Consider the following 71,821-nt stretch of genomic DNA (forward strand, 5'->3'; position numbering starts at 1 on the left):
CTTTTACTTGTCAAAATGGTATCAAAACCCCAGTAGAAAGAACAGACTATTCTTTAAGAAAGTAAACAAAGAAGACAGCTTTGATTTGAAATGAAAACAAACAGCTATGAAAGGATAAGCTTTCATTATTTTGGAGACCTTGGCATTCTTGTGGATATATTCATGAATTAATCATTAAGAAACTTAAACTCAAATAAATCGTGTGTTTTCCAATGCCAATATTCTCTGAAGAGTACCACAAATGGTTATTAAAGCGTAGTTCTTTAAACTCCTTGCATCAGGAACCACTTTCACACACAGCTAACTGAAAGAAACGTGTGACATTGAAGTCCCTGTAATCTTGCAAAACCAAAGAAAATTGTGAGTAGACACTAGCAGTATGTCACCATGTATTAACAGTACTAAAATCTGTTAACAAAACTCCTATATATATAGTAAACAGCAGGAGTTTTGGAATGCCATGCAGCTTTTAAATTATTAGCACTAATTAGCCAAATCAAAAAAAGATCAGGAAACACATTAGAAGTGAAGACAAGTCTACCTGTATTGCTGTGTCAAAATTGCATTTCCAAACAACCAATTAGCAAAGACTACCTTTCAGCCCAATAAGCCATATGTAAAGTGGGATGGCTTCATTACATTGGCTCCCTAATTAAAATGTAAAGGCTGCTGATCATTGTATAATTAAACAACATGTCATGTGGTTTCATCTGGCAATTGCAAGCAGCTAGGCCTAAAATCATTAATGACTAAGACGTCATCTAAATGAGTTCAGATACTCTAGAACTACATTCTGTCAGAACGGAGAGCATCCTATGGTCATTATGGAGATAATATCCTCCAAAGGGATTGTTACGTACAAAATGTTGAAGTTCTTTCTCTCAAAATTACTTCAACTTTTTTATATCCAGTTTTCTTACTAATTAGCCTAAAAGGAAAAGGCTAGCAGGGCTAATTAACTTCCAGCTACTGTAATCTAAATATGAAGCTGCAGAACCAAAGATTTTCCCTGTGGATATTCTTAAAGTTTCATAAGTTAAAGCTCTGCTATTGAGAAATTATTTGTTAAGTAACCTTATGCCTTGATTGAGAATCCCTTATGCGGCTTCTCACTTTACAGAACGCCTGAGGAGCAAAACCATTTGCAGCAATAATTCTCTGCATTGCCTATACCACAGACAGTCCATTCAGCCTTCACTGATGGTGCACAGAAATACTAAGAACCAAACAGTGAATTTGTAGTACTATGAATTTACTAGACAATTTTGGGGGTGGGAATTGTTTTGCAAAATAATAATGCCAGTCACAAGAAGAGCATATATTGTGAAAATACACACATCTCTCCATCTATACTTGCGGAGCTTAGAAGTGTAATGGACAGAAGTAACATTAGGTCAAGTTCCTTTGAAAAGCAAAGTAGACGGGATCTTTTATGAGCAACCAGAAACAGCATCTGTTCCACATCCCAATCAATACTTTATGGTTCATCTTCTGCTCTTCTTGCATCTCCCATGTGTATCCCTCACATACACCTTTACTGCAATAGGGAATTCAGATGCCTTCTTTTGATCACTTTGATGCTAAAACTCGTTCAAGGGCTTTGCCATTTGAAAGTAAATAACACTAGATCTAATTGAACTTGAAAGAAAACAACTTGGCAGAAAGATTAAGAAGTTCTTAGTGTTTGCCAGATTTGCAGATAATAAAGAATTACATAAATTTATGAGAGAAAGAATTTAAAAATATAGCAAAAATATCTGAAAATAGCAAGTGGGTAATGATCTGAAACTAAGGGTGAACATGTGATAAACGCAGTGCACATTTTATTTCTCAGCTCACAATACCTATTTCAAGTTGTCAGCCTCTCACCAAGGCTCAGTGAACTGAAAAAGAATCAGTTCAAGACTTCTGCTTGAATTTCACTTTTGTTTCTTTCTATGTACAATATGTACCTTTTTCATGTTCCAAACCATCACAGAGACTAGTCAAAGAAAACCACCAAGATGAACACTAAAAGCAAGAGAGAGAATTCTGAAAAAAATTATTCTCTCTTCACAAACTTTGTAGTGAAAAAACCACTTTAAGTGTTATTTCCAGCATTTTTACTACTTGCTTTCTCTCTTTAGCAATTCTGTGGACTTACACAGATGTAAAACTGATCCAGCTAATATAATTCAACTTCAACCAGTGTAAAGTATGTGAGAAAGGCAGGAAATTGCCCAAATGCTTCTTACTGACTACCAGGCTTGTACTTCACACAAGCAATTTGACTCAAAAAAAGCAAACAAGAGTTATTTCCATTCTAATTAAATGATGCATTTCCTCTCTGAGGTTTCTTTATTTCTGGCAGTTTAAATTTTGTGTTGGTTCTATGGCATGCTGTTATGGTTGTTTTGATTATTTCTCTTCATTTCCAATTTAATAATTGCAATCAACTTGATGCCAAGAAATCGCCCTCGGTATTTCTTCTGTTCTGAGATAAATTAAGTTTTGCTCTAGATAGATACAGAACTGTCCTCTTTGAGCTTGCTGGAGAATAGTTATCAGCTGTGTGTGATTATTCTGCAGATCTCTGTTAGAAACACAATTCAGAAAATTATTATAGTAGGAAATCCTACTGTTTCCTCATTCAGCCTCTTATAAACGCTAACTTTTGGCCTTCTGTGTCTAACTACTTTACTCCTTATGATGACTGGAGGCCCCTTTACAGTAACTCAGTTAAACAATGCTGCCAACTGAAAAATGGAAAAGGCTTAAATACTCTGCTCTTCACAATGAAGCTTCCATACAGTCAAGTTTGCCTCTTCTGAAAGAGGAAGTTAATGAAAAAAGGTCTTATTGGATTTCTGACTACTGGGAAACAATTACTTTCCCATGGATAAAATATAAAAGGGTGACATATCTTTTTTATTTCCATAAAGGAAAGCACTCTTAGTAAAAGGATATATTCATAGTTGATCCTTTTGATTTAAAGAGAATACATTTACAGTGAGATTGCCTAATTATTAATGTACTTCTACAAAATAGCTAGTGAATGCTCGTAAATTCTCATTTGCATTCATGATCAGGTCTAGACCTTCCATTTTAAAATACAGTAAAAAAAGAATGGCGTTTTCTGACGAGCTGAGTATATGGTTCAAGTAGACTATGCACCTGAGAACTCTAAACAGCAAAGGTTTTTAAAGAGGAGACCACTGCTGACTTGTTTAGTAAAAAAGACAATTGTTGCTGAATAGAATCAACCCCACCATGAGGTTTACAAAGTATTCAGAATGCCAGTTACTCTGTTTCCTCTAAGACAACATTTTATAATTGTATATCCAAATTACTGTTTTACACACGCTATAAATGTGAAATGAGATTCTTATAGCTGTAGTAAGATCTCAATTTTAGAAATACTAAATAAGGTTGATGTCCTCTGTAGAACACAAACACACATCTTTCATGCATCTGTCTTTGCACAAGGAGTAACAAGCAGAAAGTTATCCTTAGCCAAACTATTTCCTCTTGTTCTGACAACGGTGATGACTTTCCCCATTTCTCTGTCCTACCATAAGAATAGAACATAGAGATAGTCCACAAATTTGAGTAATATGACAGACCATCCTTCTTGCCACTCCTGAGTTTCTCTGTTGAGTTTTTTTCCTCTGTTTTCTAATTAAGAATCAATGAAGACAATAGAGTTTCAGAAATTCCTGGAATTCCAACAGACAGTATCAGATGATTACTGTGTATTAGTAGATATTCTTTGTCTAAACACTCTTCTATATCATACAGTTTTTCAGAGAATCCTCAGCAGTAGAGAAGGGGCAGGGCATGTCACACAGCCAATCAAATATTTTATGTCCCCTCTGTACAGTGGGAAAGAACAGAAATCTGCATGCACATGATCTAGGGATAGAAAGTGTGTATCTTTTAAGTCATACAGTTGAATGAAGAAAGTATGAGGTAGGAGTACATACTTCCTCAGTTTGAGGATGAAGAGAGATGTTGGAAAATGTCAAAATCTTTGAAGCAGAAGGGAAGAAGTTCAGTAAAAGCCAGGAGCAGTCAAGGTTCTGAGAGTAGTTTTGAGTAGTTAGTCAATGGACAGTAGTTACAGGAAACAGCAGAGGTGCCTAATAATACCAGTATGTTTACTTATTATCATAGCACTGTCACCATCCCAATATTATGTCCATTACCAACCATAATAATTTTTAGATACATCTGTTAGTTTTGTTACTTAATGATGTTTTGATTCTTTCATGTTGTTGCTGTTGTGAAAGATTCAAATGTTATTACCCATCATAATACAAAGCTGCTCAAAGCAAAGGTTAAAAGGGAAGAAAACAACATTAAAGAAGAGATATCTATTGCAACAAGTACTGGATACTATTTCTGATACATAAATTTTCAAAGGACAGAAACAGAATAGGAATGAAGGAAGGAAGATAAAGGGAGACAGAAGAATGACAGAGTATATGGGGAGGGAGAGAGGGGAACTCTGTAATCCCGTTGGTTTTATGGGTTTATAATTTTTGCATAGCAAAATTAGTAATAAAACATTTACTGACACCACTAGGGAGACAGGACAGAAGAAATCCTGAAATTTACTACATACAATGAATACCCTTTACCCCTGAGAAATATGATTCATCATAGTATTTTCTGACCATTCCTACCAGTGTAATCTCCTGTTATTCTCTTTTGGTATTCAGATGTGCTATTCAGAAGTGTGTTGTATTAACACTGTCAGATGCCTAAACAGAATGATTTCAGATCACTTTGGCAACAGTATTTACTAAAAATGAATTGCACCATTTCAGGGAATCAAATAAAACAGAATTTGCTTCTGTAACATACCTCTTTATGGACAGAAGGTCCCAAAGCACTTTATAGCACAGCATCTTACTGACAGCACAGTGAGTACAGGAAAATGTGGCAGCCAGAATGCTCTCAGCAAAAGCTCAGATATATTCACAGTCAATAGAAATTCTTTTATTGAGAAGACTTGTTGCCAGGGAACCCAAGGTTTATTTCTGTTCTTTTTCACAAGAAAGACCTGAAACAAGTTTTTCTTCAACAAGATAAGAATCCTCATAGATTCTTCACATCAAATGTGTTAACTGGTTTCAGTTAGAAGACACATTATTTCTCACCACCTAATGGAAGGCTGAACAAAATTGTGGTGAAAATAGTACTAAAATATAGGGATTCTGAAGTTTAGTCTAATCTACATTGTGTTGCTGATACCGTTTTGTCTTCTAGAGTCTGAAAAAAAAAAAGACCACATAACCCTGCTGATGTTATTATAGATGATAAAATTCCCAGTGCAGACTTCATTTAATTTACTTCAGTCAGTAAAATGGGAAATTTATGCCTACCAATATATTTATACATTATACATGTGTGTATATAAATACATATGTATATATATGTGTATACATATATATACACACACATACATAGCTAGCATATGTTACATCACAGCTATGATACAGGAAACACTGGAACATAACTTTAGCTTAGAGAAGAGGAGACTGAGGGGTGACCTCGTTAATGTTTATAAATATGTAAAGGGCAAGTGTCATGAGGATGGAGCCAGGCTCTTCTCAGTGACATCCCTTGAGAGGACAAGGGGCAATGGGTGCAAGCTGGAACACAGGAGGTTCCACATAAATATGAGGAAAAACTTCTTTACGGTGAGGGTGACCGAACACTGGAACAGGCTGCCCAGAGAGGTTGTGGAGTCTCCTTCTCTGGAGACATTCAAAACCCGCCTGGACGCGTTCCTGTGTGATATGGTCTAGGCAATCCTGCTCCGGCAGGGGGATTGGACTAGATGATCTTTCGAGGTCCCTTCCAATCCCTAAAATTCTGTGATTCTGTGATAACTGGCAGAACTGAAATAACAGAATTGAGACTGACAGTCACACTGGAATCGTTCATTCAAACTGTTGCAGAGTTCTCAAGGAGACAAGTATAGCCACAAGTTTTTGGAAGGAGGAATGTTTTAGGTATGGTCACATATTTATCTTCCCTGTAAATATCAAGATCCCCAAAATTTTAGCCTTAGAGATGCTTACTTAGCTGCCACTTCCTGTGGAATTAGGATCACATGCTTGTTTTTCCCGGCCCACAGAAGTAATTATATCCAAGACCAGCCTCACCCCTTCTGCTCACATTCCCTCTGTCTTCCACTCCCAGTCCACCCACAGAACACTCAAATTGCTGGGTTTATTTCAGCTGAAGTGGCTCCTCTTTATTGTCTGATCCTGAAACATGTTGCGTTTTTTTTTGTAATGGAAGACATTTTGATTGCCAGCTCCAACCAAGTTTCTTGAATAGAGAGACATTACTTTTGTAGCACAGGATCCTAGAGAATTACCATGGTTTAACATTGTTATCTCTATGTAAAATATCCAGCTCTACCACGTAATGAAATTAACATCACTTAGTGCAATGCATCCACTAAGGGTCACAAACAGTACTCTGGGATCTAGTGGGAGCCTTCTGTTATGCCAGTGCTGTCCAAATCATTATTTGGCTTTTTTGCTAGTACCACATATCTTCACTTCAGTGCTGCATCCAAACTTAATTACTTGGCTTCCCCCAGGGCTGCAAACCACGGCAGCTCCAAAATGAGGGTGGTTTATTTTAAATATATTTTAATTACTGTTTTCTGCATCCATAACAGTAAAGGTGGTTCTATTAATCAAGGGGAATGAATTTTCCTTCACTCAGATCAGTAGTAATTCCATTTTGAACTTTCACAAGGAGAAATATATATTTAAAAAAGAAATATTAATAGATAACTTTTCTTAAAAGTTATGAACTGTTTCTTAAAAATTATGAACTTTCATGGAAACTGGGAATCATAGCTCTGTAAACACAAGTTGTGCCCAGATTTTCAACTATCTCCTTGTTAATAGTAATTATTAATAATTATCTCCTTGTTAATAGTAATATTATTAATTTTGTAATAATATCTTGCATTATTATTACAAAATAACAGCTATTAATTCATTCTCGTCTGCAGAAATTCAAGCTTCTGTGCAGAGGACTACAGTTAAAAGCTGAAAAAGGGCACTGTCCTTATTCTTTCAGGTTTTATTTTCAAACTCATTTTCATATTTATTTAAATTCTTCAGTGAAGACACACCTATGACTTACTTGACTCCAACTGAAGAATTAGAACAATATCCCATACTTTAGCTGAATGAAATCTGTCAAGCTTGAGTTCAAATTCATCCCAACTGTCTCAACAAGTAAAATAATTCCTAAACACCAATTTCAAGGCTTTGCAGCTAAAAACCAAATCAAATGGACCTTCATAATGTTGTGAAGGTACAGAAGAATGAGTACAAGAATCTGTGAAGTCTAGAACCCTTCGAACAGTGCTGTTTGCTATAAAGCATGAAAACACCAGAGAATATTGAGAGTGTGACTCTACTGGCCATTCAAATATGCTGGACTAGAGAAGACCAAAGCAGATTTTGCTGTGCTCAATTCAGTGCTCAATGTAAAGCAAATAGTAGTTTAACTGAATTTTCAAACTTCCTTTTTTTTTTAGGAATGGAAAAATTTTGTTTGAAGGAAGATAATTGTTTAGTTATTTGTGGGGGTTTTTTAAAAAAGTATCTGCATTCATTGCACCTTTTGATACAGCTATGCAGCATTAGCACTATGTTTCTATCCCTATTTGTAATATTATATGCTAGACTTAGGCCTGATCTTGAGGGAATTACAGTTCACATAGTACTGTTGCTCAGAAATTGCTACTCCTAAGTAATACAGTTAAAAAAAAAATTGAAGAGAAAAAAACAATCCAAGGTTAAAAACATCAACCAAAAGGGAAGGAAGGTAAAGGAAGAAACAGTGGAGATGATTATTGAAAAATTAAAAGTACAATCTCCCCAGAGATGGTGAAAGTGGAAAGGACAGCATCCTTTCACTTCTTAAATAACAACATTTTACAATAAAACAATCGTCATGTAGGTATATATCAAGAACAAAGCAGCACTCCACTGGCTAAAAAAGTTACTGGGCAGCTAATGGGTAAGATGTCTAGGAAGTCTAAAACAATTCTGAAAATGATCACAGGCAGAGCTTAACTCACTTGGACTTTTTTAACATACTTTGGTCAACCCTACACTTCATTTTCTCCAACCCTGTATGTCAGCTAACTGAGGGTTTTGAGGTTTGTATATTAACTATCTAAATAGTTTTGTTCAGGATTAACTCGTTTTTCCTTAATCACTTGGGTGATTTTGAATTTTCTTTTTTAAAATAAGGTCTTGGCATTAAAACAAATACATTAAAGCAGTAGTGAAAGAGAGAAAATTCTTCTCAACTATTTAGGTTGTGGTTCTTTTATGGAGCTTTCCAATTATAACTCCATACCTTTTGGTATTCTAGACCTACAGTGCAAAAAAAAAAAAGAATCAGGCCCAAAATATCCTACACTTTCTGACAATCAGTAATATGACACTTAGAACATGATTCCAAGTCCACTGAAATCAATGGCAGTCTTCCTAAAATTCTAACATTTGTCTTGATGCTCTTTAGTTATTCATCCAATACAAACAAATCAAAGAACAAAAGACAAACTTTGCAATTGTTATTTAAGAAGGTGCTGCCTGTACACTTATGCTATTTACAAGCCACCTACCACCACGTTCACCAAACGTTTAATTTGAAGAATCATATATACAGCTCATTCGTTTAGCTTTGAGCAAGCTGACTCTTCCAAAAAGTCTTGCAGAGGTGCATAGAGACTGGCAACTCGTCAGACAACACCGAGACAAGATTAAACTTTGACATGTCAAATATCATTATTAAAAATGTGTACTAAATTCAGTGGCTAATTGGATTACAGGTTTACTGACTACATTTAAACTACAATCTTGACTATGCAGTTACCCTAGATATGAGAAGGTTACCTAAAGTAAATCCACGAACTACAATGCTCCTGTTCTCCTAATAATACGGTTAGAGGTCTCTGCACAGCACTTAGTAATAAAGAACTTTCCCTTACAAAAAATAGCTGCTGAACAATGACATCTGCTGATACTGCAGCCTGTTATACATCTTAGTAGAAACCTCCTGTTCTCTTTCACATTTATATCCCTGTAGTATCCTGCAGAGTAACTTCAGTGCATCTAAGAAAGGGTAAAATCTTTGGGTTAATAATTCATTCTGAATAGTCTACATTTTCATGCAGTGTGTATCCAGGTGATACTATGTTTAATACAAATTCAAATGTCAGCTTTAAAAAAAAAAAAAAAAAAGGGAAGCATTTCTGCCTTTGTTTTAAGTGTGAATCCTGGAATAATTTATTCCTAGTATCACAATAAACTGTCAGCTATATTGACAACTAAAAATGAAGTGTACTGCACTCATTGGAAATTCCCAGAAATATTTTTGTGTTACAAAAAAGAATAGAGAAAAAAAGACAACACATTGAAACCCACAGCCAGACTCCACATGCACAGAAACTTCATTCAGATGCCACTGCATTAGGATCTGTAGAGCCCTTAAGTCATAACAACCTATCAGAAAAAAATCACATGCAGTGATTTCAGCATATCTAAAAATGTTCAACTGTCCTTTTGAAGCAGTAATTCAAGCATTTAAACTCAGAAAAAAAAAATCTTGACAGAAAATACAAGGAAAAAAGCATGTTAGTGGAAGAGAAACTGACTTAATTGGGTAGTTAAGAGTATTTGATAGGATTATAAAAAGGCAAAACTGTCAGAATGCAATTCTTCTCCTGGCCACTGGACAAAGCAGTGCAGGCTTTAGAGGAGAGAATAAACCACCGCAATTAGTACAGTATCTCCCACACAAGATAATTTCAAAACAACCCTTAGCATTTCACTTTTATTTGCACGAGAGGTAGTTTTCACTCACTTTATAGTTTCCCCACTGAATTTCTTCATCATTTAAGTCTTTGCCTATAAAAGGGAACATGTCCCAGTGAAAAGCCACTGATAGCCAGCAGCACCAACACATTTTTCTAGTGCGGACAAGCAAACATTCTAATTGCACCAGAAGAATTTATCCTTGTTTGAATCATTCCACTCCTGCAAAGTATCAGTACCAGAAGCTGCATCAGTTTAGGTACACCAATGACTCACCTGCAGCTGGAGCAAACGTCCACCACAGAAAAGCTCTGGAATGATTAGAGGTAACAGGTCAGCAGCAGCTCCCTGCTGTGAGACTTTTATTCATCTTCAGCTACCAAAGGGCTTCTCTTCTCTACATGAGCCACAACTTTCTTTTTCTCCAAACTTTAACCCATGGTTTTTAAAGGCTAACCATTCTTCTGGCATAAAAAAGCCTGCTACAAGTAAGGAGAAACTCACCAGGAAGGGAAGATAGAATGAACATCCCAATACCTGTTCGGCACTGCCGGCCGAGACTGGTTTTATTTTCAAAAATAAAAAAAAAAACTCACATTACTTGATATAAACCCTGCAAAGCTGTCAGAATTACTATCCACTAAGTGGAAAGAGGACACTTCCACTTAATAAAATGAGGAGTCTCATGGAAGACCCTCATGTCTGCTGCCTCTGACAAGTAAGGAACCTTTTTTTTCCCCTGTAGGTGGCAAACTTATTTCTAAGTATTCTGTGATTACAACTTCTATATCAAAAGGGCACTAAGGAACACATGAGAAAAATGAGGTTGTATATTCACATATGAGGGCTCAGAGCTACATTTCACTTGACCTTAACCTTTAAACAGCTACAAATATTTTGCTTTTAAGCAAAAAATATTTGCTTTTAAGCATTTGCATTTTCTGTCCCTTATTGGAGATGTGTTTGGAAATCCCAATCTGGAAATTGAACAACAGTTCTGATAACATTATCAGAAATCCAGAATTCTGGGGAAAATAGCTGCTGCACAAAAAACAGATCATCTCTTTATTGTATGTTCATGAGTCAAATACACATGCTCATGGCATGCAGAAATATTTTTTATCTTTTCAAATTTTCATGGGTATTCTAACAACTGATCAATATGCAAAGTAACAGTTTATTATCATTAGCTGAAGAATTTTCCTTTGGTTCAAGTGGAAGTTACCATGCCTTGATGCTGAACACTGTGAGGAGGATTACCATTCTTAGGATTTGGTATCTATTGCAAACATTTAATTCAATATGGTTTGTTACAGTATGAATGAATAATAGCTTAGTACAATACATTTTCTTGGTTCACCAACAACTAGTACACCCTTCATGTTTCACACAGCTCTTCTGTTCTCAAATACAGTAGCCCAGTCTATTAAAAAATAAATTAATCTTTTTTAACGTCACATATGTGACATTAAAAAAAACCAAACAAACAAACAAAAAAACTGCTTCCTTTCTTCTTTCCTTTTTCCACAAGTATCACTGGGATAATTCCTTCCTCCTTAACTCTTTTAAACACATTCTACTCAACATAGCTGTAGCTTATGAAACTAGCATAAATGATGGTATCTTCAATTCTTCCTATTACATCTTCATTATCTAAAATAATTCAAACTTAAGGGAAATTACAAAGTATATCTATGCAATGCAGGCTGCAGGAAGATTTTCAAAATTATCCTTCTAAGATTGTAAGGAATCTAATGACTGACAATCCATCATTGTCTATTGTGTGTCATGAGAGACAGCTGGTACTGCTGGATTCATAATAATTCTACCCTAAATCTTTTACCTACAACTAGCCAGCAAGGGCTAAACTAATCCATTAACTGATTTTCTGTTGTGCGCAAGCTCAGCCAAAAGACAGCTTCTAGTAAATGAACTAGTGAAGATTCAAATACCAGCACGTATTACAGACACTGGCAGCCTCTTCAGTTGTTAAACAATTACCCTAAAATTAAGAGCGGGACTGAAACTACTATCAAGCAGCCCTTAGTGTTATGAAGGCCGAATACAGTGATCATGGGCTGTCCTGCCATGCAAATTATGTAATTACCCATATTTTTTCTATATAAGCATTCATGTGATGGGCCTATAAATGGTTTGAGTTCCTACAGTTGCATGACTTAAGTATTTTTCCTCCCCAAACATAAAATCCAGGCTGAAAAATATATTTTAGAGTCTTACCAAACGTTAGTACTCTTCCAAAATTGCATAAGTTTTATTTCTATTCGAGTTTTTCTGCCTTTTAACTTGCACATACTTCATACATACTGACAAATATTTTTGTATGATCATTGCTATGACAAGAACAGGTCCCAATATCAAAATATAATAAGGCCCGAGATGTGGGAGTGAGATTAAAGGTTTTGCTCTTTCTTAGGGTCATGAGTCTCAAGCACTTTACCTGCAAAATCCTACCGTGAAACCAAAATGTACTTTATGAAATCAGCACATACCTCACAGCCCACACCCCAGCCAAACATAATTGATGAATCAGTACTTCCTCACCACGGATAAAAAGATGAAGCGCTCATAGTATACACAATTACAATTGTGTATTCTTTTGAATACTTTTTCTTGCCTGAAGAGCATAGAGAGTAATAAACTTGCTCTAAATTTGTTCTTCAATTACAAACCAAAAAGCAACATAAACATTTAAGGCAAATTAAAAGGCAGTGCTTTAAAATAAAAGTTAAAACTGTTTCACCTACAAGTAAAAAAAAATGAGGCTTTATAAACAGACAGAAATACAGTATAAGTGAAAGGCAATAGCTACAAAACCAATTTATTTACATGCTGCTAGTTGTTTAATCACCTTTAAATTGTCTTTTAAATTTAATTTCAAAATGCTTTCCCGATCAGTTACTTAGCAAGTAAATATTATGAATATGAATACCTTGCTTGCTTTGTTTCCACATGTCATAAAGTTTCCATGTATTTAGACATTCCAGAATTTATATTTCCTGGTTTCAAATCTATGTGAATGAATGAACATTCTATGAATTACAAAAATAGACTAACACATCAAACAAACAAAAAATGTTTGTACTGTTTAAAAGACGTAATCAGAGGGTAAAGAACTAAGCTCAGACAATAAGTAAATTAGATTTATGTTTTGCATGTAAAGATCACTGATATCAAGTGTTCACTTGTCTCAATTTATCTTAAGCAGAAGTGAGGGTAATGGCACTTACAAAAGAGTCTAGGAATGATAAATTACATCTTATTGTATGAAGTCAAAGGTTAAACTTATTATTGCTCACCATAGGCCAACCTTAACCCCAGGATTAATGTCATAAACAAAAAAGACAATTCAGTTTGCACACATAACGCACAGGGATAATTCTCTGAAGAATTACAAAAGTGAAACGATGCCCCCTACTGCTTCCAGAAAATGTTTCTGTATAAATAGGGTCGTCTGGTTCAAAGGGAAATTATCATGTAAAACCAATGAACATGTATTTTCAAACTAACCAGTGCTCATTAGCATGACATATGCCAAGGATAATTTGTTTCTTCTCTGGCTTTTAATTAAAATATATGAAGGGCCTTGCCTTGTAGAGGAAACTCTCAGGAACATAATCAGCTAGAGTGAACATATAATCTAAATTTCTCACAAGTTATGTATTTGGGTAAAGAAAGTATGAAGATTTAATTCATTATTTTGTCTTGATGTATTTCTGAATACAACAAATTTCAAATAATAACTTTTATATAGTAATAATATTTTTCAAATAGTAAAGTTGATAGGATTGATTTTGCTGTCATCTAGCAAGTTCACATAATTCATTAACAGCTAACAGAGACCATACAGTGTCTTAAAGTTGCGGAAGACCACAGTTCAATTCCCAGCTCAGTTGTTTAGTTCTGGTATCACAGCTAATGTAATGAATTTCTTGATGTGCAGGTAAGGCAATGGGGTTATTGTTTGAAACACTTTTCAGGGAAAGAGGGAGCTCATATACTGAAGAGCCATTATCAAAGTCTTTTATTTGTTCTGCTTTTAAGCCACAATAGACCCAATGATATCCATACTGTTAACTCCTGATTTCCACCAGTGTAAGTGAAAAAAAAAACCCAAATTCTTAAAGGTTTTTGGACAGATTGAACTTCTCTATTTCAAATTAAACTAGTTACACAAATATATATTGGGTACATTGTTGCCTTTGATGATCTGATCTTCAGCACTCTCGAGACCATTGTTAAAAATATCAAATCTTAAAATTGCTATTAACTATCTTTGTTCAAGGCTTGCAGAGTGAAATGGCTACAGTTCACAAGTGTTTATGGCACAAAAATAATATTAAATCAGTAAGCAAAGTTAATGAGCTGACATGAATACGCATACTTTTTTTTTTTTTAACAAAGTCCTGCTTTACCACAAATCCTGCCATGTGCTCTGATGTTATTTAGACAATACTACTATGACCTTGCATTGGTCATTTTCAACTCAAAGCACAACAAAACACTGACACAAGAGGACTAGATTTTATCCGATTCATAGGCAGACATTCCTGCAGTAGAATGTGAGAAACCAAAAACTTTCATTTATTGTCAGAGCATAAGAAATTGAAACTGCAGCACCTCTATTTTGGAAAACATTTGGATAGAACTACTTCTGCTCATTTATGGGAACTTTAAAACCCAACAGAAATAGGGAAAAAAAAAAAAATTCGTTATGGTTTACCCTTTAAACATGAATCAGACCCAAGACTGACTCAGTGATGAGGTTTAGCAAAATATAAATTCTATTCAAACTCGAAAGATTGTATCTCATTAACATATACTCTTGAAGAAACATGATATATATTTTCTAAATAAGCTCAGAAATCAGATTTTGTCCCAGCTTTTTTTTTTTTTTCCTGTTGACAATTTCTGGCAAAAAGTTTGTCTTTTATAATGCTAGCTGAATAACACTGAGTAACTATCCTCTTCCAGTCCTCACCTAACATAAGTCACTATGGGTTAACTGGACTTAGAAGTATATACAGGTTTAAATAAATATAAAATATTTTAAGTCACGGGAGATTATTTTAAACTGCTCAGGAGTAAACATTGACCAGGAAGGGAATTCCAATAATTACATTTTATTTCCATGGCAAAATTGCCTTTAACAGTGCTCAAATACAGCTCAAATGCAATTGAAGTTAGTCCTGACTTATGTATTTCTACATGTATGATAAAAGTGTGTTGTTTTAGGATTTAATAGTCTGGAGATGACTGGAGACTGACAGGACATCAGTATGATAAAGTGGATAACATGACTGACAGAAGTTTCAAAAATTTTATCTGTCATATAAAGCAAATTACCTCAAAGTTATTTTTTCTAGATTTTGATGCAGAAGTCTTTATCAGAAAACAAACCTCAGAGCTGATTTCTATTACTTCTAACGGAATAAGTTGAAATGGAATCGTATCTTCCTGAAAATGTTTTACTATTTTTCTACCACTGTGAAAGCAAGCACATAAAAGGAGGCATCCCATTTCTCTAAATATGCTTTCTAAATGTTAAAGGGTTAAAGCAATTTCCAGAGGTCTCTGTCTAGAAAAAGCCTTCCACTGATATTTAATTGAACTGCCTTTGCTCTGAGGCATGCAGTAAAATACACTGGAATCAAATGTAAATGCACCATTGTCCTTTATGTAAAGAAAGACAGCTTAATTTGCTTTTTTCACCACTATTACACAAGCCTACCATGCCCAGTTGGTGTAAGTAAATCCTAATTGAAATCAGTGGCAATATTTTGATTTACAACAGCTGGTGATTATCCCATTGATTTTAGCACGATTATATTAGACCCTATTCTCACAGAAAGTCTGTGAGCCTGATTTTTGACTGCAGTGTTTTCATATAGATCTCTCAAGAGAGAATCAGTTACAGTGTAAATATATCAGAAACATTTGCACACACTTCAACCAAGTAGAAGTCATTGTATGGAGTGAAATATACTGAAAGCCTGGCCCAGCCTACTGTCCACACATAAAAGTTTAAAAACCACATATATTCAGAAGGAATAAAATACTGTCCTTTAATTAGAAAAAAATATTGTTCCATATGAGAAAATGTAAGCCAAATATTACTTTTTTTTTTAGATGTTAAAATAAAATTAAAATTTAGGACCAGATTCTGGAAAACCTTACTAAAGTAAAGCAGCACCCATGCAAACGTCCAGCCAGTAGGAATAACTTGAAGACTATATTGCATAGCTAGATAGGTACTTTTTACACCTGTAATGTTAACATATGATCTAATAGTCTTCTATGACAACTCATTCAATTATTTTTCCTCTCATTTGTTGTTACTACTTGGCTTTTAGTATTCAGTTTAACCAGGACTATTACAATTTTATCTGCTCTGTACATCTGATTGTCCATATCGATTACATATGTCCCCAAAAACCACTACCCCATTTCACTGCTCTTCACTCAGAAAACATTTAGTCAGTCTAGCAGTCTCATTGAGTCAAAGGGACCATAAAGATTTATAACGTTAATTTCTATTGGTCTTAACCTTATAACAGTCAGATTTTGTGTAAGCTCTCTGCAAACTGATATCATTTAGACATGAAAGTTTCTACACCTATTCTCATCCTTGTTCGCACAAATATAAATAGCAAAACAAAAAGCAAATCACCTACAGTTAGGTTTGCTACGTGCTGCATCTCCTAAAAGCATTAAAAAGCCATTGTAAGCACATCTTTCAAGCTTATTGCACCCCTTGTACCTTTCAAATACTGGTGTCACTTTCCACCAACTCTGTTACACTGTACTAAGCCTCCCAGAACAAGAAGAAATCAGTTGTAAGGTCCTTGTTGTAGATCAGCAGTCAGCTACAGTACATACAAGAATATTGCTCAGTAACTATAGCTAGTGCTTTACAAAAAGGATTTAAGTTCCTGTAGTCAGACTACAAGCAAAATGTTTGTTTATGAAATTAAAAAAAAAAAGACAACTCTTGGCTGCAAAAGTTGTAAAACCTTATTGGCGCTCAAGAGTCTACTTTTTGATAAACTACCAAAAAATTACTTGAAAGAGCTGTGTAAAATCCCTAGTTACAAGATTAGCAAGACCACTGCTTTAATTTTTGCAGTTGCAGAAACTTTGATAGAGTATACCAATTTTAAACTAACTTACAGAGTGGCAGTTGAGCATGGCACACCTTTTGCGGCATTTCAGCTAAAGTTGGGCTATGTGTTCCTCAGAGACAGCTGCACGATGGTGACACCCCTTCAAATACCACTTGTCATTTCTGCAAGTAATTCAGTAGTGTTCAATGCCCTCTCACAATAAAGTTTATACTCTTAACATTAGCATTTGTTTTGTCAGTCATTCAAGTGAAGTTACAATGTTTAAATACACAGCAGGCACACAGTGTGGAATCTTTGAAGTGACTGGTAATAATATAGCTAAATATTTACATTAAAAAAACCCACAAAACTCTCTTCTGGAACATTTCCCAGGCTAAAACAGCAGGCTTTGCCAATACACCTGCAGCTTTTTGTAACAAATTAAGAAACTTGAGCAAACACACTCAAAAGCCTCCAAAACCAAATGCGGAGCCCGTTATATAAAAAGGAAAATATTATGCACTCTCAACAACTGATGCACGCATAATTGCAAAGCTTTTGTCTTTTCTTCATTTTATAACAATTCAACTATTTACAAAAGATTCTTTTGAAAGGAATTTGGAATAAAGAAAAGTAATTAATTCTAAAATTAAGGGACAGAATCAGTTTCTTTAATAGAAACTGCTAATTACATAATATATACCTTAGATTATTTACAGAAAGTTTGCCTCTTGATACTAAAGGAATAAGACCAAAGCTTTGATCTATAAGTTCATTAAGACATCAGCATTGCAATAAGGTCTCCAAAAGGGAAACCTTCTTAATCACACATGTCACCAGGTCTTCAAGCAAATATAAGTGTCTGTCAATGCATAACTGGAGACTTGAATAAGATCTAAAAGTTTGTCTGTATAAAGCATTGTGAAGTCATTTTATTTCAAACTGTTGTTGACTTTTTGCTTTGTAGGTCTGTAAATGAAAAACTTTCATTAAAGCATATACCAAAATCTCTTAAGGAGAGCTTGATACAGAGGCAGTCTTAAATTTTAGGATTATATTACACACAAAGATTTGAGAGCTCTAGCCAAGGCTCCTTTTCCTTGCTGAAACACATAGAATTTATTTGAGGTATCACTTTTAGAAAAAATATGCTATTTGTGTTATGACTACAAATTAAAATTACTGCTATTCAAATTTATACAGGATGGTTTCTATACTGTCTCCATTTAGCCCGCATCCAGGGCTAAACAATAACCAGTTATTCTACCACCTAATCTCTCCTCCCCCACTAAGAAAGTGAATTGGGAAAAGGAAGGAGACTCAGGGGTTAAAATTTAAACAGATGTAATAAAATAAGAAAACCAATATCAATGCTAATACAAGACACAAAATTATACTTAGCTCATATAAGTGGTGGCAAGTCCCTCCCTGGAGAACAACCATCGAGAGAAGAAGGCAAAGCAAATAACCCCACCCATCCCCAGCAGCTTTCCAATTTATAGTGAACAAGATGTCAATGATACAGAATACACCTGTGGGCCAGTCTGGGTCAGCTGCCCTGCATTTAACTGCTAATGGCCTTGATCACCATACTATGGCTGGCCACAAACTAAAACAAAATGCAACAGAAAATTGATTCTATAATTTTATCCCCTCCAAACCAGGACATCTACCCTAGTATTTTACTTCCCCATCCTGCAAACAATCAAACATATATTTAAATTTATGCATGCAAATAACCCCACTGAAGACCATAATACTAATAATCAGGATCAGAGCACCATCTGTAAAGTGCATTACCATAGACTGCATGGTTCATTTAACCAACACGGATCTGAAAGACAATTTTAAGATTCGGTTTCCATGTGTTTCAAGTAGCACAGCTCCTATTTCAGGTACGCAACTCAAGCCCAAACATTTCAGGAAGGCCCAGTTTCATAAAATCATTTATGCAACCAATTTTCAGTTGCAGAAATTTTAATAAAAAGCAAGAAGTTGCACGAGCCAGCTGAAGCAACCTATTTTAAAATATGAAAGAAAAAAGAACTATTTACACATTCCAGTATTTCTCCAACAGTAATACAAATAATGAACTTGGCAACAACCCACTTACTTACATTCGGGACAATCTGTAACATATCCCACTGGCGTTCCAAGTAGAAATGCAAGAGCAGGCATTGGGTGTAACCAATTTCTTTAACTGTTACCAGCTAAACGTCACACTTTTCCTTCCCTAAAATAAGCTTACAAGATGCAACCAGGGTCAGGAAAGTGAATTTTCCCCTCCAACTAAACAGGGCCTATCACTTTGGATATTTTACTGTGAAAAGCCAGTAGGCTGAAAAAGTCTTTCTTCCTTGACAAATCCTCTTTGTAAGCAGCCTATTATAAAATGGGAGAGAATTTCTAGTGTTCTCAACCTAGCTCACATTTGGTTTTAGTCACCTGAATATGAGCTCATGACAAGAGGTTTGCAATTTCTCCTAAGTACGGGGAAGATTAAGTTCGGGCGGCAGTTTCAAATGGCCACTAAAAAAAAAATCAAAAAAAATACTATAATCTAAATATTTTTTCTAGTCTGAGTCACAACAATGCAGGGAGAAAGTTCCGACTTGTTTTAATAATTGATCCATGTTTGTAAACATAAGTAAACCTTTCAATAGCATTGTAAGTAAGTAAACCATTCAATAGCAACTTCAAAAGGGCTTTAGTTTGTCTTGAATGTTACAATGTCATGTACTACCTAACCTTAGCAGACTGGGTTACAGTCTCACAGAACCATTCATGTTCACAATGACCTCACTGAGAGCAGTTTCAGACCATTATAATGCTGTAAATTACCTTTGAATACAGATTTATAGAGAATATATATAGAATTATACAGATTACAATAAATTCAGCACCGAGACCAAGTTTTACAACATACAGTATGGCTAAACAGACCACAAGAATACACACACAGCACGAAGCATTATCCACTTTATTTAGAAACCAGTAAGCTTTCAGTTATCCTGAGATATTCCAAAAGGTTGTGTTGACATGATAGACAGAAATAAAAGCTTGTTCTTTCAGCTTTTTAATGATAATTTGTATCACAAAATGCTGGTAATTTCCTTGTTATTATAAAGTTCCTTGCTTGCAATTTCATTTGTAATTAATAACGACTACAATGCAACAATGGCTGCAGTGACTACATTTTAACAGTTGATGGCACCAATCACCTCAAGAAATTGCCTAGCTAAATGTTAGATTACACCCTTACATGTTGTCCTGGTTTGGCTCAAACCAGGCCAAATAGCCTTAGAGAACCCAAGGTCACTGCTTATGAGTAAAGAGCCGAAGGGGGTTGTACCTGCAGGGAGTAGTGGACGGGGCAGGTGACCCAGGATTGACCAGCAAGGTATTCCATCCCATACATGTCATTCTCACTTTCCTGTTTATCACTAACCCACTGCCTCCTGGAGGTGGGGCCCAGGAGGGAGGGGCCCTCCTGTCTCCCACTGATTGGTACCAGCTTTGCCAAATCTCCAGTTAAAAGCCTGCAGGTGTGATGGCAGTGGAGCTTTTGCATTTTGCCCTCTGCCCGTGCTGGGTGGAGCTACTGCATTTTCCCCTCTGCCCGTGCTGGGTGGAGGTACTGCCTTTTCCCCTCTGCCTGTACTGGGGGGAGCAATTCTGCCTGAGGAGGATTTCCAAGCTCTTGATCTTGGTTTTGTACATATTTGTATATATTTGGTTATTTCTATTATTATTGTTATTATATTCTTTTTCATTATTATAGTTTATTAAAACTGTTTTAACTTTCCAACCCATAAGTCTCTCTCCCTTTTCCCTTTCCCTTTCCCTTAGGTGGGGGGGAGAGGGTTAACAGAGAGCATCTGCCACCTGGTTAATAGCTGGCCCAGCTTTAAACCGTGACAGATTTAATTGGCGCCCAACGTGGGGCTCGAAAGAAGCTCCAACAGGTTGCTCTGATAAGTTGAATCCTGGCTCTGGTGGGAGGAGACCCGGAGAGCTCAGCTGAGAGAATATCAGATTTCTTCCCTTGAGATTTACGAGGGGTTGGAAAGTTAAAACAGATAGTGAAGATGGTGATGTCATTTTTGAATGCTGTGTTATCTCATCTTTTTATGGAGTTTCTTTCACAATTGAGTATTGCAATGATGCCTTACCTGCCGTGGGCACTGTGTTATTGCTTGCTTCTTATGAATGTTTACATGCAGTTTAGCAGTGGGCGCTGGTCGAAATGTATTGTTTTGGTATGGGGTTTGATACTGATTTATGCTGTGATAAACTGGGCAGTTAATATTCCGATCTCTTATCTCTATGACACAATGATGGGCAGCTTTAATCGCGAATCAGTAGCAGCAACTTCATCTGCACGCTCCAGGCGTCCTTTAGCTGATTCTGTTAATGATCACACTTCCAGTTTTACTTCGGGAAATAGCACCTTCTCCTTTTCTGCCAAGCTGATACCACCAGATTTTGCGAAATTAGGATGGTGCTGTCTAGGTGGCATGTTTTTATTTTTGTTTGTCCTGAATGTGTTTCTGATGTGGGATAAGATTAAATATCGGTGCAGGGACAGTTGTAGGTGTTATGCAGCCACCTCAGATCCTACAGTGTGTACTGCCACTACAGCCACTAAACCCACTAACACCTTGGCAGCCTGTACCACAGCTGCTACACCCCCCAAGATGGCCACCGCAGCTACTCAGACTCTCAGCACTCCCAAGACAGCCACTGCATCTACTCAGACTCCAGCATCTATCGAATCTGTACCAATTGCTCCTGTAACCAGGAAGAAATACCAAAAGAAATCAGCTTATGAAGTGAAGGATGATGACTCAGAGCCTTCTAAGGCAGAGCCATCATATGACCCAGGTGAGGGCCCTTCTCAGGCAGAGTTAGGGCCTGACACAGATGGGGGTTTCCTCAATCGTCCTTTTAAAGCAGACCCATCACAGAAGAAAGGCCCTTCTAAAGCAGAACTATCACAAGAGGACTCGGACGTAGAGATAACCTACCACTCCTTATCCCTGAAGGACCTGAGAAATATAAGGAAAGACTTCAGCCGTTATGACAGTGAACCTATTATTACCTGGTTGCTCCGATGCTGGGATAATGGGGCAGACAGCATGCAATTGGATGGCAGAGAAGCCAGACAGTTGGGATCCCTGTCCAGAGATGGTGGTATTGATAAAGCGCTCGCAAGAAAGTCAAACACTGTCAGTCTCTGGAGGCGACTCTTGTCAGCTGTAAAGAGCAGGTATCCCTATAAAGATGATGTTATGAGCCACCTAAGCAAATGGACCACTATAGAAAAAGGTATTAACTACCTTAGAGAACTGGCTGTGCAAGAGATCATTTATAGACACCCACGGGAAATTGTAGATCCTGTAGATCCTGATGAAGTGGAATGCAACCGATCCATGTTCCGGAAGGTTGTGAAGAATGCTCCACCGACATATACCCATACATTGTCAATATTAGTATGGGGAGAAGATGCTATGGCACGATCTAGTGTGGGCGAAATGGCTAACTGTATGCGACAGTATGAAGATAGTATTTCTTCCCCACTGCAGGCACGCATCTCGGCTGTGGAAAAACTGACTAAGGAGAACAAGGACTCATTTAAACAACTGTCAGACAAACTGTCCATGATCGAGAATAAACTTGACTCTCTACCTACACAGGCGCGCGTTGCAGCTGTTAAGAGAAAACGTTCTCCTACAGGACCAGCTCAAAGGAAAAGGAACACATCACGAGGTATCCTATGGTTTGCCCTGCGTGGTTATGGGGAGGACATGAGCAGATGGCATGGACAACCTACCAGTACCCTACAGGCACGAGTACGTGAGTTGCAAGCTAAAAGAAATACCAGAGAGAATTTTTCTAGGAGGATGGCTGCTCCAGTTACCAGTGAGCAGGACCCCAGTCAGGGGAGATGGGCCTCAAATCACTTTTTCCCAAGTGTGAATAGGAGAAATGAAGGTCCAGTCCCTGTGAGCAGCATGAATCCATTTCTTAATTAGGGGGGCCCTGCCTCCAGCCAGGTGGAGGAGAGGGACAACCGGATTTATTGGACTGTGTGGATTCGATGGCCTGGCACATTAAAACCACAAAGGTATCGAGCCCTGGTAGACACTGGTGCACAGTGCACCCTAATGCCATCGGATCATAAAGGGGCAGAATCTATCAGCATTTCAGGAGTAACAGGAGGATCTCAAGTGTTATCTGTATTGGAGGCCGAAGTGAGCCTAACTAAAAATGAATGGAAAAAGCACCCCATTGTGACTGGCCCAGATGCTCCGTGCATCCTTGGCATAGACTACCTCAAGAGAGGGTATTTTAAGGACCCAAAAGGGTACAGATGGGCCTTTGGTATAGCAGCTGTAGAGACTGAGGACATTAAACAGCTGTCTACCTTGCCTGGCCTCTCAGAAGATCCTTCTGTTGTGGGGTTGCTGAAGGTTGAAGAACAACAGGTGCCAATTGCTACTACCACGGTGCACCGACGACAATATCGCACCAATCGAGACTCCCTGATCCCCATTCATAAACTGATTAGACAATTAGAAAATCAAGGAGTGATTAGCAAGACTCGCTCACCCTTTAATAGTCCTATATGGCCAGTGCGAAAGTCTGATGGAGAATGGAGATTAACTGTGGACTATCGTGGCCTAAATGAAGTTATGCCACCGCTGAGTGCTGCTGTGCCAGACATGCTAGAACTTCAATACGAACTGGAGTCAAAGGCAGCCAAGTGGTATGCCACCATAGACATTGCTAATGCATTTTTCTCTATTCCTTTGGCACCAAAGTGCAGGCCACAGTTTGCTTTTACCTGGAGAGGTATCCAGTACACCTGGAATTGACTGCCCCAGGGGTGGAAACACAGTCCTACTATTTGCCATGGACTGATCCAGACTGCACTAGAAAAGGGTGGAGCTCCAGAACATTTGCAATACATTGATGACATCATTGTGTGGGGTGATACAGCAGCAGAAGTTTTTGACAAAGGGGAGAAAATCATCCAAATTCTTCTGAAAGCTGGTTTTGCCATAAAAAGGGGCAAGGTCAAGGGACCTGCCCGGGAGATCCAGTTTTTAGGGATTAAATGGCAAGATGGGCGTCGCCAGATCCCGATAGAGGTGATCAACAAAATAACAGCAATGTCCGCACCAACTAACAAAAAGGAAACACAAGCCTTCTTAGGTGTTGTGGGTTTCTGGAGAATGCATATTCCAGATTACAGCCAGATTGTACGCCCTCTTTATCAAGTGACCAGAAAGAAGAATGATTTTCAGTGGGGCCCTGAACAACGACAGGCTTTTGAACAGATTAAACAAGAGATTGTGCATGCAGTAGCCCTTGGACCAGTCCGTACGGGACAAGATGTTAAAAATGTGCTCTACACCTCAGCTGGGGACAATGGTCCTACCTGGAGCCTTTGGCAGAAAGTGCCAGGGGAGACTCGAGGTCGACCCCTAGGATTTTGGAGTCGAGGATACAAGGGCTCCGAGGCCAATTACACTCCAACTGAAAAAGAGATACTGGCAGCATATGAAGGAGTTAGAGCTGCTTCAGAGGTAATTGGTACTGAAGCACAACTTCTCCTAGCACCTCGACTACCAGTACTAGGCTGGATGTTCAAGGGTAAGGTTCCCACTACCCATCATGCAACTGATGCTACATGGAGTAAATGGATTGCATTAATTACACAGAGGGCTCGAATAGGAAACCCTAATCGCCCAGGAATCTTAGAAGTAATCATGGACTGGCCAGAAGGCAAAGACTTCGGAATGCCACCAGAAAAGGAGGTGACACGTGCTGAAGAAGCCCCACCATATAATGAACTACCAGAGGATGAGAAGCAGTATGCGCTGTTCACCGATGGATCCTGCCGTCTTGTAGGAAAGCATCGGAAGTGGAAAGCTGCTGTATGGAGTCCCATACGACGAGTCACAGAAGCCACAGAAGGACAAGGTGAATCAAGTCAATTTGCAGAAGTAAAAGCCATCCAGCTGGCTTTAGACATTGCTGAACGAGAAAAGTGGCCAAGGCTGTATCTTTATACTGACTCATGGATGGTGGCAAATGCCTTGTGGGGGTGGTTAAAGCAGTGGAAGCAAAGCAACTGGCAGCGCAAAGGGAAACCTATTTGGGCTGCTAAATTGTGGCAAGATATTGCTGCTCGGCTAGAGAAACTAGTCGTGAAGGCACGTCATGTAGATGCTCACGTACCTAAAAGTCGGGCAACTGAGGAACATCGAAACAACCAACAAGCGGATCAAGCTGCTAAAGTGTTCCAAATAGATTTGGACTGGGAACACAAAGGTGAACTATTTTTAGCTCGGTGGGCTCATGACACTTCAGGTCATCAAGGAAGAGATGCAACATACAGATGGGCTCGTGACCGAGGGGTGGACTTAACCATGGACTCTATTGCACAGGTTATCCATGATTGTGAAACATGCGCCGCAATTAAGCAAGCCAAACGGTTGAAACCTTTGTGGTATGGGGGGCGGTGGTTGAAATATAAATATGGGGAGGCCTGGCAAATTGACTACATCACACTCCCTCAAACCCGCCAGGGTAAACGCTATGTGCTTACCATGGTGGAGGCGACCACCGGATGGTTGGAAACATACTCTGTGCCCCATGCCACTGCCCGGAACACTATTCTGGGCCTCGAAAAGCAAATTTTGTGGCGACATGGCACACCAGAGAGAATTGAGTCGGACAACGGGACTCATTTCAAAAACAGTCTCATAGACAACTGGGCCAAAGAGCATGGCATTGAATGGGTATATCACATCCCCTATCATGCACCAGCCTCTGGGAAAATTGAACGGTATAATGGGCTGTTAAAAACTACCCTGAAAGCAGTGGGGGGTGGAACCTTTAAAAACTGGGATAAACATCTGGCACAAGCTACCTGGTTAGTTAACACCAGGGGATCTATCAATCGAGCTGGCCCTGCTCAGTCAGACCTTCTACATACAGTAGAAGGAGATAAAGTCCCTGTGGTGCATGAAAGGAATCTATTGGGAAAAACTGTCTGGATTCTTCCTGTAATGGGCAAAGGTAAACCCATTCGTGGGATTGCTTTTGCTCAGGGACCTGGATGTACTTGGTGGGTGATGTTGCAAGATGGTGAAGTCCGATGTGTCCCTGAAGGTGATCTGATTATGGGTGAGACTACTTAAGCCTGAACTGTATGTTGTTGTTGCATAAGTGTCTTTCAGGTTAAGACAGTGTTGATGAGACCGGAACTAGCTTCATCAAGTGGCGTCCAGTAACCTCCTCGAGTCTGACATCTTTAACCTGCAACCCGTGGGCACGAACCATGACGAAAGAGAGACTGCTAGCCAGAGAGACTGCTGAGAGACTGCTAGCCAGATGGAAACCCACAATCTTGAACCAAATGAACTTGATGGACTTTTCGCATAAAGATGAATCATAGACTAGTGATATGTATATATATATTTGAAAATGAAAAGGTACTGGTGATCTGAGTATGACATGAATGGTATGGAATAAGGGGTGGAATGTCCTGGTTTGGCTCAAACCAGGCCAAATAGCCTTAGAGAACCCAAGGTCACTGCTTATGAGTAAAGAGCCGAAGGGGGTTGTACCTGCAGGGAGTAGTGGACGGGGCAGGTGACCCAGGATTGACCAGCAAGGTATTCCATCCCATACATGTCATTCTCACTTTCCTGTTTATCACTAACCCACTGCCTCCTGGAGGTGGGGCCCAGGAGGGAGGGGCCCTCCTGTCTCCCACTGATTGGTACCAGCTTTGCCAAATCTCCAGTTAAAAGCCTGCAGGTGTGATGGCAGTGGAGCTTTTGCATTTTGCCCTCTGCCCGTGCTGGGTGGAGCTACTGCATTTTCCCCTCTGCCCGTGCTGGGTGGAGGTACTGCCTTTTCCCCTCTGCCTGTACTGGGGGGAGCAATTCTGCCTGAGGAGGATTTCCAAGCTCTTGATCTTGGTTTTGTACATATTTGTATATATTTGGTTATTTCTATTATTATTGTTATTATATTCTTTTTCATTATTATAGTTTATTAAAACTGTTTTAACTTTCCAACCCATAAGTCTCTCTCCCTTTTCCCTTTCCCTTTCCCTTAGGTGGGGGGGAGAGGGTTAACAGAGAGCATCTGCCACCTGGTTAATAGCTGGCCCAGCTTTAAACCGTGACACATGTGAATGTTGTAGAATAATTTGATGGGAAAGCAAAATGCATATGTCTAAACAACAAAAACAGAAAAACTTTATCTTCAGGAACGTACAGCATCTTTCTTGAATATGACACTCATAGTCAAAACCCTATCCTGTTTAGGATGTGTGTATGTGTGTAAACTCAGTGTGTGTACACAGATGTAAATTTTGCCATTTTACCCTGCCACAGACAAAAATTGTATTGGACTCAAAAGATATAACACTTCAAATTCAGATAGGAAAATGTATATAGCTATACATGGATGTAAGCGTTTAGTGTGATTTTCCGATGTGCTAAGAACTGCAAACTCTCATTTGGTTAAATAGTTTCTAGACAGGGATACAAGTGCCTTTATAAAAATGGTATTTTATATTTTTATTTTAATCCTTTCCTGTTGTAACGTATAAGTAGATTAAAACAAAATAGGTGCATTTAGATACACAACCACAAAATATTCATCTTCCCTTAGGAGGCTGTATTTAATGAGCAGCTACTAAAAACTAACTTCACAGTGATGCTAAAGAGATGGACAAAACAAGTAGGAATCAAATACTCTAGGGGGAACTTGGAAGGTATTTACCCAGGTCTAGGATGGGAAGAGACAAAAGAAACTAAGATCCTTTGTACAAGTTGGTCAGTATTGTCAACTCCAGGCATTCAAAAGTCACAGAGCTACTTTTAAGGGCTAATCTTATCCTTCACGTCTTGCTTTATGACTTTTTTTTCAGTAAAAATGTGTCCTCTCTGTTTTCTGAGCTAGCAGAGCTAAGGATTTGGGGATGGGGACTACACTTCTGTCCCCTGCGACCACGAGGGATGAAACTTACATTTCTTTTTAAATGAAATCCAAGACGACGACACCAGAACACGGCTGTGCCAACAGTATCTTAACACCAAACTTCTGGGCTGTGAAATCGTTAAAAAAGGTTCCTTTCCTACGCGGGTGGGCGGGAGCCTCTTCTCCTGCCTGCGAGGCGGGGAGAGAACAGTGTGTGGATTGTGCCTGGCGCCAGCAGCTGAGGGCGGCGCGCGGGGCGCTGTGAGGAGCCGCCCGCTGCCCCTCAGGGCGCCTGGGGCACGGCTGCAGGGGGACGGCTGCAGGGGCAGCCGCGAGCCGGAGCAAACCCAGAAGGCTCGGCCTCCAGCCCCGCCCCGGGCTCAACCACAAGCCGCCCATGCCGGGGAAAGGCGGGGCGCCGCCCGCCCGAAGGAGAAGTGCTTCGCCGCCCTTGCTAAAGATGGCGCCGCGGCCGCGGAGGGGCGTTCCCCGCCTCCGGGCGCGGGGTGGTTGCGCCATTGTCGCGGGCCGATGACGTGGACGGGCTGTGCGGAGGGAGCCCGGGGATTGCCCGTGTTGTTGTGCTGGGGCCCGCTGGGATGGGAGGCCGGAGCGCGGGGTGGCGCGGCCGGCGTTGATGGCAGCTCGCCGGGCAACACGCGGCTCCCAGCCGGGGCCGGAGGTGGATGAATTCACCGTCCCGGCGGAGAAGAGCCGCGTCCTGGAGGGTAGCTGGGGCCGCATCGAGGGCTTGTTCGAGGTGCGGCTGGCCGTGCTGGGAGCGCAGGGGGACTGGCGGCCCGCCATCCCGCCGCCGGGCCCGCCGTCCGCCGCCTCGAGGATCTGGGTGCAGCTGGCGGGCGGTGGGAAAGCCGTGCGCAGCGCCAAGGTATGGGGGGCTGGGGCAGGGGCAGGGGGGGAGTGGTGTCCGGTCGTGTCGTCGAGGCTTCGGTCACCCGGGTGGAGACTGGGGCCGTGTTTGCGTACGAGAAGGCCCCTCTCGGCCGGGGCACGGCTCGGGGCCGCTACGTGCGGGTGGGAGGAAGAAAGGGTGGGGAGACAGTCTGTGCTTCACGAGGAAACCGAAACGGTGCTGCCTTGGCAAATAGGTGTGTTCCAGGTGCCAGGGCGTCTCCAGCGGTGGTGACATAAGCGTAGAGAGCAAAGAGAAATAATTCAGCAGAGAAGTGCAAAGTTCATCGTCATTGCAGAGCGCGTTACGGCCACCGCACTGTGAAATACTGCTGCCGTCTGCCTGGGGCTGCCTGAGGGGTTTTAACACCTGTAAGAGTGTGCCAAGTTCTGTTTATAAAACGCGATTAAAATGTATAGCTCTCCTTTTTTTTACCGAAGTTGGGAAAGTTTTCGGAGTTGGTTAGGTGTTGCCATGTTTCACAGTTGCTTTACAGACTTAACTTACTTTGTGGCGTTTAGTAGCTTATTACCAAAGCTCTCACTAACAGCTTAACAGAGCTAGTGTTTCCTTAGTGGAAAAGTGGGCAGATCCAGACTGCTTCACCAGTCTGTTTGCTGGAGCAGATAGCGTGCTTTTTAACCGCACACTGAACACGTTAGAAGAGAGAGCCATCTAGGCTGTTTGTGCCTCTGACTGTGACTCATTGCTGTGAAGTATCTTCACAGAATTATTTTGTTAAATCTCTTGTACAACTAACTTTTGGAGGGGCACAGCAGGAATGATTAAGTTACTGTTACTTATAGTAGACCTGGCAACTGTATCTGTTTGAATCATGTGATGAGAATGGTAGTGTGAGCACTAGCTGGGCTGAAGGTAGCTTTCAAAACTAAAATCTCGATATGTGGGTGCTGTGTCCGTCTGTTTGTTTGTCTAAATACACATATATATTAGTGGGGATCCTTAGCATGTATTTTGTGACTTAATTCACAGACTTGGCAGTCCACTCTCAAAAACTTAATTCCTTAACTGGGTAATGCATAAGACTTATAAGGAAAATACTATGAATGTTGAGGTTTTTGAATTATTTGACTCTGAAATTGACTCTAAACCAATTCGCTTATTTTTTGAGCTCAGAGATTCCAGAAACTGTTACAGATAGCACAAACAGCTATTCTTCTTCAGGCAGCTGCAGTACAACTTTCCTCTTTCCAGAAAATTAAAGTCTGAAACAAACAGCACACGATTTCCATTTTATAATTGCTGCTTTTCTTAATAACACACAAAATGTTTCCTACTCCAAATACTTTAAATGTTACAGAAGACTTGACTTCCCTTAGATGTGGAGCAGTTTTCAGATCCTATCTGGAAGGATTATTGAGTAGAAGGTACAAACAATTGTACATCTTTATTGTCTTCCTTTAAAAGGTTTGGTGATAGCAATTTATGTTTTAATTCATCACTTACATGCAATGTATTCATTTTTCAGTGCTGCTTAGTAAATGTAAAGAAAAAAAATTTCCCAGACTTTTAATATCCTTTTTTCTAATTATGTTATGGTCCTGTTGCTCTGCAAAATCAGTCATATGATGACTAAGGCATGAAAGGTAATCCTGTGGATTTTGTTGCAGAAGCAGTTTGTGCTAATATGGTCTTGAAGCAATCTGTGGTGATGTAACTCAAGAGGTGATAGGAAGTGGTGTTATGTTCTTCATTCCCTTGTATTGGTTTTCAGTTCCATTTAAAAGAGAAGTTTAATTTCAGAGAGTAAAGACGGATAATAAAATTTGGTGTACTTTGGAGTCTGCAAATACAATGACTGCAGCTTAGAAACTGATTTCACTACATTACAGATTTTTAAGCACAGAAAGAGATAGTTGGGGGAAAAATAATGCTACCTGAAAGAAGAAATAGCATACTGTGTTGACAGAGTTCTGAACTCTGACACATTTAAAACAAGGTAGTATAGTGAATTTACCTATAGTAACTTCTAGGTGGCAGAAATAGCAATGAGGGTTTTTTTTAAAAAAAATCCATTACAAACCTGAACTTCTAGAACACAGAATTAGCTGGAGCCTGGAGTTTTCTCAGTTATTTGTCAGTATCATCTGCTTTTAAAAATACTGAGTTTCAAAGCCTCATGTGGAAAGCTGGTTTGCTGTTGAGCTTTTTGAGTGTGTTTTTCTTTGGTGTTATATACCTATTGTAAGTAGGTGCTCTGGCAATTGTAGTTTTAAAATACAAGTATTTTATTTGGTTAATAAGGGAATCTATCAGAGTCCAGACAGTGGTTTTGTCGTTTGTTTTTGGCATATCTTTTTTCTGTAAGGTATCTTTTAATGGATGCTACTGTGGCTACTAGTTATGGTGTGCCATGCCACAGGCTCAATGTCCTTGATTTATTAGTAGTAAGTATAGAATAAGTAACACATAATAACTACTTAAAAATATAGGATAGCTACTGCTGTGATGAACCTTTGGAAATTTTCTTTAGAAATTGTTTTTAGAAGTTCAGTTTTATGGAGTAGGTAGAATTCTCTAGTGCAAGGCATTTGTTCATGAAGTGTATGTTCTCTTTGACCAAAGAATAGGGATGTGAAAATAAATCTCTTTTGACTTGTCTTCTAAACTATTTGAGCTATAACTTAAATACTCTATTACTATCAGTTTCAAGTGAATTTATTTATAAACAGTACAATATAAAAGAAAGTTAGCATTCTATGAGATCTATTTAAAGATGATTTCAGATATTTTAATTTTATCTCTATTATCCAGTTTACTGACAGTATTTACTTTCTCACATTTCTTAGGCTAAGCAGGCTTTATTTCCTAATGTCCATTACTGACGTAACCAAAATTCACTTTATATGTTAGCTTTTCACAAATATTCACTCTGCTGTCTTTTTCTCCTTCTAGGAGTATATTAAGGGACTCTGTGAACCTGAACTAGAAGAAAAGGAGTACTACCCAAAGGACATGCACTGCATCTTTGTTGGTGCACAGAGCCTGTTTCTCAACAGTCTTATTCAGGATACCTGTGCTGATATAACAGTGCCGGAAATAGGATTGCTCAGTATTAAGGGGGGTGCAGAAGCTGTTGTTATGGCTCAAAGTCATGTTCAGCAGTTTGTGAAGCTTTTTGAGAATAATGAAAGCTTATTAAATGACAATGAATCAGAGATTAAAAAGCAATTCAGGCAATTTGTGGAAGCACATGCAGATAAATATACAATGGATTTACTGATTTTGCCTAGCTCACTAAAAAGAGAACTCCTAGCTCTCACACAAACTGAATGTTGTGAAGTGGAGAGCGATATCGTAGATCTTACAGGTTCTGAAAGCCCAACAGAGCTTTTACAGAACAAAGTCTCCAAAGTAATCGCTACAAACAGAGATGGAAGAGCAGCTCTCGAGGAAGCCAGAAACAATGCTGGGACACCTGTAACTGAGCTTACAAAGCAGATGGACACTGTGTTTTCCGATGCTCCTGAACCAAGTTTTGTTCCCATAAATGTTGTGCCTCTGTTAGAGGCAGTGGTACCTAAAGAAAGGCAGTCATGTAAAAGAAGATCTTCTGATGATGAGGAAAGGCTCCCTAAAAAGCAGTTCTCTTTGGAAAATGATCAGGAAGTTAAATCTGCCTCACACAGTAATCCTTTAGACAGGGATGCAGTTATTGATCTTTCTGATAGCTGCAGTGAATCAGATGATCCTAGTTATTACCTTAAAGAGGGGGATGAGATCAGTGAGGAAATGGAATATAAGATTCTTGTGAACTTTTTCAGAACAATGGGATATTCCAAAAATATTGTAGAAAAAGTTATTGGTATCCTAGGACAATCTGTGGAACCATTAACATTGCTAGAAGAAATTGAAAAGGAAAATTTAAAATTTCAAAAAGAACATGAACAGTCATCTCAAAAGCCTAAAACTATCAATCCTCCTTTAGGAAGTAATGCAAATAATTCACAAAAGCTAGAAGACAAAGGCATTTCTAGCAATAAAAGTCCACTTAAATCCAGTCATACTTCAAAGGAGACAAAAAACGAGTATCACAACATAAGAGATAAACCAAGCACGCAAGTTGATGCAGAAGATAAAATGCATATGTTGGTATGCAAACCTGCTTCTCCTTCCAGTAAAAATTCAGCTGTATGCTATAAACAGAGAGACATTTATTGCCCTGGTAAGAATCACAGTTCAAAATCAAGTGATATAGAAACTGATGGTGGTGTAACTTTCAACACTGTACAGTCTGGAGTTCTAAGAGAAGTTGATTTTGTAGCCAGAGGGAGCTCAGATGTGACGCATATCTCAACTAAGACTAAAACTGCAGTTCAGCAAAAATCTGCCGGGCCCTCAACTGTGCAGAATAGTCATTCTGTTTTTGAGGACCAATTAGGACACTGCAGCACTTCTGCTAAAGTGAGATCTCTCAACCAGCGCCTTTCCCAGACCTCAAATTCTGAAAATCCTATCCCAGGCGAGGTATTGTCTTCACAAATACATCCTTCAGATCCTGATAGAGAGACAGTGGGACCACACAGACGTCATCCTGATCCTTCAGTTACTGGAGTTCAAAGATTTTTGGACTCTCTGAAAAAGCCATACAGACTAGAGTTAAAAAATGAACCCGGGAAACCATATTTAAAGCACATCATTATTGATGGAAGCAATGTTGCAATTTCGTAAGTATTGTTCTTTTCAGCTATCTCTTTATTAAAAGTTCAATGAACTTTCACGTGAAATAGGGACTAAGGTTGCTGTGGCATGTATAAAGTTTTTGCTAGCTAGTTTTTTTGTGACCAACAGTCCATGTACATAGCAGGGTTTTTCAGCTACTGATAATGGCTGCATTGGTAAGTTATGGTAAGACTTGATAATGAAAAATTATGTGACTTTGACAGTAGCCATTTTAATTTCCAATGCATAGCAATTTTGATAGTTTTTATTCTCCGTTTAGTGGCAGCATTCAATTTTGTGACTGACTTGTTTGGAGTTATTATTCTTTGTTGAGATACTGTGCATAGAAGAAAATTCAGAAGTTTTTAGTAGGTGTGCTATATGACGCTTAAACTTCAGAACACAAATCCAGCTAGAACAGTGTGGTTGTGGGATATTCTATCAGGAAACAATTCTTGTAGAATTTACTTTTGGTTTAAAAAAAATTACATAGTTTGAAGTTGAACAAATGCAATAACTGGTTAAAATGGAATAAGGAAAATCTTTGATTTTGACTTAAAAATTGGTTGGTAATTGAAATACTCTGGAAAATATTTTCTGTAAAGCCTTTTAAGACTTAGCTTTCAAGCTCTGGTAGAAATTTGTGAATTTGTAAAAATGGGTAGCTCAGATTTGAGAAGCCCAAATACTAAAATAATCTGTGGAAAAAAAACTGGAACAGAATAGGCAATGAAAACTAAAACTAGATATACGTTAGAGGCAGATGAGATCCTTTTTGATAACCAGATGTTTCAAAATGAAAAGTCAATTAATTCTACAGCATTTCTTACTAGGCAATGGTCAAATTTGAAGCCTGATTTGTGCCGTTTCAGAGCAACCTACTTTGAATTAGCAGTGCTCCAGTGCGATGTAACACATCAGTCAGAAGTAATTTCAGTGAGCTCTGCTCTGTTGCAAGCAATTTTATGCATGAGACTTAATTTGCATTGCACACACCTAACAAAGAAGTTGACTTAGCATCAATTTAAGAGTAAAGTGTTTTGTTTTTTTACTTTTGCTCTTAGTGTCTTGTAATTTTAAAGTAGAGGTTCTTATATAGTAGTAACGTATTGTCCTTTAACAACACTACACGAGTGCTTGGGTCCTGTTACTTTTTGCAAATGTAGGCATGCAACAAAAATATTCCATCCCCCTCCATAAATTTGCAGAATAGGGAACCGTGTGTATGTGTGCGCACACCTTGTCTCCTCTTCCTCCTGATACCTGAAAGAATGTATGCAAACAGTAGTAGACAATTATAGGGCTGTTGGATAATTTTAATAGATTGGCTGACAAGGCACCATGCAAACAAACTGTATGAAATGGGCACAGTTAATACTGAAAAGATGAAGAAATCCCTTTCATTGGCTATGATGCAGGGATTTTCCATTATTGTAAATATCTTCTAATTCCTTTTTTTCCCCAATGTTTCTATTGTAGACAACTTTGGAGGGCATTGCCAATTTAAATTTTTTTCTTTTTTTTAAAAAAAAGGTTGTTATAACTTTAGAATAACAAAAATCAGTTAGAACCTCTAACTCTTTAAAATTTTGTGCTTCACTTGGTTCATTTTAACATTTGTCTGATGAAAACTATCCTTGAATTGGTTGCTGTTCTCTAGTCAGGAAGAGACTTGGATTTGTTCTTTTTATACTAAGTAATTTTGGCAAGCGTGCATGTCAGAAGGTTTTGTCAGTGTTTGCTATGGGATTTTTTGTAGTTTTGGAATATGAAAGTGAGCAATGACAAATGCAGTATTTCTTCTCCTGAATAAGGAAGTGGTAGTTTTTAAGAACAAACTGACTGACTGTTCTGCTCCACTCGTCAATGTAACAATAAGTAAGACTAAACTTACTATGAGAACTTGCTATTTAAGTTTTTTTGGGTACATTCAGAGTTCCTCTGCTGAACATGCATAAACCCTTCTAAGTACAGAAATTAGTTTTCATTCTGAAACTGTGCTGCCAGAACCAAAATGGAGTACTTTAAGCAAAACAATAGTAATTCTGAGAAAGATCATCTGTATCCCCAGGCAAAGTGGAAAAAGATTAAGCTATTTAAGTGTTTCTTAAACACTTAAAATCTGTATTTTAGAATAGTTTAATCTTGGAGATTGGAAATCCTGAAGAGCCTCATATCAGCTATATTATCTTGTATTTAGCTGTAACTAATTCTTGAATGGGATATTTTCTAAGAACAGGCCGGAGTACTACCAGTGATACCATGAATTCTGTAGGATGCTTTTAGGCTGAGAAAAGCACATCTAACTGGTTAAATAGATGTATCGTGTCATCTACTTCCAGCTATTAGATGAAGAGGCTTCCCAAAAGAATGGGCGTAAATGCTGTTTAGGGGAAGAAAAAGAAACTTTTCCAGGAAAAAAAAAAAAATAAAGTGTTATGTACTAGGAGAAAATAATGTTGAAGTCTGTCCTAAAATTAATTTAATGTTTCAGACAGTTGACAGCTGGTACAGTTTCCCAGAAGTAACTATGTAAACACAGATCTGCATGTTCATATACACACAGTTGTGTTAATGGCCGGGGAAAAAAAGGGATGTATGCTTCTAGTTTCACAGAGATAGATAAAGATGCCCTTAGATACTGTTCTTTCGTGGTCATGAAAGATCTACTGTAGCTCGTAAACATTTCACTAAAATTCATGGAGCAGCAAAACTTACTCAATTGTTAGGGATAGTAAATACTTCTCTTTTCTCTGTAATACGTATGAATTTTACTTGATAACAAATAATAAATTCTGTTATTTTTGTGAAGTGCTAGTAGAACTGTTAATTTTGTTTTAGCAAATTGGAGAATCAATCTTAACTTCTTCCCTTTATTTACAGTCCTAGCTGATGATTTCTATTTTGATACCTCAGTATTTGCAGATGATACCTTGAAATTCCTAGACATATGGTTCATTCAGAAATATTTCTGATGTTTGAGATGTAATTCATATAAAAATATATCTCACTTTGCCTGTTTTTTTGACAAGCCTCTTATGTATTTGCACGTGTTCCTGCTAGATCACTATTTTTCCCCATTCAGAACAAAACATACATTTTTAAGCATGGTTACCTTCAAATGCAGTTAAGGAACCAAGGACCTAGTAATATAGAAATGTTTGCAGTTAGTCCAGAAAGTCTCTATAGCACAGACAAGGTGTCAAAAGTAAATCTAAGTAACCTTCTCTGTTTATGAGAAGGAATGTCGGAAGATTTCTTAACATGTAATCTTTCCTACCAACTGATCATCCTTATAAATTGATTTCCCCAGGTTAAAGAGCCCAGAGCTAGTCCCTTATGACTGGCAACAGTAACACTTTTCAGGTCAATCAGTGGCGAATTAATGGAATTAATAGATTAAGGTTTTCTGTTATTTCATAGTCTTGCTAACTTTAAAGGGGAAGCCTGTCATGATCCATAACTCTTGACAATGCTTTAATTGAAGTACAGTGGTTTGTTACAGTAAATAGTTTTTAAAGCAAACTTATTTCCTCATTGTTCAGACTATCTTATTTAGAAAATAGTGATGTAAAAGTGCAAGTCACAACTGAGTCATAAGCTACCTTGAACTTTTTAAAAATGATTTCCCAAACATGTATTAGTGGAAGAGAAATGCAAATTGTTAGGGTCATGTAGAAATTAACAAATACATTACATCCTCTTTGTCTTTTTTTTTTTTTATATGGAGAGGTTTTTTTTGTCTGCATATTTCATCTATGGGATTTTGTGTCTTTGGGTTTTTTTTTTAAGAGCAACCAAATATATCTGAAACCAATGAATTAAGATGGTGAATAAACATCTGCTTGTCTGTCTGATGGCTTCGAGACTACTGTAGGCAGTGGTCTCCTAACTACTTTTGATTGAGCACCCCTATCAGTAAGAAAATCTTTGAGCATGCACCCCCAGTATATGTATATTTATCAACTATGTATGTGCATTACTGAAGTTCTAATATTTCCTTCATGCACCCCGATGGATTGTCTTACACATCACTTGGAGTGCACACACCCCACTTTAGAGTAGGGCATAGTAGCTGGGTACCATTGACATACAGTCCCCGAATATGGTTCTATAACATCTACTTCCTGCTGCTCAACTAAATGAAAACTCTGCTTATGAAAAGTAAAGGGCAGAGAATTGCCTCAAAATAGCAGAACCATCAAGATATTTAAATGTCCTACTAAATAATCAATACATGGGGGCCTGTTTTTTTTTTTTAATGTAGGTATTTTGCAGCTTTCTTCTGGCTAAATAAAGCCTCATTATTTTCTTACATCTTAGAAAGTGAATTGTTTTGAATTTTGCCTTGAATTGTTTTCAGTTTTACTTCTCAGTACCTTGAGGTGATAGACATCTGCTTCCATGCTTATGTTGGCTTTGTTTTTTTTTTTTGACCTCTGAGTGTCATGTGGTTTTGGGGTGGGTATTAATGCATTGCCCACATGCCTGGACTAAAGCTGAATGGGCTTCTGAATCACTACTTGCCTTGTGTCTTACGTCTAGAAGACTGCAAGAAGGTGAAAAATTTTTCCTCTTGACATGTGCAGCCTGGTAAAAATGACACATTTATATATTAATGCTAGCTGTACTTTCAATTTGCTTACTGAATGAGAGAAAGTCCAGAGTTTACTCTAACCCTCTAACAAGTATTTTTAAAAATTGCTGCTTTTTGTGTGCTGAAAACAGGCGTTTCAGGGCAGACTGAAATATCCAGATAGTTGTTGGGTAATTTTAAATTAAATTTTATTAAAATGTGGAAGAAACTCAGACTGAAAGAATAATTGGATGGAATTATATCTTGCTAGAATTGTTTGTAAATAACAATATCTACTTTCCTTAATTCAGTTACAAAACCAAAGGGAAAATGTTACGTATCCTGGAAAGCAACCTGCTGTTTAGTCCTTTGTGCCGCTTATGATCATCTCTTGCTTAACTTCAGAAACACCTTTGTTAGGGTCTTCACAGTTTTTTAAAGAACTGGGACAGCCAAAACCAGTATTCGCAATGGCAGTTGGGGAATAGATGCAGTCTTTGAGATGGATGTCTTGGAAAGACCACCTTGCTGTAGTAATTTGCTGTTCTTCAGATGTTTACCTAGCTCAAATAAAGCAATTCATATTTCTGTTTATCTAGCAGTGACATATTTATTCATATTATAGCTCACCTTAATTCTACATCTTATTTGATAAAGTTAAATATGTTGCTTCTATTTGCATGTTTTGGGGTTGTTTTTTTTTTTTAAAAGTTGCTACAGAGCAGGAGTTTGATCATACAAAACGTCAAGAGCTGTTGTTCTAGGCTTCAAAACATTTAAAAAACAGCACTGTGTAGTTCAGTGGGTTTAAAGCTCTAGAACAGGAGAATGGATAAGTAGAGAAGGCATAATTTTCAACACGAACATCAAGACCTCTGCATCTCTTGAAGTCCAGTTGAGAGCCATTAATACAGTGAAAGTATTTAACAGAGTTTTCCAGTTTATTGAATAGGGTACTTAATTAAAGTGGGGGGATGATGGCTGCATTTGAAGTTTATGACCTAGAAGACTTATGAGGGGTAACTCTTCTGTGACAATTGCATTCCTTTATTTGACTGCTCTTGACATCAAGAATACTTAATTTTATTAGGGCAAGTGTAGCACAGGATTTTTTTTTTTCTCCAGAAACTCTGTTAATAAGTCAGATTTTTTGCCTTTTATAGTTCAGAGGTAGCTTAATAATTTTTCTGCCCTTCTACGTAAAACATTCCTCTCCAAATCCAGAGAACCTTACTAGATTTATATTTTAATACATTTATTTTAAAATGAGTTTAAAAAATTGCAAAAGGATACATGAATGCTACTAAAAGGCTGAGTTTCACTGTAAAATATTTCCATTGAGTTGTTTTAAAGAACTCTCTGTTCAGAAGATTTCCTGGTAGGTTAAACTAGGGGTTTAAAGATAAGATTCCATTCGAAACTAACAAGGCTTACTATTAGGCTAACAATATACCATTGCACATTAACTGTGAGACTGGTTTAAAATACGAATACCACTTGATCACTTATTGTTATGAGAAGTACTTTTTAGTGACTTAACATCTAACTCAAAAGATCAAATATGTACTACTCTGTAAGAAATGCTTTGCCTGTTCAGGCCATCAGTTCTGAATCAGTCTAAGTGTCTTTTCTAACTAAGTGTATCTTTGTTTTGTCTAAGTGTAGCCTCTAATCTATGAAAATGCGAGGGGAAAAGTTTCTGGATGAAAACTGGATTTAGCTTTACGTGATGTGCTAATAGGTGTTTTGTAGGAGTTTATTCTAGAGGTATTTTTGATTCTGTCTTCTGTCCTTTAGTTTAAGATTCTTCCATTATTCTCCTGAAGCTCAGTTCTCAATCTGGTTAGACAGTTAATTGCTAAGGGAGAACTTCCTGCCATATATTAAATATGCATATAGGATCACTGGGATAATTCAGATTGAGAGGGACCTCACAGGGTCATCAGCTCCAATCTCTGTATGACTCAGATTAAGCAGTTGCTGATTTTTCTGGAAAGTCACTTAACTGAGTTGCGAAAGCAGGTAATGAACATCTTATATTTTTAAATGTGGGGAAAAAGAGACTGCTACTGAAATACATGGTTTTGAAAATCTTTGTTCAAAAACTTCATTCAGAACAGGTGTTCTGTTTTGTAGTGGTACTGTATTTAGAACTACAACAATACTGCATTATGATCATTTTAATCTATCATCATTAGATTTCGGAAACCATCACCATTGGCCTCTTTTTAAAGCTAAACACACTTCTATTTACTCAAATATCATTGTGCCCGTGAAACTGAAAGGAGACTGAGCTATAAAGTTGCAAAGAGATGTTTCTATTATCTTTTGCTAAAGATCTCTTTCCATTTGCAAGATTCTTCATATATAATATCCATCTACCTTTTATTTTGGGGAGGCTGTATGTGTAACTTCCAGCTTCACTCTGCAAGGTTTTGTTCTGTTTTCTTTGTATTCGTAATAGTAAATCTCTAGTGAATTTAAGCTCCCTTCTCTTTCTTCCACCCCCAGTCATGGTCTAAGGAAATTCTTCTCCTGTCGAGGAATTGCAATAGCTGTTGACTACTTTTGGAAACGTGGCCACAGAAATATTACCGTATTCGTTCCACAGTGGAGAACAAGACGTGATCCTTTCATTACAGGTGAGGGAAATAGTTTCCTAATGTTTTCTTTATTAAACTAAATTGTAACTATTTCTTTGTCTACTTCTGTGAAGAATGAATGGAGAAGGAGTACTTCACAAAATGTTAAGCATGAGCAGTCTGGCGGCTCAGCATGAGTAATTGGTTTCCATATACAGTGTGAGGCAGTCTGAAATGCTGTTTAGGCTAACTGGGGTGCTGTAAGTGGAGGCCTTTTTGTTTGATTTGGTTTTTGTTTGCTCTTTAGTTTCTAGTTTCAACCTCTTCCTCCCCATTTTTATAATATTAGCAATTCTTCAGCTATCGATATGTCATTTCTGTAGATTACAGAATCACAGAATCACAGAATGTTAGGGATTGGAAGGGACCTCGAAAGATCATCTAGTCCAATCCCCCTGCTGGAGCAGGATTCCCTAGATCATTAGTAGGTACAAAAATAGCCTATCTTCTTTGCTAATTATATCTCAGACTAATTGTCAAATCTATAAATAGCTTAGAAGAAAGCTTTTTGTTTTTAAGAACAGTTGTTTCATGTTTTAACAGAGCAGGATTTCTTAACGCAGCTCCAGGATGTTGGAATATTGTCTTTAACCCCTGCAAGGATGGTTTTAGGAGCAAGAATTGCTGCTCATGACGACAGGTATGGAATATACATAGTATTTAAGTCTTTTTGAACATCTGACTAATAGTTGAAAAAGCTTAATACTTCATAAGCGGTAGCGTTAGCTAGTTCTTCAACCTGTCTGGACAGAGCACTGTGCATCCAACTTAAGACCGAGAACTAAATCTGTTACGTTATTTTACTGTCCTAAGAAACATTTTTATCTGTAATTCTCTAATAATATTGTACATACTGTTTTCAGAAATTCAGGGAAAATGGCAAATTTTCATGGCAATTTTAACAAAAAAAAAGTTAATCCATTTCAAATGTCATCACATGCACTGAGGAAGAAATTAGTCTTCTAGTAATGTTTTAATGCTTTTCTGATCATCAGTCTATCCCTGAATTGTCTTTTAAGTTTGGGGAGCGCTAGCATAAATCAGCTACTGATCAGATACTATTTTGTTCAATTTTTTTTTCTTGATGCCCTTGTGGCATGCAAACATAGATGTGTATTTGGAGCAGTGTATTTCTAACAATGTGTAGGCTAGTAAATTTCCAAGTTAATTTGAGCACCAAAGTTCAACTTCAAAATGTGGGGATCATCTTTCAGTGAACAAGACAAGAGTAAGCTTTAGGGTTTTTGTTGGGTTTTGGGAGGGTTTCCTTGTGCTTACATTGCTATTGCCAAATTTTCCCAGTCTTGAGACACAGTTAAAAGTGCATGCTGCTTAAGCTTTTTTCCACAAACAGCTTTCCACAAACAGCATGGATGAGCAGTTGCAGCTTTGAGGTTGTCTTTTACAGCTAGCTACAGTTTCCTGGATTCCAGTTTCTTCCTTCCTACTAATAATAATTCATACTTCATTTTTCTGACTACAAAACGGTCAAGTTTTTGCATCATGGGCATTCCTATTTTTGTTAGATTGTGCATTCATGTACCTGATTGCAAAACTTTATATGCAAAACATACATAGATTGCGCTTAATTTCTCATCCATGTTAAAATATAGCAACTCTGGTCTCTTTAATAATAATGTTGTAGCAAAAAAAAAGTAGAAGGCAGCCAAGTTGGAGTTGTTTACACACTAATATTCTATATATACCCAGCATTTCATATAAAATACTATGTAGTTGCCCTATTTATAGTTGAGATTACTGTGGAAAGGAGTGTTGTGCTAACATATTTGCACTTTTCATCAGAAATGTACACTTTTCCTTAAAAGAACACCATGTATTATCTCTTTGCTAAAATAGCTTCAAATGGCAAAGAAGTTTGTTTTCAGACAAGTAGGAAAAAAAAAAAGGGATTTTCTTAATAAGTCAGTAGTTACCTTTTGTCATAATATATTTAACAACAAAATGGTAGCAGCAGTCTTTAACAAATGTTGACAGAGCAAACAACTAACATTCATTAACACTATCTTGCAGAACATGCACATTAATGCTGAGTGAAAAAAGTATTGTTTTGGAAAATACTGTACTCTTTTGTAAAGTAAACCATTTACCTGTACAAATCTTTCAGAATCTGATAATCCCATGGGTTTTGGGGGGTTTTGCTTGTGGATTTTTTATGGAAAAAAAGCCTCCCATGAAGACCCTGCTGCACTAAATAAATGCATGCTACCTACAACATTGTTTAAAGTTATATGGCGAGTCAAAATAGAGTAACTTCGTGGTAATCGAAGTGCTTGTTTTAATGCAAATAGATTATTCTTAGATGGTAAAATGTTTAGTTTTCTAGATCTTTGGACAATTTTCAGTGAAGCAGACTATCTTAACAGTCTTTGAACTGAATTTTACAGGTTTTTATTACACCTTGCTGATAAAACTGGAGGTGTTATTGTGACTAATGATAACTTCAGAGAATTTGTGACAGAATCACTTGCCTGGAGAGAAATTATTCAAAAAAGGTAATTACTCGATTTCTATGAAAGCTTAAAAAGATGTCTGTCCTTCCAGTTGTAGGCATTCCACCTTTGTGTGGGATTTTTAAATTTTTAATTACTCTTGTCATGCAATTCTGATAGAGCCCACCAAAGTACTATTTGTTTCACCACTTTGATTCATGGCCTTATAATCGTGTGTTGAATAGTCTATGTCCCTATTATTCCTATATTCTCTAATGTACATCTGTTAATTGCTCACATAAATAGGAGCTTGGTGTAGCAGACAAGCTATATCATTTCTGAAACTCGGCGTTAGATCCTGTTAAGAGTATACGCTTTGCGGTCCATTCTCGCGGGCTTTCTTGTTTTACATTTCATTTCTTCAAGGCGACATGATAGCTGATGCAGACATACAGTGTCGCTTTTTAGGTTTCAGAATCAATCACTCTTTACTGTAGTACAACAAATCAGCGTAGCTAAACAAAATTATGAACATTTGCAACATATACTGTAGCTATTTCCCTGCAGTTAAATCAGGTCATTTTACTATTAAGGTATGATCTTCTGTTGCCCAAATTTCCCACTAATCCCTCAGTCTCTGACCTCTTTCAAGGGCACATCTACTGCAGTGACTGGGGTGTGTATAGGTCTAATGAAATAAATAATTGAAAACTCTTTGATTCTCACAACATAGCTGGGAGAACATGGAATGGATGTTGGCTAATTATGTAGGTATTTACGCTATTTCTTGAGTGAATTCTACCCAAGTCAGGTTCTGTTCTCCTACAGAACTTTAGCAAGAATACGTAGCATATCATTCTCAGTCTGTGGTTTTTTAAGAGCTTGTGTTAACATCTGCTATTAGTTTTACTTCTGGGCAAATTCCACTATACCAAATTCTCGCAGACAAATTTTAGTTGAACTGATTTCCTCCAATGTAGATTTCCTCCTGTCCCAAAATGATTCCAGAAAAAAAGGTTGTTTGTGTCGTACTGTAAACAGCTAATGCTATGTTTGTTAGCTGTATGACTTTGTGGATAACATGTGCATTTTAGCTATGTGGTTGAAGATCCTTACAAGGAAGGGGAGTTTGAACAACCAGAAAATCTTCTCTAATCACCTAGAAAATTCCACTCTGGTCTCTTTGCAAAAATTTGCTGTCATCCAACACTTGCTGTCAAAAAAAAAAAAAAAAAAAAAAAGGAGGAATCTCAGTGTACTGCAGTGTAATGGGAACAGTTCACATAAGCTCCCATTAAATTGTTTTGACAGTAAATGCTGGTTGTATCTAAAATGGGTTACTAGTTAAGCTTCAGTGCCTCCTGATGTGTGAAGTGTCTGTTCTAAGGCAACTTGTCCTGTGTTACAGAGGTGAAGGGCAGCAAGGGTGTAATACATTGTTTTGTATTGTTTGTAAATAATATTGAAAGAACTCTCTTGCAGGCTGCTCCAGTACACTTTTGCTGGTGACATATTTATGGTTCCTGATGATCCTTTGGGAAGAAATGGACCTAGATTAGATGACTTCCTTCGAAGTGAAGGCTGTTCGAGGTATAAGCACTGTTTTCACTTTTGTTTGAGACAGTTACGATTTCAAATGTGAAATAAACTCTTCCTTGTTCACTTGAACACTTATTTAGATCTATATAGTACAATAAAATTAAGCAAGAACACTGTAGGATGTAGTAGCTTAATGAAAACATGTTTTTCCTATTACTTCAGTCTGTTCAGAAACTGCTGGTGACATTTGCATCTAATCAAGTTCTCTCTCAGAACTAAGATAAGTAGGACAATATCTTCCTCTGAGATTTGATTGTGGTGGTTTTCACAAAAAGGTGGACCAAACTGTTAACACTGCACAAAGCTGCCAGTGATTTGGGTATTCGGTAGCCTGGTATCCTGTTAATTACGGTGATGTTATTTAAAACACCTTGGTTGATCACTTATTCACAGTGGGACAATAGGTGCTACAAAAGACACACTCTACACTCGGTACTCTTTGTCATGGGAGAGGCATTTCGCTTCACACTTGAGGGTACTGAACTGTTAATAAAACGATTTTTGAGAGGCATTGTTATTAAATGCATTAGTATTTGATTCATTACTTTAAATAATAATGAACATATATTGTTCCCTTAAGATCATTATACTTTTTAAATGTGTATATATTCAAAGTATGAATTTGCTTTGCATTAACTGCCAAGATTTAAGAATGTGTTTACTCTTTTGCACAAGAAAATAAGCTGCTCTTTGCTCTTCTTTCACCAGCTTCGGAATTACAAATGCTAATGATAGTGAGTATTGGAGAGCTTCTAGAAACAAGTGAGGTAAATAAAATTAGCAATACAAAAGGCAAGCTGTACTTAAGGATTATTACAAAGAATAAGCAGGAATCTCAGCTATTGAAAACAACTGAGGAAAGTGAGACATATATACCAGTAGGTCACAGGTTGATTTGAAAATAAGCGTGTAATGTCAACATGAAAAAAGCAAGTGCAGTTTACAATTGCAATGAGAAATGCTATGAAAGTATTCAAGCTCTAACATAAAACCCTTACAAGATGTCATTTGGAACACTGTTTTAGCTGCCTGTGTCCAAGAAAAATAAAGTGAAAACAGAGTGTGTTCTGAGAGGTACTGCGATGATTGTAGAAATGTAAAGAGACTCTTTTGAGAAGACTCTAGAAGAGCTTGGTTTCCTATCTGTAAACTTGGAACTGGAACTAGGCTTTGGTTTTTGCGGGTGTGTGATGGGGTTTAAGACAGACAAGAGGTGCCAGTGTAAAGGGTTAATTTTATTCCTTTCCTGAGTCTGTTCTACTTGAATTAAATGATGCAGAAAGCATAAATGGCACCAGGAATAAGATCAGAAACTAGGAGGATCTCGAGCAATTAGAGAGCCTTTACATGTTGAGTAGTGGGAGGCGGTGTAACCTAAATGCTTTTAAAGTAGAGCTGTGTGATTTCGGTACTGTTTCCCTTAGTGGTAGGAGAATGGACTGCAACCTGAGTTCCAGTGCACATCTCTGTTATCTAGTGGCATCTGAAGTAGCCTTGGCCCTAAATTTTGTGCTAGCAGTGTAGAGTAGCAACAACTTCTCAAAGTCTGAAATGAAATCTCAATAATTAAAGAACAATATTCAGATCCTGAAATTGCTGACAACCTTCATTGCCCCATTAAGGATATCATATGAGGGAAACAAGGCCTTGATCTTTTGCTCATGACTGAGCTGTGCTCACATTTAGTAGATGAGGAATAGTCTTGTGAAGCATCTGGAAGCCCCTTTGGTCTGCCAGTATTTGCACATGTTCTGAGTCAGTGTACATGTGTTCAATGTATCTTTTTATCCATTTAGCTCAATAATGCAGATGTTGATACTTCCATAAAATAAGCTTTGACTGTTGCTGTATTCTGCCAAGTAAAGTACTCACAGTGTATTGGAACTAGTGCTACATAATGTTAGTTAATGTTGTTAGTCATGCCAGATTCAAATTGAAAACTATTACTACTGTTTTGTTTCACTTTGAAAAAAATGCTTATCTATTGATTCCAATCAGTAACTAGCTGAGCAGTAGTGAAGTATAGGAGTTATACGCATTTTTCTGTGTTGGTACAGAGACAGCTAGCATCTCCTTTACCTTAATTTAATAAAAATTTTTATTTTATTCCGTAGAGATTTTCGGTCAGCACAAAAGGCTTTACAGAGCAGTGGACAATATTCTTCTGAGACACCTTTCTTCATGCCAGTCCCCAAACCAACCAGTAGCAGTCAACAGCCTAAAAATAGAGTACATGGTGATCGTTCATCAACATGGCTTCCACAGGAAACAGACATACAGGCTTGTCTAGCAATTCCACCACAGAGATCTGCCTCAGAAACAGTACAGCTCAGAGAAGCCCTGATAAAAATTTTTCCTGATTATGAGCAAAGACAGAAGATTGATCAAATATTAGCTGATCATCCATTCATGAGAGATCTTAATGCACTGTCTGCCATGGTGCTTGACTGAATATTATACAGAGTTTTTATATCACAACTGATCTGACTAACTTTGAATATCAAAGTGAAGAAAAATGTTGCTCTATGTTATTTTGTGAATATTCAGAACCTAATTTTATTTGTATAAACAAAGATATTTTTTGTGTATGTTCTGTTGCTAATAGATGCCAGTTTTTGGTAAATTAAAAACTGCTGCTACTATGAATTTGTAGTAATATTTTCTATGAAAAAAACAAATCTGCTTCACTTGAATTGCGTATGAAATAGGTAGCAGTTCTAAGGAACCGTTATCACTTTAAGTAGTGTTAGCTCTTTTTAAAACCCTTTTTCCTCAAAAAGGAAAAGTCATGTCAGAGGCTTAAAAGTGACTCTTACAGCTTCATGTATGTTTTCCAGATACATGCATAACATGCTATAACATAAGCAATGCACCTGTCAGATATCGTTGTTGGTGTTTGTATCTAGAGTACAGATATTCTTAGAATACCTATGTTCTACTAGTACCTCCTTCACTTATGAACTTTGAAGTATTTCTCCATGGAAATAAAGCAGACACTTTTAATATTTTCAGATAAGAAGAATTCTACGTAGTGTATATATCAACTTGCTTTCCTTAAGCCTGCATTGTGGATTTTGGAAATCGGCTGTACTCTTAAGGGTCTATGGGCAGCAGTTTGAAGATCACTGTATGGGAGCAGTGGATGTTCGGTGTATTGTTGAAGTACCGTCACAAGGTGGCGTTATACATCCGTTGGTTTGTAATGATCCACAGGACGGCTTCTGACCTACTCTGAAGTGCTCTTTCTTATGTAAAGAAAGAGTAAATGCAAGACAGATAACAGTAATTGTAAGTGTTGTGGATAAAATTGTATATTATATGAATAACTTATGGATAGTAAGCAGCCTTCTGATATTATGGGCAGCTAAGAAGCTTTGTATATATGGGTAAAATCTTAGTGCCCATGGAATGAAAACAAACCAAGAAAATCCATTTGCCTGTTCATCCAGGTTGAGGGATACTATGCTGGAGTAGTTAGGAGAGGGCAGGTTTCAGTTAGAAAGTGCAAATTCACTGCTCTCATCAACAAAGATATTTGTGATGCTTTAAAAGATCGATGATACCTACATTGGTTTTTAAGTTGGAAATTCTTTTGACCATCAATACTCCTTCAGAATAATTTTAGTGTCTTTAACAATCTGTGCTGTTTCCTGTTTGCCTTTGCCCTGCCAGTTCTACATCTGAATGCTGTGATAAGCTGTTAACAGAATGTGATGCTGTTCACATAGAAATGGCATGCTGTCTTGTGCAGAGCTAATATTCTGCAGTTAACAGTCAGCTCCAGTCCTTTAAATCTGTTCTGGGATCTATCCCAAAAGTAAGGTGGAAAAAAAGGAGCATAATTTATGAAAGTGGACCAATAGGACCACTTTCAAGAGCAGGAGCAAAGTGAAGATTACTGTGTGTTTATGTCTCTGTAGACGCTTAAGTCTGTTATGCCTTTCTTTTAACTGGTTTCTGGTGCTAAGTGTTCACATTAGTAAAATTAAATTAGACTGTAAAGAACATGTGAGCTACAGAGGCCATGTTAAATTTCTGATCTACTGAGCCTTACCCTAAAGCATAAGAAGAGCGGCTTTCTCCAGTAGGAGTTCCCTGGGTTCTGAAATCACTCTTTTGCTTAAATGCAGAAGAGCTGAAATATACTGAGGAAATGAGGGTGTTGGAAGTCTGTCTTCTTGCATGGCCCTTTCGCATGTATTGTGAAGTCAGAAACAGAAGGCAAAGTCTTGCTCTTCCCTCAACAGGAGCAAACTGAAAGATGATTGCAGCAAGAGCAAAGTATTAGAAACAGTTATTGCAGCATCTCAAAAATACAAGTGAGGATGAAGAAAGGTTTTGAATATGTTTCTACATCCAAATAGACAAATCTTAATTTTTTTTCCTGTATAAATTCATTAGTCAGGTGTGCAGAGTCATTCTGACCAGCACGTTTGCTAAGAAGTAGTGCTTACCTACTAAGTAATATGTGATCACCAAGTTCTGTCCCCATAAAAACTTAGGCAGGTTCCTAAAGCCTGTTGTTATTGATTGGATTTGGTATCATAAGTAGTAAGGAAATAAATTATGACCAGTGAAGGGCTTTTCCTTAGCAGGGATAGGATCCCAAGGAGGGCAGTGGTGGTGAATTGGATAATTCTGCTTAGTTCTGCATTGGAGTAAGACATGGGAACTCTGGGTCAGCTTCTTAATTCCTAATAAGCTCTTCTAGAGGCAATCAGGAGAATCAAGGAAATGGGCCAAGAGCAATACAAACTATTCCATGTCTCCTTTGCATATTAGTGTACTCAAAACTGAAACCAACTGTGCAGTACAGAAGTGCAGATAAAGAAATATGGTTTTGGTTTTGTTTGTCACAAGGAAGGAAGGAGATAAAAATTGGAGTATGACACTGCAGGGACAGCAAAAGATAAGTACCATGTTGATGACTATCTAATGTGGGAGACATGGTGAAGTATGTAAACTCTTCATTAGCTAGCAGTGGATTAAGGAACTGTATTGATGCTAGTAAATGATGTGCTGTTCACTTCTGTGCTAAACATACACTTTGAAAGAAATTAAAGAGGAAAGTAGCATCAAGTATTCAGCAGAATAGTAGCTGATTACTTTTTCATGACACAAGAAGCCTAACTGGGAATAGTAGCTATCTAAAACCTGTAATCTTACCACTTTTTCCCAGATAGAGGACAGACTTGACAAATTAATTGATTTTGATGGCAGAAACTTATTGCTGGACGTTAAAGCACTATCACAACCAAAGTTCATGTAAAACGATACCAAGTGAGGCCAAAGGTTCTTTGTTTTCTATTTTTCTTTTTTTAGGTTCTATCGTCCCTTCAGCTTCGAGTTTTAAACACTGCATCTCTGTTAACAGGGAAGATGACAAACATAACCAGTATGCTCCAGTTTTCCCTTGAGGGAAATGACTGGACTTGTTGCAATGCTATGCCATATGGTGGAGGAACACCCAGGATGGCATCTCAGCTGCACTTAGAACAAAACCATCAGTGTCTTTCAGTTTTGTTTTCACTTGTTCTTAGTTCCCTATGAGCCTACTTACTACTGTAAGTATGGCTGTTTATAAAAATCCATAAACAGCCTCTTTCAGCGCACAACAACTAGCACTGCATGAAACAGCAGCCTAGAAAGCTTTCTTGGACCCAACAGAACAAGTTTTTTGTTTGGGTTTTTTTTTTTTAATGGCAAAGAAAATATGCTTTTTTATGCAAGAAAGTTGGTCTGTGATTCTCCTTTATCATCTGTACAAAGTGCTTAGAGTGGAATGAGCAGAGGAAAAGGTCAAGTCTAAATCTGAATGTAGCCAGAATGTTCCTGATCCCTAGAATAAACTAATTTTCTGTGAGATAGTATAGATCGCTAATACAGCTTTCAGTTTATTGCTCTTTCCACTGAAATGGGAAGATAAAGGAATATTTCTTTGATCTTGCTCAGAACTTACCTGTTAATGTAGGGTAAGATATTCATAATTCCGAGTAGATACAACTACTTTCACCTGAACAGAACAGCCCTGAGTTTACCTGTTATAGTAAAAAAGTGCCAAGACCCTGCAATAAGTGACAAAAAAAACCCAAAATCCTGGATATGTGTATAATCTAGCTTTATACTAAAACAATAAAATATCATAATCACCTGAGTGCATTCAAGTAGTTGTCTGTGTGATAACTAATGTGTGACTGTGGTCTAATTCTGCTGTGATCCTTGTGTACAAACAGTGCAGTTCAGATACCCAAGGTACTCTGCATTTGTCAGTTTGGGACCAGCAGGATCCAGGTCTAAGCAATGATCTTAGAGCTCTCTACTCTGCTTCCTGCATTGCTCCTGATCCCAGACAGCTCACACTTCAGATACATTATTGGGTTCTCTGCTAGCAAAAGAAGCATACAGTGAGTGACATGGTTTTGCAAGCAAGTCCTGCACTGATGGTGAGCCTGAATTTGTCATTCCTGCTGGATCTGAGCTAATGCCATGAAGTGTCTTTGTATTGTGTTTCCCAGTGTGTCCCATAATGTGGTGTTTGGGCTTCTTTTTCCTACCAGTATTACTGCCTTGTGTGTTCCAGGCACCTTTCCCATCATTTTGGAAGACAGAGTTGACTGAACCTAAAAGAAAAAGCACATCAGTTTAAAAATATGAAATATACTGTTGTATTTATTGCAAAATACTATTTCCTAATGTTAACTTGTGTGAAGAAAGGAAAAATATGAAAAACTGACAGAACACTGTGATATGTGGGAGAGCTGTTCTTCATTGAAAAAAGTTAAGATGAAAACCTTAATATGAGTAGGTAAAAATCTCTAGGAAGAGACTGTTACAGAACTGAACAAGTTTTTTCCACACGGGAGCATTACATAGGTCCATTCACGAGTTTGCTGACAAGAGATTGTCCTATTGGCAGCAGGTAACCTGCTGGGTATGCAGCAAGTACCTGCATATTCTTTTTGCCTATGAAAAAAATACTGATCAATGATAAGCTAACAACATAATTGCAAATTGCCTTTTGTTTAACACAGACAATGAGCATGCAGAGGGTCAGTTTGTAATGTGAATATTATCACATAATTCCCATTCTTTTTATAGACAGATGTGAGACAATGCTTAGATTTTAATGGGTGGAAAACATGGAAGAAAAGGGCTTTGACATGAGGAACTACAAAATTGCCAAGGAGAGTATTTGACAAGTATCTTTTTTCTTCTCGACCAAAATGTTCCACACAGGTAGCCAGCATAATCATTCCTATTTTTCAAACAGAGACACTGAGACACAAGAAAGAACCAACTTGCCTAAAACTGCTCAGTATGGCGGAAGGAAGTGGTGACCAAGCTCCCAAGCCTCACCGCAGCAATGAACTCCTTGGTAAATCCCTCCTCATCCCACCACGACATGATGTACAGGGCTGATGCGAAGATTTTTCTGAGCTGGCTCCAGCACCACCCACCCTGCAATGAGCACCACACAGCCCTGCTGCTGTGGCAAATGAGGCCTCTGGGGGCATCCATCTTGTTTTACCTCAGGTGAGGTGTGGCAGGGAGGGAGGGAAAAGGGGCGTGAGGAAACAGGAAGGTGGGCTGGTGACTGACAGGGTGCTTAAGGGAAGGCTTTGTGAGCTTGTATTGCAGCCCGGGCAGCAGCTGTGCTGGTTTTCTGTGCCTTGGCCCAATTTTGCAGCTGAAGCAGGCAGGTTGAGAGTGAAGGAATGCGAGGCACTGAGGGGAGAGAGGCTGGCAGGAAAGCGACAGGGGATGGGGGAGCACAAGCCGAGCCCCTGCTCAGTGGCAGACCGTGTGGTAACAGCAAAGCCCTCAGCAGGCTACGGGGCAGCTCCACAGTAGGTATGTGTTTTAGGTGAGCTTAAATCTCACTCCTCTCTTCATATTGCTAGGCTTAACACGATATAGTAGTGTTAGGATTGAACTGAGATGGCAAACTGCAGGTAGCCCACTGTGCTGAGCGGGCTACATACGAAGTGAGGGGTGTCAGAGAGGTCAAGACTGTACTTCTGTTTTTAAATAACTGCTAAAAGAGAAAATCAAATCTGTTTCCTGTTAGGGCTATGATTTAATGGTGCAAATGCTGTGTAAACACTGTAGCTATCTGTAGTAAAGGAGAAGAGATTCAGTCTGCTTACCTCAGTATATAGCAAGGCTTCTGTTCATATGGATTGGTTTGCGGCAACAGAGGGCAGAGATGTTGGGGGTTTGTTTTTCTTGTCCTGAATGACTGAGCTACGCCTGAAAAATGTTAAGTATTATGTTTTTATGCCAAAATAAACATTCGTGCTTGGACTTAATCAGGAATAGATGAATCACTTCAAAGTCACACAATTAGTTAATCAAGCAAAGACAGAACCCCAGTGTGATTTTTGGACTTTGTTTGTTCCCGGTTTTAAAGGGAAATGGCCTTCTCTCTTTGCACTCGATCTGATATTAACTATAAGCTCCCTTAAACTGCCTGGAGCCTGCATGCATGTGTGAACATGTTGCTTGAAGAACTTGTCTTCTTTCATTTATGTGTATCCTGGTTGTGTATGTGTTCATTTTTTAGGTGCTGGTGTGGGAACATACATATGTTGCAATCTTTATTTCTTTGAAGTCTGTTCCTGAAGTCTGCTTCATGCTATTCAACCTTTGGTTGCTGAAAAAACACAACTAGAAGCAGTGTTTTGAGTGGAAAATAACAGGGACCATCCCTTATGAGTGAGTGATGCGGCACTCCCCTCTCCCTCCCTTTAACATTTTATGGAACGTCTCTCTCCAGGATAAAGTCCTGAGACTTTGACTCTGATTCCTAGTGTGAGGACGAGTACGAGATTGTTGTGATAAATTCAACAGTTTACTGTTGAAAGGAGGTTTTTCCCTAAGTTTTAAGATTGGCATTATGTAATGTAAATAATTTTATTCTGGTTATAAATAAGCAAAGATACAAACGAGTCCTAGTGTTCAGTGCTGGTGCTGCTGTTTTTCCTTTCTCTTTCAGTGCCATATCAGGGTAGTTTGTGTTTTGGAAGAACTTTTCGGAACTGCCTTTTGCAACAGCAGAGAAAGTGCCTGAGAAAGTTCCATGAAAAACAATGAATCATACAGTATCTTTCTAATACTGACAGTGTTTCTTTCTGCTTTGCAAGCTTGCAGGCTGTGTTTGATTTGAATGCCTTTCTTACTGGATTTATTTTGTAGCTGCACCCAATGGTATTTTTAGATCTGGGCCTGATTTATGTTCTGGATGGCTCTGTTTTATTGGGAAGCTTGTAGCTCTGCTATAATTCATGTATAGGACATGTTATTTTCATAAATACAGTTTAAAACAATAATTACTTTGCAGATTGAAAGGCTACCTAATCTGCTGTGTGAAGCAGTATAAACTGTGGTAGGGTATTCTGGTATTTGGAGGAGTCTGGTTACAAAACTGTGTCTCTGACATGTTCAGTTTCTCTCTTTCACCACAGAATGTAAACCCAAGGGGATTACAGCAGTGCAACTAATTGCATTCGAAGTATTTTTAGTGCCCCTGAATTCTACTGTGTGTGCTCAATTTTGTACATACATGTTGGTATGTGATTCTATGCATACAGTGGAAATACTGCGATGTCAAGTAAAACAGCTAGACAATTGATGAATTTTAAAAAACAGATTTTAGATATGTACGTTTTTCACCTGTGTGTATGCATTTATGTTTAGAATGTGGTTCCATTGTACTGTTGAAACTTTGCAGCAATGTATGAAAAACCAGGTTTTGCTGTCTGCCTTATGGCTAGCTAAATTCTATAAGATTGCGTTATATAATCTTAAATGGTTAATTCAAAGGAAGTATTTTTTTAAGACGAAACTGATTTTGAATACATTGGTTCCCCTTTTCAGTCTCCACTTGAGTACATTTTTAACTGTTTCAGGAATTATACTTTCAGTGTACAAAAGAGAACTAAAATATTACATATTTTTATTAAAAGAGATAGAAACTATGCTCCAAAGACATCAGAGTACTGCTGAAATATTACTAACTAAGTTTTATTTTCTTATCATTTGTTGCTAGGTATAGGAATCCCTGTGATTCAAATTCAAAGTAATGTATAATTTTTCTACCTGGTTGTTGAATGAGCATACAATATTCGAAGTATCGAGTCTTAGTATTATTAATTTTAAGAGAATACTTTGAGCAAAATATTATTCAGAGGCTATTAGTAAAAAATACAAGCAAAAAATAAAAGGCTGACTTGCACATATGTTGGTATAGACACACACGCCCCCTTTTTAAGACAAATGTTAAAGATTAATCCAAACTGTGAGCGCTTCATGATTTTGATGGTCACAAAACAATTTAAAACTGTCTCTGGAAAGAAATACCAGTACTGACATTCTTGTAACAGTAGAGGGAGCCACTTGTTAACTCTTCAGTTTAAAGGCAAACGGTTGCATGTTTGGCCTCCAAAGAAAATGTAGAATGTTATGGGCTGATGTATGAATACAATAAATATTTGCACAGTTACCCAGTCTTAGTGCAGAAGTTCACTTGTATGTTTTATTGCATCGTTTTAGACCTTTATTGGTATTCTTACTGCTATATGTTAGGTTTCATTTGCTTCTTGGTTCAGAGACTGTACATCTGTTTGCTAATAGTTTAGGTTTGAGATGCAAATTAAATTGGTAGTAATATATTTACCTTTGATATGAGTTCTTTGAATTCAAAATTGCAACCAGAAATCTGCTGTTTGGACAATTCTGATTGCCAAAAGCTAAGATACTAGTGCATGAGGAAATTATTTTGGAAAAAAAAGAAAAGGAAAAAAAAAAAAGGAATTCAGCGGGATTACATTAAAAATCAGAGAAGATATCACAGGCTAAATGATACTGAAGTGAGTCTGAATCTGATTCCTTTATGTGAGGAACATTACTGCACCTTGAATTCAAATGAACCCGAATCAGTTGTGTGTCTTGCAAAGATAGAAGAAAATTGGGAGTATCTAAAAGGCAGAGCGTGAAGGTCTGGCAATATTTTCTGAGAGGAGGAGAAGATACATTGCAGTTTATAAATACTTTTCAGTGGGAGATCTTTGCAGCAGAGCACATCAGAGTCCTTTGCCAGATCTCCTACTGGCAGAACACCAAGAATATGGATAAGGACATTCTTAACATTCTAAAGTGAAGGGGCATTAAAATAGTAATATTTGACACTCGCTGGCAACAAATTAATATTATCTGTTGCATTTGTAGCTACCCAAGGATTCTTTACATTAGGGAAATAGAATTTGCTATATTTTAACTTTTAAGCAAATTTTTATTCTCTTGGCATGCGTGTCTATCAGCTGCTTGCACCTAATCTAAAGAGAAATTTCCAGGGCTGAATGTAACTTACTGTGAAACATGTAACATCAACACTCAGCTTCACAATGTTCAGACTTGTTTCCCTTCCAGAGTTGAGCCAGAAACTGACTTTTGAGTAAATGTGTAAGGAGATAGCACTAAAAATTAAATGGTTTAAGACAATGCTAGCGTGATCATGAAATTAATTTGCAGAGTCTCTATTTAATGTTTTAAACCATTCAATACATTAATTTTGACTAAAACTTTAGGGCTCTGGTTCATAAGCAGTACATGTTGTAGTGACCTAAAATGTGTTACCGGTGTTATTTTCAGGAGATTCACTTCAGCTACCCTGGCTGCTGCAGGGCTGCTGTGTGTTGGTTTCTCAGTTGTCACAGCCGGCATATCGGTTTAAACTGCTGTAGGTCATGAGTCGGAGCCCTCAGTGCTCTGCTGTCAACAAAAATGCGGAGAAGATAAAGATAGAGTAGCTAGATGGTTATCCTTTGTTTTATAGCATCCATCAAAGCCCTACTTTATAAATGGAAATCAAATTAAGCTTTCCAGTATTACAGCAGCTATGAGTTGTCCAAATTATGATGGATTGAAATAATTCATGCAAAAGCCCAGAATATCTCATCTATCCCATCTGGTGGGTTTAGTCTCGGGGCCTTTCAGGGATATTATTCAAATGTTTCTGGTAGGAGGTGAATGTAATTGCTGCTTGAGGAGCTATTTGGGAGGGGAGGTTATGATTTCTTTTAATATGATATTTAATTATATACAAATAATGAAGCAGCTCAAATGAGTTTGTAACGTTCCTGTAAAAATGTTATGGCCCTTTATTTCTTTTCTTGCTGATAGGCTCTTGTTTGTCTTTTGTTTGTATCATAATGCACTAATAGTGAGTGATACATAGTTAAAGGATGTAATGGGAGTCTGCCTTAAATTGTGTGTTATCTGTTCATAAGCCCTTAGGTGGGAAGAGAAGTAAAGAGTTAGCATGCTGAGTTGCCAATAGTTAGTGCTGTAGTGGTAGAAACAGAAATAGAATCTAGACCTCTTTTTCCTATCTAAGGTATATGTGACACCTTCTCGTTACTAGGACTGCTATTTAGTTGTGTTAGTTATGGATTAAATACTAGTGCTGCATGTACATATTCTCTCCCTCCTATACAGTACAGGGTAGGTGTACTTTGAAAAAGTTTCATTAAGATAATATCTCCTAATGCTGTAAACATACAGAAACACTCATCACAAGACAAATTCAGCTAAATTAAAGATGGCAAGCTGTTGGGCAAGGAGATACCTTGTTTAGTATCAAAACAAACAGTAGAGGTTGTGTGCTATTCTATCTAGAAAGGTCTTTCCAGTCCAAAGGATAACATCCTTACACGACAAAGTAAATAGTTCTATACTCTGCTATAAAACTATTCTTTAAAAAAAAGTATGAAAATGTGAAGTTATGAAGGTTTCTTTCCAGTTTCTTGCTGGGTGAAACGAGCACAAAGTCTGTCCTTTAGAATCTTGTTTAAGGCTATCTTGTGGTTACTGAATGCAGACATGGAGCAGAAGGGTCTGATCAGATATCAGTGTGTAGAAGGGTGGGAAATATGATAAGCAGTGTTCAGCAGAAGCATCTGAAATACATTGAGTGGGTATATGGAGCAAGTTCTATTTCACGAGTGAAAATGTGACAGTATATTTGAAAACTGTGTTTAAATTTCAGAATAGATTGTGTTTGTGAGTTGTAACAGCTTACCAAACTGCCATAGACAATGCTGTTGTCTCACTCTGTCTCTGTATAGACTGAAATTGTGGAAGGAGCTGGGTGCTAACTCATATCCTACTGTACAATAGAAGTTTAACAGGCTTAAAATTTTACACTTTCTAACATTTGATCTGAGTTAACTGCCTTTCTGAGAATTGTCTGTTCTACTATTGGTTTGACACTGTATGCTACTGAACAATGTTGGAAATAGGTGCATATTTACTGTTGTGTATATTTCAGAATAAAAAATGGCATATATACTGTGTGGTTCTTATATTATGCGGGTATTGGCTGTGGAGTGTGTGAAAGTCTATATCAGGACCTATCATTATGCAGTTCATCAGGGCAACACTTGTAATCCTTGCACTTACAAAAAGGCAAAGCCACTTCTAAGACTTCCCTGCTAAGACAGAAAAATAGCAGGAAGGTTTTTACCATATTTTAACAGAGTTGAGGGGAAGAAAATATGGTACACGCTGTGATGGGCTGCAACCTTCTCTGTGTTCCCCCTTCAACCAAGTTGTTCCCTGAAGCTTTCTGCAAGCGTTATACTGAAGACATCTGTGATACCCCACTCTCCCATGACTCCTAAAGCAAGGCTGTGCACTGACAAGGTAATTTAGCTCACAGGTGATCAGAATATATCCTGGAATGATTGGTGACTGGTATTATGGAAATACCTGACAGACCCAGGTGAATTAAGGTTCTGCTATGCCATGTGACCTGCAAATTCAGAGTAAAAGGTAAGCCATGTCATGAAGACACTGCATTCTGAATTGAAAACTTAAAGAACTGGGAGGGTGATGCAGGTGTATGAAGAGTTTGATGGCTGCTTTTTATGTAAGTTTTGGGTTTTTTTCCTCTAATTTTCTAGTTATCTTGTAGTTTTGATTGTATTTTTTTATCAGTTTCTTGTTTTGGCAATCTACGTAAGTTATTGCTTTGGTGTAAGCCTACGATGTTTTGTATTTAATTCTAATGCATTGATGAGTGATTGGGGGGGAAGAAATCAAACCAGTAATGGAAAGCCAGAATTTTGAGCTTGAAAAACATATGACCAACCCTTAATTAATAAGAACAATTTTTAATGCGACATTTTTGTATGTCTATGCAAGTCCATTTTTATGTTGACTTTAGTTATCTTGCTGCATCTTAAATAGTGAGGTATATCATAATGTTTTAGTGAAAAAAAATGGTGTAGCTATTTATGGCTTATTTATAAATCAGCTAGCAGGTGGTTGAATAGACCAATTTTTCCATTGTATTGGTTTGATTCCCCATGGTAACTCTGTTTCAGAGTAGAATTAATTTAAAAATAAAAATAACTGCTGAAAATCTTGCTATGATTCTCATTGGTATCTTCAGGTGCATAACTACCATTTGAGCTAGGTAGATGTAATATTTCACTCCAAGCTAGATATAGCCTATCAGTCCTGATATAAATTAGCACGCTTACTTGAATGAACTTTTGCCTGTATGTGTTTTTCCCAAAGACTTAAGTAGACTGCCATCAAGGAGCCCTAAAGCTGTTCCCATATCAAAATGTGGTGCTATGAACTGCAATGATGAGTTACTGTTAAACTATTTACGTAACTCTTTGTAGGCAGAAATCCATTTAAAGGTGCTGCAGAACAACATATTTACAGGCTAATGATAATTCTTGGGATATACGGAGGACTCTTCACCTATAATCTCTAGAGAATTATTACTAAGAATTACATATTGTTACTTCCATTGATGGATAGAGAAATTAAAGTGCAAAAAAAGCCAAGTGTTTTGTAGAAAGTGGTCTGCTTAGGCAATTTGGAAAACCTGTAGTTTGAATCGGTAATAAAGAAAGTATAGGAAAAGATCTTGTAGAGAAAATACAACTTGTCCTGTTGGGGCTGTTATCTTCACAATATTCCCAAAATTTTGGAAGAAAAAAAAAAGTAATTGTAGTATTTGCATCACTATGTATAGCATATATAATTCTCTATGTAGTTGTTGCCTGTTAATATATTGACACTTTTTAAGTGATGGTAATACACTATACATTTTCTTCCCCTGATGTGATTTGGTGTTTAAGATAATAAACCTGTTTAATAATTTTAAGAAGGAACATTATGTGTGTATGAGGAAATCAAACCAGCTGATCTCAATTTTGTTATCCTTTTCTCTTTTGCTTTTCAGTAGGGATGATATTCATCTAGCTATCACTCAGGTTTTTTGGGTTTTTTCCAGTTTGTTTTTTAAATCTAGAATAATTTTGTGGACCAAAATATGACTACCTCAGGAAAGGAAGATCAGATGTGGATTTACAGTGGGAGGTAAATGTATGCACAACTGCAGCTACATGGCTGTGCAGTGTTTCCATGTAAACTGCCCCAAATGTGGCCATAGGTTGTTGCAAGATCCACTGTACTCTTGAGAGAGGGGAAAAATAGCACTGATTTCACAGTAATGAAACCGTGGACTTGCTAAACTTACTGGAGGTAGTTCCAGTTCTGATCATTATTAAACTTGCTGTAATGAAGATGGAAGAGATCCAAGATGAGAGACTCAAAGCTGGAGGCATAAATGTGAAGCAGGTTGTACTAAAGCGGCTGCACAGGAACAAGCAGTCTGAATTTTTAAGTATGCAGGGAATGCTGCGCTGGTTTCATTGCAATTGTTGGTGCAGGCCAAGATTGTTTTAAGAGGGTTCATCTCATGTTTGGTGCTTAAATAAATGAGCCCATAAGAAAGTTATGAGTCCTAAGATACTGAGCATCAGGCTCAGTTGTCACTTGCTGCCATTAAAGGTAGCGAGTTCAGTATCTTGTTTCAGAGACCAGCATTGAAATGCTTTCATAGAAGCTTCAGTGTACTTCAAAGTGTCTGGTTTTGTCTAAACCTGGCACGGGATGATACTTTTCCAAAGCAGAAAGAGCATTTCCAGTGTGAAGTATGCCATAGAGCCATTCTGAATGTCTTTGGCACATTAAATGTACTGATGCTTTGATCTTGGGCTCTGATTTCATGTTAACCTCCTTGGCCTGAAAGAGCTTCTTGACAAACTCCCCATCTCCCTCATGAGCTTTTGTTTTGCTGGTGGTTTTCAGGCCCTTAGTTCATTCTCTACCATAACTCCTTTTGTGACTGCAGTTCAATACAAAAGTAAGCATAAATGTTTCCTTGAAACTTTGGTACACAAGCACATTTTTTTTAAAAAAAAAAAAAAAAGCTTTTGTGGTTTTAAAATACAAAACTAGCAAGCAACAGAATGCTTGCATAAAAGTGAAGTAACAATCACGGTGATTTGGTGTGACTGACAATGTTGTTAATCTGCCTAGCCTGGCAGTTGGGAGGTAAGCTTCTTATAAGTGTTTGTCTCCTTAGGAATTCCCCTCTGCTTAACCAGTGATAAAGAGATGATGGTCCATTTAACCATAAAGGCTTCTCTACCAGCTGCCTCTGTATTTATTAGCATAGTTTCTATTACACAAAAATAATTTATAGTAGAAGGGCATATCTGATTACAGAAGCGTTTTGTGACATTTTTGGTTTCTTGTGAGTTGTTTAATATGAAGCAACCATGCAGAAATGCTTGGATGTGTGAACTTAGTGAGGCATTTAATTAAGTTGCAAGATCCAATGCACTTGCAAATGGAATATTGAACGTACCACTTATTTCATTTGTGAAACAAAATTGGTTGTGGATTTAAAGAGGAAAAGACTTGCAGACAAACACGTCCTCCTAAATTCTAGAGATGTTTTAACTGGTCTACTGTTTGGGTTTAATTTGGAAGTGCCCTAATTTGGGCTTTTGTGTTTTAACTAGTTTAATAAAGCAAATCCTTTTAGTATTTCCACCCTTGATTCTGCTTCACGTGTACCAAAAAAAACCCCCACACTCTCTTCCTTTCTCTACATAATGAAAGTCTGTAATACTTTTTTAAAAAGAAAACAAAATGGTTTGTGTGGGGGTTTTTTTTGGGGAGGGGGGTGTCTTGTTTTTTGATGAGAGATGTGTTTTGGGGAGTAGGTTTGGGTTTTTGGGGGGGGGTTGTTTTTTAGTTTGGGGTTTGGGGTTTTTTTTGAGAGAGAAGGGGGCTCTGAGAGTTATTCCTGTGGCCTATAAAGGTGCCATTTGTGGGTTTTTAGTTCACACAAACTGGATTAATCTGGGACTGTCACAAAGGGCATATGGCCTTGAAATGAGCATATGGTCTGGAAGAGGGTGTTCGTTGTAGTGCTGCAGAACCTTCTCAGCTAGTTTATCTATGGGGTAAACTTAAGAGTTCACTGGGGAAGACTGCATGTCTACCTGGGGAGTCAGTACCAAGTTTTATTGTTTGAGCCAGGATGCTGAGCTCCCATTGTAATCTATTCACAGGAACTGTTTTCTCTCAAAAAATAGGTCAGAAATTAAAGAAAAACCTTGGCCACAAAGGCAACCTTTGGAAATAATCCACGTGACAGTGAAATTGCTATTTGGGAAGCTTTATAGCTTTGTGAGTTTCATTAACAATGTCTATTAAATACTCTAAAATTTGACTTTAATACCATAGATCAGCTGACCGGTCTAGCTTTTATTCAGTTGACCTTAATAGGACTACATGCTTGTTTGGGTTTTTTTAAGTTTGGAAAAAATTGTCTTAATGACTGAATTTTTTCCAGTAAATGTATTATTGGAGAGGCTGATGATGTTTTTTATGAATCTGTACATCGGTTCTGTTTGGCCCACTGTTTGTCTACTCAATGGCAAACATAAGGTCTTGAATTAGAAAATAAAAAGGAATAGAATTTCATTTACAGAATAAAGGCATGCATCTAAAGATCCATGGTTGTCCACTGCTTATTAAGTTCTAGGAATTAAAAAAAAAAATATTACTCTTAGATTTTATTTTTTTTTTCCCCAGCCTATAGTAACTTACTTCTGCGTAACTTCAAATACTTATGTAGAGTCCTTGGATATTCATGTATCTGAGTAAATAAAATACAGTGTAGCTTTAGGGATCCTTCTGTATTGATAGCTTTTATAACTGTATGTATGCAAATTAGGATTCGGGAGTCCCCATAAACACAGTTACTGTTATTGAAAAAAAATAAGGCTCCAAGCTTGTGTCTCAGACCCCAAGATGGTTTTCCAGAACCTCCCTTTGATGAGAGGGATAGGAGAAAGGGAAGTCCTCCTGTATAAATACAAGAATTTTGATATAGAAATTCTTGTTTCCACGAATATCACAATATCATGTCTGTATAGTTCCTCTTTTCAGATTAGCAAAGTCAGCAGTATGATTATTCCTCCCTTTTTTTAATGAATGATTAATGCTTATTTTAAATTTACTTTGACTTTATCAGTACTCATGTTCCTTACGTTCTCTGTAGTGAATGCTTTCGTGAAGTCTAAGCACGTTTGGTGAAAGATCTTAACTATCTTTTATTCTCCCTGATGTTGAGTTTGACTAACAATTAGTACAAGATAGGGCCCAGTTTTGCATACTAAGTCAATATAATCATAGATTGATTCAGGTTGGAAAGCACCTCAGGACATCACCTAGTCCACCCTCTTACTGAAAGTAGGGTCAGCTACAAGATCAGGCTGCTCAGGGCCTTATCCTGTTGGGTCTTGAAAACCTCCAAGAACTGAGACTAGGCAACTTGTTCCACTGCTTGGCTGTACTAATGCTCGAAAGATTTTTCCCTTGTACCCATCTGACCCTCTCTTGATTCAATTTGTCTTTTATCTCTCATCCTTCTACCATACGTTACTGTGAGGAGCCTGCTTCTGTCTCCTTGATAACCTCCTTGTAGGTACTGGGGAACTGCTATCACGTCACCCCAAAGCCTTCCCTTCTTCAGGCTGTATCCAGTGCTTTTTTCTGCCTCTCCTCACAGGATAAGTGCTCCAGGCCCTGGCTGTCTTGGTGGTCCTCTGCTGAACTCTCTCTCTCCAGTTTATCAATATCTTGCTTGATAGACGAACCCAAAATGGGTCACAGTATGTTGGATGCAGCCTAATGAGTGCCAAGTACAGGGGAACAATCACTTCCTTCAATCTACAGGCTATGTTCCTGTTAATACAGCTCAGGATGCTATTGGCCATCTTGGCTGCTAGAGCACACTGTGTGCTTATGTTCGCTTGCTGTTAACCAGGATGCCCAGCTCCTTTTCAGCACAGCTGCCCACAGCCAGACAGTCCTCAGCTTGTATTCTTGCACGGGATTGTTCCATCCCAAATGTAGGACCTTGCACTTGTCCTCGTTGAATTTCATAAGGTTACTGCTGACCCAAGCCTCCAGCCTGTCTAAGTTCCTCTGGATGGGAGTCTTGCCCTCAAGCCTATTGACTGGTTTCCCCTGATTTAGAGACACCAACCAAGCTACAAATTTAGTGGGGGTTCATGTTGAAATTTTTGAAGCTAAGCTTACAATACAGTTGAAAATGTTGAAGAGCTTTCTCATTATGATTTTAGTTTATGGAACTACATGTTTGGATGTGATTGTGGAAATGCTTTCCGAAACTCTTCAAGGAGGTTTCTAGTGGAGCAAAACTTAGGTTGAGAAGCATGACATGTTTCTGTCCAGAAACAATTAAAATGCAGCTCTTTTATTAGCAGGACCATCTTTGCCTGTTGTTTTTATGTATGTACATTAGTAGACACAGTTGCAGATACAATAAATCTATCATATATTTTATGGAAAGGAAATAATCTTCATCTGCAGCATTTCAATTTGATTTGGCATTTTCAGAATGGCCAGGACATGTAAACAGAGAGATCACACATGCAGAAAACCTGCGTGTCAATGTAAAAGCCTCAACATTCCAGTCCGTTGGCAACAGAAAATCCTGCCAATGAAAACTAGCTAGATACCTAAGTAGAACAAATCAACAGGAAATAGCCCATGAAAAAGTTTCCAACAGAAAGCCATTGGGGTTTTTTAGCACAGTGAGAATAAATTTCACAGATTATATGCTTGTTCAGTCATCTAGGTAAATCTGAGGAAGACAAGATCTGCTTAATTGTAACACAATTAGCAAATGGTATGGAATTGATCAATGTTCCATGTATTACCATTTTGCTTTTAACTCTGATTTTTTGAGACATTTTTTGCCTGCCTGGCATGCTACGTTTGTTAATTAACTCCATCTGCCGAAAGTCTGGTCTGGCAGTTTAATAATATAATGAATTGCTTTATTAAAAAATTGTGCCCAAAAGTGCTACTGTTGGTCGTAACAAAGAGAATTTAAGGCAAATATATCCTGGAAATATCCTTATTTTGCTGGTGATGTCACTAAATCTTAACCTAAGGCAAAATGACACATTGATATTACAGCTTAATTATTCTTATTGAATACCAAGAAAATTTCTGACTTGCTTTTTAATGCTGGCTTCTTCAATATGTGTAATTAATTGTAATTAAGTATATCTTTTTAAATACTTAGTTTGCTGTACAAGGAATTGCTGTGCCTGGTTCTCCAGAAGCCACCAGCGTTCTGCTGTGTTCATAATTAGTCTGCATGCTGTTATGTAGTTAGTAAAGATAGTTATATTGTACTTTCATAGAGTTTATAGCCAAACAACCAGTAGACTATATAGCCTGACATGTAGATGACAGGCAATTGTAGCTCACCTAATGATTTGGATGGTTGTCCTAGGGTCCAGCTTTTTTGCCTTCGGGGAGATTAAATGCTGCAAGCAGAGAATTAGGAGAGTGCATGCCATTAAAACCCATCTATTGATAAGTAAATGGCTAGATGAGAGACTCTTCCGCCACCTACCATGATCAAAATGTTTATCAAAAATTGTGGAACCTCACTGGTAGGAAATATTGACTTTGACTCACATCCATTCCTGTTTATCAGCAAAACTGACAAGCTTTTTTAAATGTGTAAATATCTATGCTTAGTGACTGTCACCTATCAAAATTTTCCTTGACAAAGTTGAGCTTTGTTACCCTCCTGTCCCCTGTGTCACTGCTAGGGCCTCTGTGCTTTAAGCTTTCAAAAATATTTTCGTTCTTGAAGTATGGATATCAGAATTGAAGAGAAGCTGTCTTTCCAAAGATGTGCACAGATGTGAAGTATTATGTTTCTACTTGATATTCTTGTTTACAAATATGCAAAAATCCATTGTAAAGAACTACTGAAGTAATGAAAGGATTAATACTGGTTTTGCTGACCCTTTTTGTTACAAGGTTGCACAAAGAGTTGAACTGTGTTAGTTACAATGATCCTTAGGTTGTCCCGTGAATTGCTACTTTTCAGGTTGGCTTCCATCTCAAACATACCTTTTTGTGTCCTTTCTTCTTCCTTCCTAGGTATATTTTGATACATTCAATTGTATTAATATTCAATATGATCATCAAACCACGTGTTTAACATCATTAATGTAACTTGCCATCCTATAAAGATTTTGGCAGTAAAGTTTTTGCACAACTGTCTAGATTGCCTATACAAGGTATAAATGGCATGATCCAAGAATAGTTCATCTAGTCTTGCAAATGTTGGTAGTCATGTTTAGAGATCTATTGTCAGCCTGCTTTTAGTCCTTCTGGTATTGTCCGTGTTCCAAATAGAATATTATAGATATCATATACATATCTCATGTATATATATATTTGTATATGGTAATAAATGAAATGCTCTGGAACACACAGGGTAAAATACAGTTCCCTTACCTGCTGACCTTTTCCTCTATGCATTACACAGACTTATTTGTCAAGGTCTGCTCTGTGCAACTGGATGGATAACTGACACTTTGTCGGGGTTTTGTGCAGACTAGCAACCCTTACGACCAGATGAGTAGTAGCTAGCGAGCAGCACATGGGATGCCCTCCCTCACAAATTCTTCCTCTTACCTACTCTTAGGTTATAGATTAATCATGGTTATAAGCTCCTAATTCAAACTCTTTAATTGCTGCCAGATAACACTTCATTGCCAACATACTTAATCTTAAAAAATTATATTTGCACTCATTTGATACAATATATTTAATAATAAAAAAAATAAATCTTTGTAAGTTGACCTGGGCTATACCCATTAAGCAATTCCTCTATGTAAGTAGATGCATCTGTAACTTCTTTTGTTTCACTGAAAGTGCCAAGATGGAAACTAAACTCGGCCTGTGTGATTGAGTTTGTGGAGACAATTAGGTTGTGAATTATACTGCAAAGTAAGATTAAGTTCCACAGGTTGCTTTTTTATGACATAGCCCAACTGTACTCTATCTGTAGATATCTGCCCTAATGTCTTTTTGTTTTCTGGGAATATAATACTTTGTATCAAAAACATGAGTAATTTATATATCATACCATAACATAATCTCTATTAACTTCTTTAAAATTATACAAAGAATACATTTGGATATCCTTTGCTTCAGAAGATGCATGTCTTCTCAAAGTATAATACATGTCATTAGCTACCACAATGGATAGTAAATAAGCAACTTATCCAGACCACTATAGTTCATTGAAAATTCTGGCTATAATGGTATTTTTGGTAACTGAATATTCAGATATACACCTAATGGAATTTTCAGGACTGCCTAATTGACTCCTTCCTATTGATTTCAAGGGAAAATAAGTGCTTTTGGAATCCTACCCTTCTGCAAAAGTGTGGGTGGTTTTTTTTTTAATTGAAATAGTTCAGGTTTATATATTATGAACATATTTTACTTTGGTTACTCAAAGTGTATCCATAATTTCAAGGCAATATTTATTTGGCTTGACAGAGTTAAAAGGGATAACACAACTTGACTAATTTACTGGCCTAAGTTTTAAGTTTTAACGGATGCTTAGCTAAGGGTGTGTTTTTTGGCATAGATTCAAACACAGTAACTAATTAGAAAACAATGTGAGGGCTAAGGTGATGGCTGAAAAGGCCTTCGTTTGCTAAGCTGTGTTCAATCAATCATGCATTCCTTAATTTTGTCAGTGTTTGAAGTGACTTTTAGGATGCTACAGGAATATATATGGCCAAAATGGTCTTTCAGGGGGATTTTAACATCTCGGAACAAAGCAGATGGTTTTTTAAGCAATCGGGAAGAAATGAGAGTAAAGTAGTCATCTTAATAAAGCAGCAAAGCAAAGGGAATCCTCTGTATGCCCATGGTAAGATCATCAGGCTCTGATTAATGATTATTAATTTAATAGGAAAATTAATTGTGAAGGGGAAAAGGTTACCTACTCAGATGTGGTTTGCAAGCAGATGCTCAGTCATAACATTTGATAGTTCTTGTAGCTAGCTCATGCCTTGTGTATCATGTGGAATAATGCTTCTGTTAATGTATCTCATATTATAATTATTTAATTATAAAATCTTTGCATTTGGTTATCTAGTTGTTTATAATAAATTCCACATTGAGCCATGGCCAGGATAATTGTATGTATCTTAAAGGTAGCTGGGATATGTTGCTCAGTTACTTGTGTTGTGCAATCTGATTCAAGGGAGAGAGGGGGATTTGTGCTGACTGTGAACTTCATCAGTTTTAATCTTATGAATCATATCTAAGGGATCCTAGAAACTGAAAACTCAAAAGGCCTTTCTTCGGGTGCTTCCTGTTAGTGCACATATCTTTAATTGCTGGGTTCTATATTACAAACTGCAATGTTGCTTTGCTTTTTACAGTTAATTGCTTATAGAGACTTAGAAATATTGGGGTAGATTTTAGCATGGTGGCTAATTTTTTCAGGTCAAATGTGACACAATGGTGTAAGAATGGTGAGTAAATTTTTTTTGGGGTGACTCTGCAGCTGTTTTCTTCAAACATGGGTAGTATTTTTGCTACACTTCAGACTATTTGTAAATCTATGAAGGAAATGTAACTCGGATCTTTTTCAGGTCTTTCAGTTCTGCTGAATGCTTTGCAGGAAAATGATTGACAAAACAATATATTTTATGAATAACAAGAATTTTTTCCAGGATATATTGTTTGAAAAACTGCTTCTGCAGGGAAATTGATGAAAATTCACACTGATCTACAAAAAATTCTTTACTGTAACCAGTAATCAACAAATGTGGTATTCAGAAAAATTTAACGCCAGCCATCAGAACTCTGTTTTTAAAATCAAGGGTAAAAAAAAATTACATGCAAAACTAAATCTAAACAAATTTTACCTCTCTGTTCCAACGTTTTCCATTCTTAATTTCAGCCTGGTGTCTGAGTGAAATCTCTAGTCATCCTTTTCAAGCTGAATGAGATTGGAAGGACAAGGGAAGAAGAAATAAGGAGCGGGGGGGAGAGCTTATAAATGACAATATTCATGTAAGTCCTTCACATGTGGTTTTGGCTATGGAAAACGTCATCCCTTAACCGGACTTGCCCAATGGGCTATCAAGACTCAGATAGACTTTGTATCTTTCTTTTCTTCTTTTGCCTTTTACTATAATGGCAAAGTGACAGTGTGGCATCCTGCATGTTACATCAGTTCATAGACAGTAAAGGTGAGAACAATATGCATGCAGAAGGCTTTAGTAATGCAGTACTAACAATAGAGGAAGAATAATATTAATACTGATTAAGACTCAGTGCAGATGTACGTGGGAAATGAAAGTTGTGCTGTTATTTTCAGCTATATTTCTCTGTAACCTTTTTACCTGTACAAACCTGGTGAAACAGTTTGGCATGCCCTGTAACAGGACTGAGAGCTATAATCTAGAAAGCAAAACCACGGTAACTGAATGGTTAAGGTGTCTCTTGATCTGTAGTGAAGCATGACATTTTTTAATGTCTATATAAGTCAGCCCTATGTTTTTTGTAGTGGTTTCAGTTGTTAAGGATGAGATCAGTACGTCTTGTCCCACACTTGAGGAATTTAAATATTGGTTGAAATACTTGGTTTTCTTTAGTGCATTCCATTGCAGAGCATCTTGTTTTGCTTTTGCCTCTCCCACTTCCTTTCAGAATTGTACCAGCAGCCTACAGGCTTGTTCAGCATTTCAAAGGGGTAATATGATTCCCAGATCAGAATGGTGTCAACAGGAGACAGTCTGCCTAGTGTCATTTTTTGTAAGTTGTTTCTTTGTTTACACTGTGAAATGAAAAGGGGGGGGGGAATCAAATTGTGCACAATTGGCTCCAGTAAATACTAAGTGACAGTAAATGCCTTGTTTATTCCTGGGGAAGGCTGGTAACTTGCTGAATTTCCATCGAGGCTCCTTCATAAAGGACCAGGGCTTAGATCTCCCTTGGAGCTGGTTATGCAATTGATGGGGCAGGGTTTTGGCTTCTGGAGCAGCAAGCTTGCATAACATGGTTTATAATCCAGCACTCCCTTCCCAGCCTGAAAAGACCTTTTTCATAAGGCATTTTCTATAAAAAAAAAAAAACAAACCTGCTCCCAGACTTCTACACAATTACTGAAATAATGGTACCCTAACTCTTAAAAAAATCTCGTACAAGAGATTCTTGACCTGATTTTTCTATATATGGGGTGCTGCTTTTTTTTTTTTCAAGTAATGAATCATTTATAGGATTTTTTTTTTCTTACCATGAAGGCAACTTTGTCTTTTATTAGCAGAATTCTTGTTGACACAACACTGAAGAAATTTAATTACGCCAACTAAGCATTTCTTGGAGGTCTTAACATGAATCAGCTGGTTTCTGAGAGTTTCATTATTCTTATATGACCTATGTATGAAAGCATAGGTGACCAAACCTGCAACTGGAAGGTTTACTCTGTGTGCTGGGAGAGGAAGGCCTGAATAATAGCATGATATTAATGGCACAAAGATGTTGTCTGTGGAGATGGCCGAAGTGGTTACTTAAGGACAATGGGAATTGGGATGTCTTGTTCTTTATTGCAGCCTAGGGGCATGCATTCTTCTTGCTTTAACAAGAAACTTCCATCTATTATTCTTCAACTCCCTTCATAACATACGCTACTCATCTCCAGATGCTTGATTACTCTGCATGTTTCTGTCCTTACAGAAATGTATGCAACTCCCTGTTAGCTTGGTCGAAAATTCTAGAGCAGCTGATGGGTGGTATTTGTGTGTTGCAATCTAGGTCCTACACTGCTTTGTGGCCTGTCTGTGCAAATTTGTGGTTAGGGTCTTTAGGGTCGATATGAGGACTCATGCAGCATAAGGTGGCATTAATGTTTATGTCACTATTTTGTCTTCCAGTTGATAGATCGAAAGACAGAATTGTAGGAAAAATGTGTAGATGAAGTCTCCTTGGGAGCTGGAATATTGCCAATCTAATATTCTTTCCCCTTCTGTCCCTGAAATGCCCCACTGAATCTTCACGCCCAGAAAGAAAAATGTTCCCAGCTTGTTACAAATTTGGGGTTTCTCTGGGTACTCATCAGTTAGGAGCTGGTGACTTGGAAAGAGATGAAGTTACATATGTGTCTCCCATCGTTGTCAGCTGTAATTGCAGCTGATTGGTCTTTCTGAAAATAACTTTGGTGGTGAAGAGGTAACACTGTACTATTTCAAAAGGCAGCAATCAGAATCACTTACATGAGATCACATGAAATCTGCTATTATGTCTGTCATTGTTTGCTTTCCTTTCATGAAAGCAAATATGAAAGATGAAACAAAGAAATGTATTTATTTAAATATTACTACTTTAAATTGTTGGAGAAAATTACTAAGAATTCTAAATATGATTGCCAAAGTCCTCGTTCACAAAAGGAGCAGTACCAAAAGCTTCCTAACTGTTGCACAAATATGAGTTTTCATGTATTTATGTATTGTTAACCCACTGTCTTCAAGAATTGGACTCTGTGCCAGCAATATTAACAAGGAAAGGTTTCTACCAGAAAGTGGTCACTATAGGAAAATTCTTTCTTAACTCTTACTCTCTCCGTTGTTTCTCTGCTGCCACTAGCATTGTCACCATCATCTCTGCTTTTTCTTTACACAAGCTATGGATCACTTTGACTCCTTTCCCAATATCTGGATTGTACCCAAATCTTGAGGTGGT

General features: G+C 37.8%; 1 protein-coding gene across 4 annotated transcripts; it reads left to right on the top strand.

Annotated features, from left to right (window-relative positions):
• The first annotated feature begins 28,504 nt into the window (after window positions 1-28,504).
• On the top strand, window positions 28,505-54,054 carry N4BP1 (NEDD4 binding protein 1). 4 transcript variants are annotated; one of them, XR_011049096.1, is made up of 8 exons: window positions 28,505-28,862; window positions 31,803-33,574; window positions 40,657-40,787; window positions 41,331-41,427; window positions 43,193-43,300; window positions 44,720-44,827; window positions 52,107-52,369; window positions 53,400-54,054. XR_011049096.1 is itself a non-coding variant. In XM_068411517.1 (7 exons), exons 1-7 carry the CDS (start codon window positions 28,611-28,613, stop codon window positions 47,285-47,287), a joined length of 2,805 nt encoding a protein of 934 aa, XP_068267618.1. In that variant the 5' UTR covers window positions 28,505-28,610; the 3' UTR covers window positions 47,288-51,000. The 4 variants fall into 4 exon arrangements, 1 of the variants encoding a protein (XP_068267618.1); XR_011049094.1 differs by lacking the exon at window positions 53,400-54,054 and adding an exon at window positions 46,951-48,124 and having other exon boundaries at window positions 52,107-52,193; XR_011049095.1 differs by lacking the exons at window positions 52,107-52,369; window positions 53,400-54,054 and adding exons at window positions 46,951-48,124; window positions 51,070-51,136.
• Window positions 54,055-71,821: the final 17,767 nt, after the last annotated feature.

This window comes from Nyctibius grandis, chromosome 12 (assembly GCF_013368605.1).
Source record: "Nyctibius grandis isolate bNycGra1 chromosome 12, bNycGra1.pri, whole genome shotgun sequence".
NCBI classification, from domain to species: Eukaryota; Metazoa; Chordata; class Aves; order Nyctibiiformes; family Nyctibiidae; genus Nyctibius; species Nyctibius grandis.

Bases quoted from the DNA above. Each gene is read 5' to 3' on its own strand.
- N4BP1 (XM_068411517.1), top strand. From the start codon at position 28,611: ATGGCAGCTCGCCGGGCAACACGCGGCTCCCAGCCGGGGCCGGAGGTG. The intron at 33,575-40,656 runs GTAAGTATTGTT...TTCCACCCCCAG, and splicing joins GGAAGCAATGTTGCAATTTC to TCATGGTCTAAGGAAATTCT. The intron at 43,301-44,719 runs GTAATTACTCGA...ACTCTCTTGCAG, and splicing joins AGAGAAATTATTCAAAAAAG to GCTGCTCCAGTACACTTTTG.